General features: G+C 34.6%; 6 protein-coding genes across 7 annotated transcripts; 1 reads left to right on the forward strand and 5 right to left on the reverse strand.

Annotated features, from left to right (window-relative positions):
- Positions 1 to 5,194: 5,194 nt before the first annotated feature.
- Positions 5,195 to 26,428, forward strand: LOC131643761 (protein MOR1-like). 2 transcript variants are annotated; one of them, XM_058914077.1, is made up of 54 exons: positions 5,195 to 5,607; positions 5,792 to 5,897; positions 6,016 to 6,139; positions 8,293 to 8,372; positions 8,461 to 8,638; positions 8,734 to 8,798; positions 9,415 to 9,497; positions 9,605 to 9,690; positions 9,805 to 9,918; positions 10,170 to 10,289; positions 10,703 to 10,805; positions 11,278 to 11,414; positions 11,774 to 11,839; positions 11,931 to 12,048; positions 13,762 to 13,799; positions 14,094 to 14,165; positions 14,261 to 14,365; positions 14,479 to 14,584; positions 15,171 to 15,283; positions 15,390 to 15,477; positions 15,582 to 15,682; positions 16,164 to 16,271; positions 16,401 to 16,506; positions 16,587 to 16,666; positions 16,752 to 16,901; positions 17,050 to 17,125; positions 17,305 to 17,429; positions 17,528 to 17,638; positions 17,711 to 17,860; positions 17,965 to 18,039; positions 18,137 to 18,218; positions 18,336 to 18,451; positions 18,526 to 18,624; positions 18,709 to 18,783; positions 18,873 to 18,968; positions 19,059 to 19,160; positions 19,442 to 19,543; positions 19,709 to 19,891; positions 19,966 to 20,077; positions 20,365 to 20,441; positions 20,518 to 20,597; positions 21,073 to 21,132; positions 21,238 to 21,364; positions 21,563 to 21,685; positions 21,766 to 21,843; positions 21,937 to 22,095; positions 22,270 to 22,428; positions 23,854 to 23,951; positions 24,039 to 24,195; positions 24,277 to 24,393; positions 24,878 to 24,973; positions 25,140 to 25,211; positions 25,326 to 25,608; positions 25,686 to 26,428. In XM_058914077.1, exons 1-54 carry the CDS (start codon positions 5,448 to 5,450, stop codon positions 25,952 to 25,954), a joined length of 6,066 nt encoding a protein of 2,021 aa, XP_058770060.1. In that variant the 5' UTR covers positions 5,195 to 5,447; the 3' UTR covers positions 25,955 to 26,428. The 2 variants fall into 2 exon arrangements, with proteins under 2 accessions (XP_058770060.1, XP_058770059.1); XM_058914076.1 differs by having other exon boundaries at positions 5,196 to 5,607; positions 25,680 to 26,428.
- A 4,397-nt stretch (positions 26,429 to 30,825) lies between these two features.
- On the reverse strand, positions 30,826 to 32,103 carry LOC131613660 (uncharacterized). The gene is made up of 2 exons (XM_058885311.1): positions 31,434 to 32,103; positions 30,826 to 31,352 (listed from the first exon to the last, which is right to left on the reverse strand). Exons 1-2 carry the CDS (start codon positions 31,701 to 31,703, stop codon positions 30,909 to 30,911), a joined length of 714 nt encoding a protein of 237 aa, XP_058741294.1. The 5' UTR covers positions 31,704 to 32,103; the 3' UTR covers positions 30,826 to 30,908.
- Positions 32,104 to 33,639: 1,536 nt separating this feature from the next.
- Positions 33,640 to 36,010, reverse strand: LOC131613669 (uncharacterized). Its single transcript, XM_058885320.1, has 8 exons — positions 35,810 to 36,010; positions 35,665 to 35,738; positions 35,497 to 35,538; positions 35,053 to 35,094; positions 34,574 to 34,657; positions 34,194 to 34,281; positions 33,977 to 34,074; positions 33,640 to 33,894 (listed from the first exon to the last, which is right to left on the reverse strand). The coding sequence occupies exons 1-8, from the start codon at positions 35,967 to 35,969 to the stop codon at positions 33,877 to 33,879; spliced, it is 606 nt and encodes a 201-aa protein (XP_058741303.1). The 5' UTR covers positions 35,970 to 36,010; the 3' UTR covers positions 33,640 to 33,876.
- Positions 36,011 to 37,933: 1,923 nt separating this feature from the next.
- On the reverse strand, positions 37,934 to 38,409 carry LOC131650525 (uncharacterized). Its single transcript, XM_058920232.1, has 2 exons — positions 38,263 to 38,409; positions 37,934 to 38,170 (listed from the first exon to the last, which is right to left on the reverse strand). Exons 1-2 carry the CDS (start codon positions 38,407 to 38,409, stop codon positions 37,934 to 37,936), a joined length of 384 nt encoding a protein of 127 aa, XP_058776215.1.
- Positions 38,410 to 48,794: 10,385 nt separating this feature from the next.
- On the reverse strand, positions 48,795 to 52,371 carry LOC131613676 (serine carboxypeptidase-like). The gene is made up of 9 exons (XM_058885327.1): positions 51,989 to 52,371; positions 51,595 to 51,763; positions 51,290 to 51,409; positions 50,918 to 51,061; positions 50,679 to 50,832; positions 50,495 to 50,583; positions 49,614 to 49,872; positions 49,381 to 49,514; positions 48,795 to 49,176 (listed from the first exon to the last, which is right to left on the reverse strand). Exons 1-9 carry the CDS (start codon positions 52,279 to 52,281, stop codon positions 49,048 to 49,050), a joined length of 1,491 nt encoding a protein of 496 aa, XP_058741310.1. The 5' UTR covers positions 52,282 to 52,371; the 3' UTR covers positions 48,795 to 49,047.
- A 13,316-nt stretch (positions 52,372 to 65,687) lies between these two features.
- Positions 65,688 to 68,085, reverse strand: LOC131613684 (uncharacterized). Its single transcript, XM_058885335.1, has 5 exons — positions 67,872 to 68,085; positions 66,672 to 66,976; positions 66,473 to 66,560; positions 66,285 to 66,351; positions 65,688 to 66,059 (listed from the first exon to the last, which is right to left on the reverse strand). The coding sequence occupies exons 2-5, from the start codon at positions 66,832 to 66,834 to the stop codon at positions 66,003 to 66,005; spliced, it is 375 nt and encodes a 124-aa protein (XP_058741318.1). The 5' UTR covers positions 66,835 to 66,976; positions 67,872 to 68,085; the 3' UTR covers positions 65,688 to 66,002.
- Between the last annotated feature and the right edge of the window lie 2,826 nt (positions 68,086 to 70,911).

Consider the following 70,911-nt stretch of genomic DNA (forward strand, 5'->3'; position numbering starts at 1 on the left):
CGTAGTTCCCCCATTGAAGAGACTGGGGGAGACACTTCATTATTGTAAGGCGGATTTGACTACTTGGCTGACTTTGATTAGCCATTTTCTTAATGTATCATCTCTTAGGTATTTCTTCGTTGTTTGTGGAAAATTTACCACTTCTTAATTCTTAGTCTCATGTAACAAAGTCTAATAAAAGAGTTAATGAAAACTCTCTATTTTTTTTACAAGAACAAAGATTCTAATAAATAGCACAGTCCCACTAGGCGGCCAATTTGTTTACCCTGAAATTTGGTAAATAAGCGCTAGTCGTCTAAAACAAATGTTTTTAGGTTACTCACAAGATCGACTAGATTGATCCTAGGATATGTGTTAAATGTTAGGCTTAAGATCTAGAGAGGGGGTGAATAAATCCCACTAAATATTTGTACGTTTTTAAAATTTGTTTTCGAAATGGATTGTGGAAGCGCTTCAGGATTGACTCGCGTTTATTATGAGCCACTATTGATAGAATCAGATATGCGACTAAACCGTTAATAAATGTGAGCAATACTTAGAATGAGAAATAGCTTAAATAATTTTGTTTTTGTAAAATATTCATTTGAACAATTAAACACTCAAGCACCTACTTCCAATGAAATATAAATGACAATTTAACTCAGTCAAATTGTGGAACAGTTGTTGCGCACAAGTTATTATGCACAAACAATTTCACAAACAGTTGGTTTGCAATTGTTAGCAAGTCAATGTGTTCTAAGTGTGGTTTATTGTGAATATCAATTGTAATTAACAATTGAAATTCTATACATGAAATATATTTGTATCACAATTTAACACTTGGAATTATGATCAAGTTAACAATTGTATACCAATTCCAAACGGTACGTCTGCCTCCAATTCCAAAAGGGAATTGAGATAGTTTTTATCATTTTGCAAATTGTTATTATAAGAGAAGTTAAAGCAATAAACAAACACTCAATTTTGATGTTGCTTCTTTATCTTCTCTTCCCTTGATCTTAAGTAAGATCAAGTCGCCCAACAATCTCGAATTAATCCGCCGGTTACCGTTACTCCCTTGACCGAATCCACAGTTTTTCAAGGCTTTCACTCGGCTGAATAGAATCCAAAGCTTCTTATAAAAAAACCCTAAATCAATCCGATATTGGAGGACTAAACCTCAATGGTTTTATTCAATGAAACCCCAAAATTATTCACCCAATCGGAATGTACTACTCCCTAACCTTGGACGTTATCGCTCCCAGTCTTTGATCACTCAACAAGAATTATTATGTGTAATTGATGAAAGGACTTGAGAAAGAATGAAGATGAGAAGAATGTTTGTCTCTTTCAGATTTCAAAGTTATATTGAATGTGTTGCATGAATGTATTTATATGTGTGTGAGAAAGAGGGCAAAATCTGAAAAATTCATGCAAAAAAATGCCTATAAATGAGCGATGCGTCGACCTCTGGAGCTCTATATGTATCGACCTACATAAGGCAGTGAGGTCGGGTGTTTGTTCAACATAGCATGCGTCGACCTCTACATGCCATGCGTCGACCCGTGTCTTCCTATGCGTCGACCTGTACATTCTGTGCGTCGACCTATGCATGGAAGAGGTGATTATTTTGAAATTTTCTTTTTCATGCTCAGTGGATGTCGACCTCCAAGAGTTGCGCATTGACCTCTAGTGTGCTTTTCACTCATAACACTATTTTTTTACTTGTGAAATTAATCCATATGCATATGAACAAGTTTAGAATGATCATGAAAGTGTTTTCATGCATGACCACACCTTAGCCTAAGAGGACACCGTCCAATACATTCTACTTCTAAAGACCTAGTTTTGACATCACTAAAAATAGACTTATTAAGATATGCACTCACAACATGTGCTTTTATTTTAGACTATGTTCTGTGAAATTAATAACACTTTGCCAACATTCATACTTTTAGATATTGTTTGTTTTAATCTAAGTTAACTTAAAGTAACTTTGTGAAAAAATTGCAGTAAAAGCAATTGAAAGTAAATTGCAAGAAGTGAATAAATTCTAAAAAGACAAGTTGCAAACTGAATAAAGATGCTGTTTACACGTACATTTCTCAAGGGACTCTTTCTCTATAATGCAGATACTTTGAGTTTATATGAGATCTTGTACAAATGAATGAACACTTAGATTCCTAACATTAAGACTCCTATATATAATAAATCGAATCAACTGTCTTCAACGGTCTTTCCCCCATAACATGATACATTTTGCTCAGCGTGTATTCCTTTCGCCCTGAGGCTCCACGCGTCTTCTTTTGAAATTGGATAAGGACGAAATTCAGCTACTTCTTATTCAAATTCAAATTCTTCGTCGAATGCCACACCTTACTCTTCGAACTCATCTAAAACTTAGAAAATATTTCTAAGTCATGTCCAACATATCTCTCTCGTGCAGAGGTGACTTCGATTGGGCTTCTCCAAAAATACTTTCCTCCTCGAAAGCTCACAACATCTCCAAAGATATTTTCCTTTTTCATTAAGATAACATGGCGTCAAAAATACTCTGGAGGTATTGTTATTAGGGGTGGCAAACATGCATGCTTGTCCTGTTTAGGCCCGCCTCGCAAAAGCCCACAAGAAAATGGGGCGGGGCGGGACGATCATAGTTAAGGGTGCGGGCCTAAAACCTTGGCTCGCCCCAAAAAAAAATGAGGGTGGGGAGGGCTAAGCCCGTGGGCACTTAAATTTATAAGCCTAAAAATGCAAAATTTATGTTAATGTGCGTGCGCGCAAAAGGCCGCATAAAAAATGGGGCGGGGCAGAGCGGTCACATTAGAGGGCGAGAGCCTAAAACCATGGTCTGTCCCGCATAAAAATGTGGGCAAAACGGGCCGGACCCGTTTTGTCATCCCTATTTGTTATCGAGGTTAATAAAAATATTCTCACCTTCTCTCTCTCTCTCTCTCTCTCTCTCTCCCCCTCTCTCTCTCTCTCTCTCTCTCTCTCTCTCTCTCTCTCTCTCTCTCTCTCTCTCTCTCTCTCTCTCTCTCTCTCTCTCTCTCTCCTCTCTCTCTCTCTCTCTCTCTCTCTCTCTCTCTCTCTCTCTCTCTCTCTCTCTCTCTCTCTCTCTCTCTCTCTCTCTCTCTCTCTCTCTCCCTCCATTCAAACCCTTTATTTTCACCAACCAAGTGATTCTAATTTCTAACAAAGACAAAATTTCTTTTCCGTTCAAATGAAATGAGAAAAAATATGATGGTAAAAAAATAAATGAAATAAAATTCATATCACCCCCATTCTACTGGACTCCATTTAATTTTAATTAATCAAAATAATACAACTTCAATCAATACCATGTTCTATTCCATCAATTATTCAATCAAACGGAATGCACAGAGAAATGAGATAAAAAAAACAAGAGAGGAGTTGAGTTGGATTTTTATCACTTAATTATCAATGCCCTTATTTTTGGTATTTGAAATTATCCATTTATCTTATTAATTAAAGTTGTTAAGTCTCTTCATAATTTTGGAGTCAAAATTGAGGTTAATTTTATAATTTCATAATTCTAATTTACATTTATTTATTTATTAATTTATTTAATAAAAAATTTGTAATCCCACGTTTTTGAATAATTTTAAATGGTTTTTTAATTGATCAAATATTAAATAAAAAATATTGCCAAAATAACTTCCCATTTTAAATTTAATAGAATTAGTCAAATGTAAATTCTCTTTTCAATTTTTTATTAATTTTTTAAAATTTTTAAAATTCTTTTTTTACGTTTAAATTTTTTTGGCTTTATACCACAGATTTAGTCCGGTTCGGGGGCGAGTTCTGGCATCAAGTGGTTCCATCCCCCTCCCGATCGCAGTTGCGGGGAGGTAAATATTCTTTAGTTATTATTTAGTTATTTATTTTATTTAGTAAATATTCTTCTATACTCATATTGTTTTATTTTGTTATTTATTTAGTAAATATTATTATGAAAATAATAATTATTATTAAAGATATCTATCTATTTAATTATTTATTATAATTTTTTCCATTTTACAGAACATTTATTTATTATTTATTAAATATTGTTTTAACTCAATCAACTTTTTATTTTCTTTAATCCAATTTTGATGTTACCAATTCATTTCTTTTATTTTTAATTCACATTTTTTTTGCTATTTTATTGATTTTATTGATTTTTAATTTTCTTTAACCCATATTTTCAAGTTAACCATCCAATTATTATATTTTCTTTATTTTTCTTTTATTTATAATTGTTATTTATAGTTATCCCATTGTAGATTTTATCTCGATTACGTTTTGGATTATACATACGAGGTTTGTATTTTTTAACATCACATGTTCATTATTTCTCTCTCTCTTTTTTTTTTTATATAGATATGAATATGATGAAAATGAAATATTTGTTAATGCCATCTTGATTTTAAAGATTCATTAATGATTTATTATTTTATTTTATATGAAAATTTATTTATTATTTATTAAATATTGTTTTAACTTAATCAAACTTTTTATTTTATTTAATCCAATTTTTAAGTTAATTAATCATTTTTTTTATTCGGCTGTTTTATTTCATTATAATTTATATTTATATTATTTAGATTATTTAGAGCATCTTATATATACAAAATCTCAAAATAGTAAAGTTAAATTTATTGCTAAAATATTTTATCATATATAATTAATATGATAATATTTCATATTATTTAATTTTAAAAATTAATTAGTGTATGAATTTTTGTTTATATACAATTTGCATTTTTCAATTATCTTATAAATATATATTTTATTTTTTTATTTAATTCAAACTATTACATTGATGATATTTTTTTATAAAATATATACTCATTTGAAAATACAAATATTTTTTTTAAATATATATTTTTTAATACAAATTTAATAGTATTTAGGACTAGTTAGATTAATGTTAGATACATTAAATGGTCAAAATACTCCTAAGATAATACGTCCACATGTATCATTTTACGTAATTAATTTAAAATTTAAATTAAATTAGCCCGTTAGAGAGTTTAGCAGTTAGCACTGCCCGTAATTCGTTCGCAATGCCTCCAATTCAAAACCCGCATGTCGTTTGCTCACGCTCCGTCACTGCTTGAGCGTGGTTATGAAAAACGTCTCAAACTAAATAACAAAAAGAATTAAAAAACCAAATTAAAAAAACAATAACCTCCCTCTCTTTCTCTCTCTATCTCTTCATTTCTTCTGCAGTGTTTTTGAAGCTAAGATAAAAAGCAATTTCAATTTCACGCTCTCTCTCTTTTTCATTTCATTTTTATATTTCTTCTTTTTCCTCTTCCCTGTTGCCGGCACTGCACCTGCCGCATACAAAACAAAAGGGAAAACCGAACTCTCTCTCTTGTTTCTCTCTCTAGAATTCGGTGCCATTCGCAGAGATCAATAGGGTTTGAGTGAGAAGATTGTAGGTTACGAAGCGAGCAACAATGTCTGAGGAAGATAAGTTGTTAAAGGAGGCTAAGAAGCTTCCATGGGAGGATCGTCTCGCTCATAAAAACTGGAAGGTGCGTAATGAGGCTAATGTCGAATTGGCTTCGTTGTTCGACTCCATTACGGATCCCAAGGACTCTCGCATCCGTGAATTTGGTTAGTGTTTGTTTCTGTTTTTGGTTTTGGTTAGGGTTTTTGCGTTTTTTTGAACTCTGCTTCCCGATCTCGGAACCGTTTGGATCTGGATACGGTTTATTTTGCGTAGTTGGTGGTTGTTGTTGTGCATTTTGATTTGGATCTTGTTTATTTGTGCTTGAATTTTGAATTTGGAATTTGGCAGGTCACTTTTTTAAAAAGACTGTGGCGGATTCGAATGCTCCTGTGCAGGAGAAGACACTTGATGCGTTGATTGCTTACTTGCGAGCTGCAGATGCTGACGCCGGGAGGTGATAATTTCGTTCTTAATTTTTATTGGTGTTCATGTTTAATTGCATGGTTTGTTTGATTTTGTTTTTGTGTAAAGTTGCCATTCTAGTGTTGGTTTGAACTTGAATTTTGTGGCAGGTATGGGAAGGAGGTATGCGATGCTGTCGTGGCTAAATGTTTGACGGGAAGGCCAAAGACAGTAGAGAAGGCTCAGGCAGTGTTTTTACTTTGGGTGGAATTGGAGGCTGTTGATGCGTTTCTGGTAATTTTCTTTATGTCTATTTGATTCCGTTGCCATTGAGTGGTTTTCTACTATTATTTCCCTTTCTGCTGTGGTTTCTCTTTAGAGTTGGTAGGCGTCATATGTCTAGGTGACTGGAGGTTGGTTATGTTTTGTTTCAGTAGTGAGTTGCACTGGTTTTTTTTCTCTTTAAATTTTGTTAGTTTCAGTAATGGAAATGTTAATTTTGTTGCATATGTGATTACAATAGATTTGTGGCTTGTATTTTTTTCTAATTGTGTCTTAGTTGTGTGCCGTTACATAGTCAGGTATAGTTAATAATGGATGTTTAGCATTTTGTTTCTTAGTTTGTTTGGTGGTGGGAGAGCTTTGTTCTTCCTGAGTGTATGTGATTATTTCCAATTTTGTTCTGCTTGTGGTGGCATTTGCACAATGGTATGCGCTTTCCCACTGACTTAAAATAGTCTATACGAGGACATCATTTATCATTTACAGTCATGGTGTCAATTATGGTGTCTGATATTCTCTTTAGAATTATATTCCTAAGTTCTTGCTTTACTTCTGATTGAATTGAGTGACTGGTTTCTTAGCTAGCTTTTGCTAAATTTATACTATGTATTTCATCCCGGGCAGTGAACACATTGACATTCACTGCTGCATTTTATTTATTTTGTAATTTTGTTGAAAATTCAGAGTTTGTAAAATGATGAAAGTCTAGGAATTGAGTTTATAGACCTTAGAAATGGAAAAACTTTATCATCCCAGTTCTCTAGAGAGACAATATGGATGACACTGTTAAGGTTTGATCCTCCTGAAGTCCCCTTCTTTACGAGGAGTATGAGACTGTATTTCATGATTTGGCACATACAAGTTAGTCTCAATTGATAATTTGAAATTCCTTTGATGATAGTATATATAGCAGAGAACCGATTCTGTTGAAACACACAAAAATGAGCTCCCTTTATGTTGTCTGTTTACTAGCATAGTTGCCAATCCCGGAGAATGGCGTGCAGTGGCTGACCCATAATGTGGGATATCATATAGCAGAATGACAACTATTTGATATTTTTGGATAAATTACATGAATTACTATATACATTTATTTAATGAAAATTCAACAAATAACGTCAAAACCCTAAAAAAATTTATAAATCAAAGCAAAAGGTTTAATAGAAAACACTCTAACAAAAGCCTAGAGGAGGGAAATGTTACTATGCAAGAACAAGGTTTGTATGCTGGTACGGTGGCTGTATTCACGAAAGGAGAAGAGAAACAATGGATGAAGGTAGGATAGGGTTGAGTCTCAAATTTGATGGAAAACCCCAAAATTACCCTTTAAATGTTCTAAATTTAAGGGGTAATTTTGGTTTTCCAGAGGAGGAAAGGATAGCGGAACGGGACACCCCCAGGAAAGGAATGGGGGAAGGCCCCCCCCCAACCCACGATTTTTTCTATAGCGGCCACCATTTGATTCTGCGCTACTAGACCTCTTGTCATCGCGGCCGTCCTCTGCACTGCCCCGCCGCTACAGCCCCGTCGTTGGCCGCCATTGATCACTCTGTTTACTAGGTTATCAAACTTTTGAATTTAATTAGTCATGTTTTCTATTATCCCGGGTATGACAGTTCTTTTCAAAGAAACTATATATTATGGCTCCATTTCTGTTGTGTATTTCCATTGCTAGCAATCTCTTGATTTCATTTAGCCCTGTTTTAATTTTTGATATGGTGAATTCTCTTTGGGGCCTAGACAGAAATGGTTTTGCATCTGCTTGTCATACATTTCTGTATCTGCTTTTCTTAAGGCATTGATAATTTTTACAGTGCAAAAGTGAATAAGTTTATTTTGAAATTAAATCTCAATAATTAGTTTCTACGAATAAATTAATACCTTAAGGGTTTTGCTACATTCTATTGCTTGTCAATAAAAATAGATAAATCTTTTCACTGGTTTGATCCCCCCAAACGTTGAATTCATGTAATCTTTTCAAAGATTTTTTTATCCCCCCAAATCATTGAATTCATATAATCTTTTACCATTCATTGTTTTAAGTTTGTTCAATGTTTCGGGTTGTTAAGATTAGATTCTTTGGGATTTTAGTTTACACATCAATAACTATGCATCTTCTAGTCACTCGTTTCACCCTTTCTTGATCAAGACTTTTGGTAATTTAGGATGCAATGGAGAAAGCAATTAAGAACAAAGTTGCTAAAGCGGTGGTGCCTGCAATAGATGTTATGTTTCAAGCTTTAAGGTTTGGAATGTCGTTGCAAAATCTATAATAGCTGTTTCTGTTTTGTTATCTCATATAATGGTTTAATTATCTTTCTTTGTGCTGCTAGTGAATTTGGAGCTAAAATTGTGCCCCCAAAACGAATTTTGAAGATGCTTCCGGAACTCTTTGATCACCAAGATCAAAATGTTCGTGCATGCTCTAAAGGATTGACTCTTGAACTTTGTCGCTGGATCGGTAAAGATAATGTAAAATCAATCTTGTTTGAGAAAATGAGAGACACAATGGTAAAGCTTATCTGTTCCTCTTAGTTATATGAATTCTTATGTTCTCTTCCTGATATAAATTGTGAAGCATTCAATTTACTATTCATTTTCTGTAGAAAAAAGAGTTGGAAGCAGAAGTTGTAAATGTTACGGGGACAGCCAAGCCAACCCGCAAAATAAGGTAGGTATCTGAGTTTTCAGTGCGTTGAGAAGATTCTTTCTGAGCTCAATGCACAATGACATAACATGTTACAATCCATCTCTGCATTTTTATTCTTTTTTCCTACGTATCGTTATTTTGTACGCAATTTTTATGTTATCCCCGCTTGTCATTTCTCTTTTTAAGATGTGATATTTGTAAACGTTATGCGTTTTTTTTTAATATTTTCCAGAGATTCATGTTTTCAAATGTCAAAATGCTGTCTGGATCCTTGAAACAGTATTTAATACTAGAGCTGAACATGAAAATACTGTTACAGTTTTAAATCTTTATTTTTGTCAATTTGATGGAGAATGAGCAATGTGGATCCAAGTATACTATTGATCTATAGTTAAATTTTATTCCTTTAAAAAGTATAGCTTATCTAGGGTAGATGCTAAAATATTCTTTAAAAAAATTGAATAGTTAAATGTTAGACAACCTGAAAAGCTTTTCAAGACTTGAAAGCTTTCTTGCTGTTTTAAATGGGTCTTTTCACTCAAGCCCAATTTCCAGCATAATTTTTGCTGGTAGTAAAGCCTCCAAATTTTACCTTACTCCATGACAATTGAAACTTCTTTTATCCACCATTTTTTAGATCTGAGCAAGACAAGGAACCGGAACAGGAAACTGTATCTGAGGTTGCGGGCCCTGGCCCTGCTGAAGAATCTGGGTCTGATGGTATGCAGCTGATGTTGGAGATGGAACATGCTCTCTTTTCTCAGATATGGTTTGTTTTTCATCTGTGGCACTAACATACCTACCTGTTGTAACCCTTTTATTGTCAGCTCATCAAGAAATAGATGAATACGAGCTTGTTGATCCGGTTGATATTTTGACTCCTTTGGAGAAATCAGGGTTTTGGGATGGAGTGGTCAGTTCTTTTCTGCCACATCTCTCTGTCTCTCTAGCAACTTTTACCTTTGCTTTCTATCACATTGAATCTGTCTCAGTTTCTTTTCCCCCTTTTAATCGTTTTAATCTTTAGAAAGCTACCAAATGGCTTGAACGGAAGGAGGCTGTTGGTGAGCTAACAAAGCTTGCATCAACCAAAAGAATTTCCCCTGGTGATTTTTCTGAAGTTTGTCGAACCTTAAAGAAGGTATTACATATGTTTTATGACACTGAAAAAGCTAGGGCTTTTTTTATGGTTAAGCTTGTACATAGTATGAAGGGTCTATTTTCCCTCTCAAATATAGTGTTCAATTTCTAACAACATAGAATATAATTATAATATGTGCTGTGTGGAAGCTCAAATGAGATTGGCCACTGAAATATGACATAAAAGATTGAGCCATCGTCTCGGTCATTGGTACATGTTTCTAAAGCTAAACCATTAGTTTTTACTTGCAGCTTATTACAGATGTGAATATTGCTGTTGCTGTTGAAGCTGTCCAGGCTATTGGCAATCTTGCTCGGGGATTAAGAACTCATTTTTCTGCAAGCTCTCGTTTTTTATTGCCTGTATTACTTGTAAGTACTATTTGACAGCCATTATTATTGTTATTCAAGTTTTAGAAACTTAACGTCTTCGGTTCTCTATTGTGTACCCATATCATTGATGTTTCTTGCCTACATTTTCATGTAATCGAGTTGTTTTTTATTTTCAAATAGTTGGTTAGCATGATTGGTTTTGAACTGATCACTGACTTACACACACACACACACACACACACCTGTGCATTTCTAAGTTGCATTTGGCATTGAGAAAGCTGCTTGTCTTCTGTCTCGAATGCCTTTAGAGGTGGTAACGTGGGAGTTATAAATTTATTGTGCGTGGAGGTTCTTGTTAAAGTAAATTGTTATTTGTTGTTTGCATGGTGTGAATTGTTAATTTCCTCGCTTTCAAAAATAATGCCTGCTTCTTGTGTTTATTTCTTGAATAGGAAAAATTGAAAGAGAAAAAACCTACCATGACTGAGGCGTTGTCCCAGACTCTTCAAGCGATACACAAAGCTGGATGCATTAGCCTCGCTGATGTTGTTGAAGGCAGGTTCCCTTGTCATGATCATTTCTGTGCTCTATATTTGGCTTGGAACTCAAATTTCAATTTCTTTTTGGTACAAGAATTCAAATTTCTTGATAAATGATCTGATTATTGAATTTACAGAAACTCAGAACCTGCTGCTTTCTTTTTTCTTCACAAACCATGCCCATGATTTTTTTACCTTTTTTTCTGGTGAAAATTAATTCTCAAACTGAAGATTATAGAATTGCAGTTTCTATTTTCTGTATGTGCTTGAAAAACTTGATTTTTTTACCTTTTTTCTGTATTTTGGCCATAATTTTATATTGCTACTTAATTTACCAATATCAACCACTCCTGGATTCTGATGAGCAATTCAAGTTATTGTTTGTCTTCTGTTGGTTGAGCTTTACATTATTGTGTCAATGCTTTCCGCCAGCTCTGTCCTTTTGCATTTTGCTTCTTATTGAATATATTATGTTTGATCTGCTACAGATGTTAGGACAGCAACAAAAAATAAAGTTCCCCTCGTGCGATCATTAACAATGACCTGGGTTACGTTTTGTATTGAAACAAGCAACAAGGGTATTATTACAAAGGTGCATAAGGATTATGTGCCAATTTGTATGGAGGTCAGTTTTGTTTTGCTGCATACTTTTGATCTGTTGACATGTTATGTTTTTCTTAAATATGTTTTGGTAGATACTACTATGATTTTCATATCGTTCAGCAGATTAAGTCTGCTTGATTTAAATGCTAGTTTAATACCCCTTCTTTTCTTAGTGTAGAACCACCTAGAAGTTGATGTATAAACTGTTTGATTAAAATTGTGTTCATTTGTCTTGGTAATTAAGTTCTATGTTTTCTTTTGTTCTATTCTAGGATTTAGTTTTCTTCAATCGTGTTTCTGTTGAACAAAGCAAACTGTGAGTGTTTTTGTCTGGGTATTTTTGTTTGTTACTATGCAATACTGATGATTTGAATCTCGCAGTGTCTAAATGATGGCACTCCTGATGTGAGGGATGCTGCTTTTTCAGCATTGGCAGCAATAGCGAAGGTAAAGATTTTACAATTAAATCTGCCTGCATGTTTATTAATTTGCTTTTGCTGTTGAGGTTTTGAGCATTGTACTGTTCATTCTCTTGCAGTCAGTTGGCATGCGACCTCTTGAAAGGTCACTGGAGAAACTTGATGATGTTAGAAGGAAAAAGCTTTCAGAAATGATTTCAGGTTCTGATGATGCTGCGCCTGGTGGTACTTCCACAGGTTTGTACATTTTTCTCACTGGAAAAAAAATACTATTGGGAAGGGAAAAAGGCAAAAGAGGACAGTATTACTAATAGGGATCATAATAGGTTAGGTTGCCCAGTTGGGTTCTATGCCTAGTCTACATCGGGCCAGGGCCAAGCCATGCTTATTTATTAGATATACCGGGCCAATACTTTCCAAAGTCTAGGTATAGGTAAAAAAACCAGTCTTTAAGCCATCTAAGAAAGTGTCCTTACAGGTTGTTTTTTTTTTTAAGTAAATGTAAATAATATTTTTTAAATATGTTAAAATCATATACTCACCTTTGTAAATATTTGGGCATGTTGGCCCGAATCAAAGACTTGAGTTTATAAGTTTATTCCACTGGAAATTTATGACTTATTTGAAGACCTCTGTGCACTAAAAGCCTTTTATGTTATACCAAAATTTCATAAAGCTTAAGATTGATTTTAGACTATTAAATAAATAAGACAGACCACAGCCTTAGAAAGATTATCCCAGCCCTAGTCTATTTCAATCTTGTGCGGTGTCTTTGGGTAGTATTTCATTGAATTGTATAGTTTATTTGCAAAGTTAATTTGGTGGTTTATTTTTCCTTAACCTACATTGAGATATGATGAATGACATATTTAAATGCCTAAATATGAAATAAGTCTTTAAATCGGCTATTTGGTTAGATTGTGCTCTTAAAGAAGTGTTGTCACTTGTCAGACCTAAGGTAAACCTACAACATGTAACACGTAACAGGCCTTGTCTTGGACTTTTAAAATAGTTCAGCTCTATTCAAGCAAAGCCTTAGTTGGCCAAGCCTACATCAATTACTAGTTATCTGCACTAAGAAAGAGGCTTTGAAGACTTAATCCTAGTTTACTGATTGGTTGATCAAGCTGTGGAGTAATGATTGTGTACCGGAAGTGAGTTTAGATGTGATTTAGCCTTTTAAACATGGGGTGCCTTTGCATCATGGGCCTACAAGCTGAAGCAAAACAATTAAGCAAAACCCTCCTTAGCGGCAGTAAACTGCAGTGCAATTAGATTTGAAGGAGAGGCAGAATAAGATACCACCACAAGGCCCAAATTGACCACCCACCTTAGTGCCCACAATTGAAGTATCTTTTCCAAACTCTCAAACAAAATTTAGAAACTGTATATTTACCTACATCCTTTGCAATATGTTCTATGATGTACCACTTGATGCAGCTGAGTTGTTTTTCAGAATATGCGGATAAGATTCAGAGTCATATTGAGTATCACCCTCTTAACAACATCGGGCTATTGGAGAATATGAGGCCAAGTCCCTTTGATCACTCTCCTTTTCTTGGGGCCACCCTCTCAAGATGAAACACACAGACCTTTATTATATAATGATGAAGTAGACAACAAATCTTGATTATCACCGTGTCCTTTAATCCCTATGGAATGATATTATTAACAGTTAATAAATTCTTAAAATTATTCTGATCATCACATTTCTAAGTATGCCTCAATCCGACATTAGGTCCTCATAGATGTGTAAGGCAATTCTTTTTAAATTGCTAGTGACAATGGAAAATGAATTATGCTAAATCTTGTGATTGAAATTTGTTTTAAGCTTCCTAATTTAATTGATTCTCTAATTTGGTTGCTTTTTATTTGTAATTTGATTTATTTGCCTCCAAACTTAAAGTACTTGTTGGAATCTTTTGCTGACACTTAATAGTGGTATTTCAGTTTCTGTGCAAAATACACGTGCAAGTGCTTCTGCAGAGGTGGGTGTATCTTTTATCTTAGTTTTTAAAGATTTGGGTTTTAGTTTCATTTCTTCAATATATTGTAACATGCAAGATATTGGTTTTTCAAAATGTTGTCTTATCGTACTCTTCTACCAAACATCCTTTCTTTATTTACGAGACTTTGCTGTTAACATTTGGGAAAACAAATGCTAGTCAGTTGGAGTTTGCGTAACATTTTTAAAGAAAGAATTAACATTTTATTATCATTGAGTTTCGATGTTTGAAAGGTTTCTTTGGAGATGTAACCATTATTCCTTGATTTACATACAGACATCTGAAGGTGCATTTGTTAAAAGGTCAGCTGCAAGTATGCTCAGTGGAAAGAGACCTGTTCAGGCAGCGGTATGTAGCATCTTTTTGCTTGTAACTAACTAAGCTATGCTTCATTTTTTGATGCAATTAATGAACTAGTCTTTTGAATATTTTACACATTCCAGCCCATCGCCAAGAAAGGGGTGGCTGTAAAGTCTACTACTAACAAAAAAGTAGAAGGAGCTTCACAAAAGGCTTCAAAATCGATTGAAGCTCCCGAAGATGTTGAGGTAATATTATATTTATTTGTCTGCTGTCTCTCTGATTTGAATCTGCCGCCACAGTTATCATGTGATTAACAAATGACAGTTTATACAACCTTTGTGTATCTAAATGCATGCAGCCCACTGAGATGGGTCTTGAAGAGATTGAAAGTCGAATAAGTTCTCTTATACAGTCAGATACCATCACTCTATTAAAAAGTTCTGTATGGAAGGAGCGTCTTGAAGGTTGGTAATCATCTATTCAGTTTTTGTACTTTGTTTAATAACATTGGAGGAGGAATCATGTTGGAAGAAGGATTGATAACTTTGTTGAGGATCTGACCTCCAACATCATCATTAAACACCCTCATATTAATTTGATCATTTATGCTTTTCTTTTGTAGATCATGGTACGTTTTACATGTAATTTTCCCCAGATGTTTTGATGATTTATAATTGTGGAACTGGTTTATCTTCTCTGGCTTTTGATAATGATGTCATGATTGTGTGAAATTAATATAGGTCTTAGTATCTCTTGGAAAGTTTTTGGCATTTCTTAGCCAATGTTTTTTTAGGACTTGAAGTTGTTTTTTAAGTGGGAATAAAAAAGATTGCTTTTTCATTCATTGTATTTACTTCATTTTATTCTTTGTTGACATGTATTTTAGGTTTATCCGTCTAGGGTAATGAACAACTTATTTTTGTTGTACTTTGAGCACATTGTAATTAGGACTGTGTTTCATCCACTACGAGAACTTTATCTTCTGATTTTTCTTTAGATGTCTTTTGTACATGCTTGATGAGTAAAGTTGCTAAAGCTAGATTTTTGCAGCCATTTCTTCGCTGAAACAGCAAGTTGAAGGCTTACAGAACCTTGACCAATCCGTAGAAATATTGATTAGATTACTGTGCACCTTGCCTGGTTGGGGCGAGAAAAATGTTCAGGTTCAGATGTATTTCCTTTTGGATTTCAAATGATTTATTTATCTAGTTTCTAAATCAAAACGGCATATAGTACTACAAGTCCCTTACACTTGTCATTCCTGAGCAGGTTCAACAACAAGTTATTGAAGTTGTCACTCATATAGCTTCAACTGCAACTAAATTCCCAAAGAAGTGTGTAGTACTTTGTCTTTCAGGTAGTTCTTGTCATTTGATTTAGCTTCTACCAAAAATCACATCTTTCCTCTATGAACGACTGATATTCTGATTTGATACCGCATTTCTGTTTCCATTTTTGTAGGACTAAGTGAACGTGTAGCAGATATTAAGACACGGGCATATGCTATGAAATGCCTCACTACATTTTGTGAAGCAGTTGGTCCAGGGTTCATTTTTGAAAGAGTAAGTATGATTATCATTAGGAAAAATATATTATAATTATTCGGCAAACGTGTGATCCAAACTTGTCTATATGAAATATTTATGTTCATGGATTGAAAAGGCATGACTTTTTCCTTGTATGTGATCCCTCCATTTCTTATTATCTGTGGCATTTACATTTTTTTTTTAATTTCTATTTACTGAGGTAGTAATTGCTTATTGTCTGGAGATTTAAGAGGCGAATCTGCCCTTTAAACATGCAAATTTGGTTATTGCTTCTGCTTAAAATATCTCTTTTTAAAAGTGTATACTTTCTTATTATTTTTTATTAGTATAAATTATTTACTTTTTGTTGCAAGTTGATATGCGACAGTATTACTCGGAGTAAGAAATAAGATAGATAGCTATACTGCATCTTTCTGATAGTCTATCATCTTGCTTTGCTTCACTTATTTTTATGTGCAAACAAATAGTCATTTGAAAACTTTTATTTTTATTTTAGGCCTACAAGATCATGAAGGAGCATAAGAATCCTAAGGTTCTTAGTGAGGGAATTTCGTGGATGGTTTCTGCTGTTGATGATTTTGGCGTATCTCATTTAAAGCTTAAGGTCTGCTATCTATTTTTTTTTGGTAATTTATGTTATGCTTTTTTTGTTGCATGTATTTTAATTTCTCTGATTTAATATTTTTTGGCTATGCAAAAATTTCTTAGTTTTAATGCAACTCCTCTTTTGCAGGATTTAATTGATTTTCTTAAAGAAACTGGGCTTCAGTCAAGTGCAGCTGCTACTAGAAATGCTTCAATTAAACTCTTAGGTGTTCTGCATAGATTTGTCGGGCCAGGTGACTTTGCGCTGACTTTCAAATTCTATTCCACATCTAACTATTTCTTTGGGTTAGATCTAATGTTTTTTCCCTTGTAGACATAAAAGGGTTTCTTACCGACGTTAAGCCTGCACTGCTGAGTACTCTTGATACAGAATATGAGAAGAATCCATTTGAAGTATGTTCTGTTTGGTGGTGTAACTTCTATGTAGTATCATGATTCCTAATGCTCTAATTGTATTTATTTATTTATTTTGCTTCAGGGAGCATCTGCAGTTCCCAAAAAGACTGTCAGAGCATCAGATTCATCTTCATCTGCAGGGGCTGGTGGACTTGATAGTTTGCCTCGTGAAGATATTAGTGGAAAGATTACCCCAACTCTCTTGAAGAGTTTCGAAAGCCCTGATTGGAAGGTTTGGTTGAAATAATCTTGTATTAGCCCGCCTTTCGTTTTGTATATTAAGCTTGCTTTCAACTGTCAGTAACTGTGGAACAGTGGAAGTGCAATAATGTGCTATTGCATCACGTTTTGAGCTCCTTTTTTTTTTGTGCTTAATGTAGGCTCGTATGGAGTCTGTCGATGCTGTAAACAAAATACTGGAAGAGGCTAATAAGCGCATTCAAGCAACTGGAACTGGTACCTCGATATCATTAGTATTTTGTGCTTTTTAAATTTTGTCTCTCTACCCCTCTCATCAATTTCGTCTGCTTCATGGACTTGCTTGCTTTGTTTTATTAATTCTTCAAATTTTATCCTATTCATTATAAAATTTGTCAAATTTTGAAATTCTTGCGGGTGATGACTGGTATTACCAGGTGAATTATTTGGTGCTCTTAGGGGACGACTCTATGATAGCAACAAAAATATAGTCATGGCTACCTTGACAACAATTGGTAATGTTGCATCTGCAATGGGTCAAGCTGTAGAAAAGTCAAGCAAAGTTAGTGAACTCTGTTCTGCCTTTGTATTTTCTTTCCTGTTGCTAATGTTGTATTTCCGTTTTCAAAAGTTTAACTTTCTCAAAATGGTTTATTGCAGGGCATTCTGTCTGATATATTGAAATGTCTCGGTGACAATAAGAAGCACATGAGAGAATGTGTATTGAATACTCTAGATTCTTGGCTAGCAGCTGTTCATCTTGATAAAATGGTCGGTCCTGATTTTGTATTCAATTATTCTTGTGCTCATTTGTCTTTGTCCCTAAACTTGATGTTAACGTAGGTTACATATGTTGCAATTGCTTTGGTGGATTCCAAACTTGGTGCGGAAGGGCGCAAGGATCTTTTTGATTGGCTATCTAGGCAACTGTCTGGGTTAAGTAGTTTTGCTGAAGCTGCACAACTGCTGAAGCCAGCCTCGTCTGCGATGGCAGTACGTTCTGATTACTCAATTATGTCCTCAATTGTCTGTCATTGTCAAATCAGTTCTATTACATGCTTTCCTTGAATATCAATTTTGTGATGGCTCCTTTGCAGGATAAATCCTCTGATGTTCGCAAGGCAGCAGAGACTTGCATTACTGAGATATTGAGAGTTAGTGGGCATGAAATGGTATGTGTGATAAAAATGCTATTTTTTCATTCCCTGTTTCCTCAACATTCATGTGATACCATGTTACCAAGCATAATTAAATTGTTTGGTCAATTAGATTGAAAAGATAGTCAAAGACATTCATGGACCAGCTCTGGCACTTGTTCATGAGAAGCTAAAACCACATGGAGCTTTTCAAGGTGCGTTCTTCGTCAACAAAGTTTTTTTTTTACACGTGGTTGATGCTTATCATGGTAAATATTTTGCCTCGTATACTAATCTCTATCTTACACCCTGTCCCCAACGTGTGTCCCCAGAGTCATTCGAGTCAGCCAGGGTAACTTCTGTGGGTGTAACATCGAAAGGTGTTACTAAGGTTGGGAAATCAACAGCAAACGGTGTTTCAAAACCTGGAAATAGAGCTGTAACTTCGGTATGTTGAGTTTTTTCTTTGTTGATTACTCTTTTACTTTGTTTGGAAGTCTAACTGTATGTCTCATCATGAAGAGAGCCGGGGCAATAAAGGGCGCAAAGTCTGAACCAATATCCGTTCAAGATATAGCAGCCCAAACTCAATCTTTGCTAAATATCAAGGATTCAAATAAGGTATTGTTGGCTGAAGTATTTACCAAACATTACTTCAAATTTTCAAAAGACGTATGCTTGAATTGTTAATTGTCTTGCATGCAGGAAGATAGAGAGAGATTGGTTGTTCGAAGGTTTAAGTTTGAGGATCCTCGAATTGAGCAAATTCAAGATCTTGAGGTAGACCTGTTCTTCAAGGACTTATCATTTTTCATGTTTAATTTTATTTTCCTAGTTATTGAATTGTAATAAATGCTTGCAACTTGCAGAATGATATGATGAGGTATTTCAGAGAAGATTTACACAGGAGACTCTTAAGTGCAGATTTTAAGAAGCAAGTTGACGGTCTTGAAATTCTGCAGAAGGTGCTGTTCTTTTTATATTCTTAATAAGTTGTGTGCTTTTCAATTGTTGATTGTACTATTAGCTATACAATCTTCTATCACACATCACAGGCACTTCCATCCATTGCTAAGGAAGTTATAGAAGTTTTGGACATTCTTTTGAGGTGGTTTGTGTTGCAGTTCTGCAAATCAAACACAACATGTCTATTAAAGGTACTTTCAGTTTTCTCCTTTTCCTATCTTCTTGGGTTTATGAAGTGTAATACGGTCCTGTTTGGATAAACAACTTGATTAAGCCCTTGTAATTGTTTATCATTTAAGTTCTCATATATACGATTATACGCTATTTCTATCACAGATTTTAATATAAAATCAAAATGATTTTATGTCAGCTATAAGTTGTTTTCATAGCTATCACGGAGAGCTTATGGAAACAATTAAAAAGCAGCCCATATATTGGTCCCAGTTAACGCTTATGCAATTTAATTGCTCAGGTGCTGGAATTTCTTCCTGAACTGCTTGACAGTTTGAAGGATGAAGGTTACTCTTTGACAGAGTCTGAAGTGGCAATCTTTCTTCCTTGCCTTGTAGAGAAGGTTTGTATTAACAGATTTAATAGGTAGCATCACCGGTAGATATTAATATTTCAGCAAATCTCTCTTTTATCAGAGTTAGTGTCCTTTCTTGGGTGCTACGGAAAGTGGCTACTTTAATTCAGATAAAAGTAAGTAAAAGTTCATGATATTTTTTAAATGTTACAGTTAGGGCATAACATTGAGAAAGTACGCGAAAAAATGCGGGAGCTGACTAAACAATTTGTTGTGGTATATTCTGCATCCAAATGTTTCCCTTATATATTGGAGGGGTTGCGCTCTAAGAACAACCGAACTCGAATTGAATGTGCTGATCTTGTAGGATTTATTCTCGATCATCATGGGGCTGAGGTATTGTGGCTAATTCTTTTAGTGAATTTTTCTTTTCAGTTTTAGATAATTTATTCCTAATGTAATGTGGACAGATTAGCGGGCAGTTGAAATCATTGCAAATTGTTGCAAGTTTAACTGCTGAACGCGATGGGGATATTAGGAAAGCTGCATTAAATGCACTTGCCACTGGTTATAAGATTCTAGGTATGGTATATTCTGAATAAATCCATCTTCGTAACACTTAGAGTTTTTTTGTTCCCGCCCCTGTAATATTTTTCTTTGGTTGGACATGAAATTTATTTGGAAGAAAGTATATCTGATCATTTTTAAATATTTATTATTTAAACTACACGACTCATCGACTCATTCATTTATATCCTTGGGTGATTGTTTTCCACTTGAAGATTTTTCATGCAAAAACTGGTTTTTATTTTTATCATAATACCTTTTAGCCATGCTGAGTTGTTTTCTTGAATAACCTTGCTATGCAGGTGAGGACATATGGAGATTTGTTGGGAAACTAACAGATGCTCAAAAAAGCATGTTAGATGATAGATTTAAGTGGAAGGTAAGTTCTCACCTTTCTCATTTCAATCCCCTTTTTGATATGCCGCATTGCTGATGAAGGTGGCGTAATTTGACAGGTCCGGGAGATGGAAAAGAAGAAGGAAGGAAAGCCAGGGGAAGCGAGAGCTATTTTACGACGTTCCGTCCGGGAAAATGGGCAAGTCTTTTTGTTTTATGTTGTAAATTTAATGTATTATATGTCTTCTAAGCTTTGATATCCTGATTGTGATCACCAATAATAAAATGAAAACAGAAATATAACTCGATAACTGGATTATTTTGAACCTTATTTTTTTTCCGTTAATACAGTTTTTTCCTTAGTTTTGATGATTGACAATGAGACCCAGAAAAGGCTGGAAATTGCACTCTCGAACTATTTTTTTGTTCTATTAAGGTGTTAGTTTTTTTTCTGTAAATTATCAACTTAAGAAGTTTAAAATTTTGGTATTGATGTGAAAAGGCTGGAAATTGTTCTCGTGAAATGTTTTTGTTTTGTAATAGTGTTGGTTTTTCGTTTAAATTTTTGTATAGATGAGAAAAGGCTGGAAATTGTACTCTTGAGTTTGTTAGTCTCTGTTTCTATGTTTAACTTTTCAATTTAATATTCAAGATATTCTTGCTCCAATTACCAGGTCTGATGTCGCGGAGCAAAGTGGAGAAATGGCTAGATCTCTTGCTGGTCCATTACTGAGGTATTCAAATATTTTTATTGAATGTTTTCCTTTTCCCTTAAATAACCCCCACCAATAAAATTACGCTGTTCCTATTATTCTTAGTCATCTTTCTTATTAATGCAGGAGAAATTTTGCTCAACCTGATAGTACCGTTGAGAGACAGTTGATGCCCCGTCCCGTGGCTATTGCCGGCGGCCCCACTGATTGGAATGAAGCACTTGAGATTATTTCTTTCGGTTCTCCCGAGCAGGTAGTGGACGTAGCATGTTCACAAATATCTTAATCATTATGCATGGGACAATAATTCTTGAATTAGTAATACACGTTGAAAATTGGCAATTCTGTTCACAAATATAGATACAACGTTGGAGTATTTTCCCATTCTCTTTTTTTCCAGTTTGAAAAATGGAGCTTTTACATCTGTTTTCAAAACAATTTTGTGATGCAGTCTGTTGAAGGAATGAAAGTTGTTTGTCATGAGTTGGCTCAGGCCACCAGTGATCCAGAAGGCAATGCTATGGATGAACTCGTGAAAGATGCAGATAGGCTAGTTTCATGCCTTGCAAATAAGGCAAGATAGTTTTATAAATAACTTCCCTTCTTTGGAAAGAAATATTGAAGTTTTAACATTTCTTTCATTATTTCAAATAGGTTGCAAAAACTTTTGACTTCAGTCTGACCGGGGCTTCATCACGGTCCTGTAAATATGTGCTCAACACTCTCATGCAGGTAAATTTATTCTCCATTTTTCCTTGGGGGTATATTGATATTATTGTATGTTTTCAATATTTTTTATAATTACAAATCATTTGTCCTTTACAGACTTTTCAAAATAAAAGATTAGCACATGCTGTAAGAGAGAGCACTCTTGACAGTCTCATTACCGAGCTTCTTCTGTGGCTCTTGGATGATAATGTTCCTCGTATGGACGATGGTAGCCAGTTGTTGAAAGCATTGAATGTATTGATGCTTAAGATTCTTGTAAGAGACTTTTTTTTATTTCATTTTGTTTTTATTTTTCTCTTTTTTTTTGGAATAACTCTTTTTTATTTAAGATGAAACTTCAAATGGTTGTAGTAATGATAGTTTGTGTTTTTATACATGCTGTAAATCAGAAGTACAAGTTCGTTTACTGACTAGTGATCATCAATACAGGATAATGCAGATCGAACTTCATCCTTTGTTGTCCTAATTAATCTTTTACGACCACTGGATCCATCGAGGTGGCCTTCCCCAGCACCAAATGAGTCACTTGCTTCCAGAAATCAGAAGTTTTCTGATCTGGTTGTGAAATGCCTTATCAAGCTTACAAAGGTAACTTGCCTCCCAATAGCTAAAATTTGTAAGGGCATTATCTTACTGAACAAATAATCTCTTTATTTGGATTTTTTGAAGATTATAGGACTGGATGAAATAGCTGAGGACATGGGGTCACAGTTGTTTCATTTGGATATTCACCAACTAATTGTCTTTATGTGGGTGGCTTTTGTTTGTTTTTCTATGATATATATACTCTGGCATTTAAAAGGTCGAATGACCCGTTTACAATATTTGTATTGTAGCAAATTGTTCTCATCAGTGTTTTCTGTGGCGTTGTCATGTTATGTCAATACTCTCTTCAGTGTTATCTGTGGTATAGAGCATAGCGAGGTGCTGCTATCACATAATATTTTATACAAATAATTAATTCTATTAATGCAGAAACTAGCAAATTATTCAAATATCATGGAATATTCATAATTTACGATAAACACTTTAGGTCTTATAAACATAGTTTAACGTACCGGTAAATAGTGATGATACAAATAAAAGGTCAAGATACAAGTTTCAGTAAGTCTTATAGTAACTAAACATTAAAATTCAAATGAAAGGATTCCTGAATACATGCGCATCTTTCTTATGTATTTTAACTTCTACTACTTTTTTATCCCATTCCCCTAGGTGCAGCTTCCCTCTTCAATAGAGTTTACTGCCTAGTGTGTAGGTTTATAGGCTTCCTGATTTCAGTTGCATTGGCAAAATTTCTCATCTCTTCAAGTTAACACATCACCATTCAAAACCAATTCATGTTTAACATCTCCATCTCCACCCATTTCACCCAGTCGACTCTCATTATTATCATCACTGCCATTTAGAAGAGTAGGGACAATCACATCATGACACTCAACGTTCTTAAGAGCCAGGAAAATGTGCTAAATAGGATGTAGGTTTTCTGGAAGCAGAACTCCGGCTGGAAGTGGGCTGCGGAGGTTAGTTGGAGGCAGGGTTGACAAAAATCAACAGGCTGCTGTTGTTTGATAATGATTTTTTTTTCTTTCCTTGAGACTATTTTGATTGGCTGGGAAATCCCCAAATGATTGCAGCCTCCCTCCTCCAATGTGGCTGCTACAGCCGCACCACCATAGTGTGCTATTGGAAACCTAGAAATTGAATCCATCATTCATACTGCCCTTTCATATGCATCCATCTAATCCATTTTGGTTCATGATTGGAAGTTATAACAGTAAGTGGATATTATCAAACTAGGTAGAATATATATTGGATATTCTTTTCTAAACTGCTATATAAGATTAGACTTTTTATATATTGATAAATTTCAACCTCATTAATTTTAGAAAAATATGAATTTATTTTTTATCGACAAGAAAATCAGTGCTGAAATTTGCAACAATTTTACCCGTATAAACTTGATCTTTAATTTTTTTTGCATTATCTCACATAAATTTTGATACGATTCAGGTTCTTCAAAGCACCATCTATGATGTTGATCTTGATCACATACTTCAAAGCATCCATCTATACTTGCAAGACTTGGGAATGGAGGAAATTAGGAGAAGGTACATATCTATTGTTGGATTGAGTTATTTCTATTTGTTCTTCTCTTTGACTAGAATAGTTTTGATTGTTTTCTTTCAATTTAATAGGGCTGGGGCTGATGACAAACCCTTGCGAATGGTGAAAACTGTTCTGCATGAGCTTGTTAAGCTTCGTGGTGCAGCAATAAAGGGTCATCTTTCAATGGTTCCTATCGATTCAAAACCTCAACCCATCATCCTTGCTTACATTGAACTTAATCTTGAGGTAGGCGTTAATTACTTTGGGACGACTTTTATATGTCCTAATATTCATATGTGTATATATGTTCTAACACTTGAATTTTAGACTCTGGCTGCTGCAAGAATGCTGACTGCATCTGGACCCGGGGGACCAAACCATTGGAGTGATTCAGCAACCAATAGTTCAGCGGCTGGAACGCATTCTGCTGATGCCCAGTTAAAGGTAATCATTATGAATTAGTATTTCTAAGTATTTTAGGTATTACAATTATGATTCCTTAAGGTGCAGATTAGGTTTCATTGGGTTTTAATGTATACAAGGCTCATTAAAAATTTCACGAGGTATTTTAATATCTAGTCTTACTCTATCTGGCCTTATTCTATGTACTGAGTGGGACCTTAATATGATGACTGATAATGACTAAAAAAACATCAATAATAGCAATGTCAATGTGACACCTACCTATGCTATTCATGTCAAGACAATGTCATTCTTTTATACTATTAAAGTTGGGAGTTTAGTAAATTAAAGTGTATTAGGTGTAAATTGACTCATTATTTTGTTATATGGGCGTGCTGTCAATTTAATTGTGTTTTTTTGTCCTTGTATGAGTTATTACATATATGATACTCCATTATTGCAATTTCAATGTCCTAACATTCCTTGTATTATTTGTTTCTAATCCTTGAAAATTAATTATTTGCAGCAAGAGTTGGCTGCAATATTTAAGAAGATTGGCGAGAAGCAAACTTGCACAATTGGTCTATATGAACTTTATCGGATTACTCAATTGTACCCAGAGGTAGAGTTAAAAAGTATATGTCCAAGTTTCATGTTATTCTTAAGTTAGGCTAGAATGATTAATTAGCCTTTAATGTGTTCAAGTATCATGCTATTTTTCACATGTTATAAACATCTGCATCCTTTTATTTCACTTATATTTGATTAAGGTTCTTGATTTATTTTAGGTTGACATATTTGATCAACTTCAAAATGCTAGTGAGGCATTTCGCACTTATATCAGAGATGGTCTTGCTCAGGTTGATTAAAATACTTATGTGCTTAGTTGAACATGCATCGTGTTTTTCTGTATTCATGATTGTGAGTACACTTGAGTTTTTGACAATTGGTAATTGATTTTAACATTTTGGCAGATGGCGAAAAATGCTGCAGCCGGAAGAACTCCATCAAGTATGCCAATGCCTACTCCTCCACCAGCATCTTTGAACATATCTTCACCCGATTTTGCGCCGCTCTCTCCTGTAAATGCAAATGCATTGAATGATTCCAAATTAAATGTGAAACCCGAACCAACAAATTTCCATCTTCCGCCATCATATAATGAGGAGAATAGGGCGGTGAATGCTTATGCATCTAGAGTTTTAAGTTCTGACTACACCTTAGGTGATCAAAGAAATGATAAATTTATGACTGGAGGTATGATAATTTTTGTTTTCTCAATCGTTAGTTTTAAAGAAAGAATATTGACTAGGAGCTTATAATTGCAGTAACAGGTGGGACATTGGATGCAATCAGAGAAAGAATGAAAAGCATGCAATTAGCAGCTGCTGCTGGGAGCACAGAATCTGGTGCTAGGCCATTGACAAATTTTAGCGACAACTTGAATCACGGACTTCATCACAGTCAGATTCCACTTGCATCAGAACATGTTGGAGCTGAGAATACTTTGCAAGGTGGGGTACATCCCATGGATGAGAAAGCTTTGTCGGGGCTTCAAGCAAGGATGGAAAGACTGAAAAGTGGATCTCTTGAACCTCTGTAGTGGGAAATTTTCTTACCTTTCCTACATTTTGAGGACCTATTTACCATTGATCCTGTGGCATGCAATCATTATTTTAAATCCGGGTGGATATAGATTGAATGTATAGAGTATATATAGTCAATAGAGCTCTTATCCTTAAAACTACGGAGATTCTGATGTGGCAAAGAATAGGAGGATTGGTTGCAGGAAGCCCCAGTTTATGACCCAGCAATTATATCACCTCATCCTTTGTCCACTTCGCCTTTGTATATTGTAGTGGTGCTGTATTTGTGACAGGAATTATGTAGATCCGTCCATTCAATCCAATTGCTACCATTTCAGTGCCATTTCAGTGCTGAAATAGGTTTGCTTGGATTGTATATTTAGCTTTTTCTTTTTCCAGAAAATTTTGACATTGGAATATAATATTATGCAAATGATTGTAGGACATTGTTTTTGATGTCCTTTCATTAAGATTTCGATCGTTTCATTTCAGCATATATTTACTTTCAACGTTGCTTTAAGTAATGAAATATTATTAGCTCACGGAACACAAGAATTAGCTCTGTTTTTTGACGAGTTGAGTTTGAACTAATGCAATATTTTTCTTTTGCAGCCAGTTATTTAACTCCCCAGATAGTAATAGTTTTTCTATTTTAACATCTTGCTATCAATTTGATCTCTATATTTTACTATTTATTATCAATTTAATCTTTAAACTTACCCTCGAATTTAGGGTTTGTTTTTTATACATGTCTCATAATAAGTATTTTGTTTGTGTTATGCACCGTTCTTAAAAAAATATAAGACGTGTTGATTTAAAAAAATCAGATGTGTTGATTTATGAGAAAATTAATATCATTTATTAATATATTGTTAGTAATTATAGTTAGTGGAGTAATAATTATAGATTGGAAGTTAATAAATAAAGGGATAATAGAAACAAACAAATGTTGCATTTGTATGACACAACATTTATTTTGAGAAAAAAATTGCATTTGAGGCACTTATTATTATTTTACTAGATAAGGAATAAAAATCTTACATAAGTAGAAATTGATAGTCACTGAAATTGCATATAAAAGTAAAAATTGATAGAGTAAACTGAAATTGCATTTTATTTTGATGTTTTTTTAAAATTTGATTTGTGTAATTTGATTCATTGCTTATTTTTAATTTTTTTTAATTCGTTTATTTTAATTATTTGATTAGTTCTGATCTTTGAGAAACTCTTACGTTAGTAGTTTTGGACCCGTAGCAATGTGTTTTTTAACCTAAGCTATTTGTTCTAAGTAGGGCTGGCCCAATAAACGCAAATACCCTGTTCTAATTTTAAAATGGGTTCAAATTTAAAATATAAATACAATTATAATAAGAGTTTAATGGATATGCACTGACAGTGTAAAATAGTTTTACACTGTCATCCAATAGAAAACAAGCAATCTGCCATGTCATTAAAACTTTTTTAAAATAAAAGTGTTGTGTAATTGGATACATGGGTGTGATTGGTTGACAGTGTAAAACTATTTTACACTGTCAGTGCATCACCCCTTTTCTCTTATAATAATTAAAAAAGACACATAAAAATTACATTTATGTATTAATCAATAATATATTTAATTATAATTATTTTGGGTTTCGATCTATCTCAAATTTTGTATGTATTAAGTTTTTATTATAGCACTTTTTGGATTTATTGGATTTTTATCATAACATTTTATTTATTTCGATTAATATTTATGAAAAAAATTGGACCTTTTAAAAATTTGGGGCCCTGTGCTGTAGCACTTCATGCACATGCACAGGGCTGACCCTGGATCTAAGTCAAGTGTTCAGTTTAACTTGAACCATAAGCTTTTTATGAAGTTTGATTTGAATTAGACCTTATGGTGGTTTGAATTGAACATCAATATGAAGTTTGAAAAGTGGTCCTGTTAGCCTGTTTCGAATCAGTGACGTGTGTAATTTTTTAAATCACAACACTCTTTGACTCGAATCACAAGACTTTTGATTCGAATTATGTGACCAAATTTTCTTTAGAAAAAGAACTGTGATTCGAATCATACTTTAGTGTGACTTGAATGATAGACACAAATCATGTTTCAAATCTTGATTTGTGCAACCAATTCCTCACTTTACAACCTTGGATTCAAATTATTCTTTCTTTGATTCGTATCTTAACCTCATGTTTTGATTCGAATCAATTTGTATTTTCTTCATCTTTTTGCGCCTAACCTCTAACACAAATTTAAACTCTTTAAGTGTGTTTTTTTCCTGGTTGGTCATTCAGTAAGCTAATAGGCTTTTAGTTGGTTAATCTTATTGATTGACAAAAGGATATTCATCAAGACAGAGAAGTCTCACAATGAGATTTCCCCATAGTGAGATCTGTTGAGATCCACACCTATACTTTCAGAGAACTTGACAAACTACGGGTTTCATCATTAACAAACACACTATCTCTTTGATTCAACCTTGTGAAAAAATTCATAGAATGTTGATGTTGTGAGAGTTTTTAACTATGTTGTGTGTGATTCTGTAGATACCCTTCACCTTCTTCAACCTCATATCAAGAAATCATTGTTGTGGTGCTCAACTTTAAATATTGAGTGTAACAGGTAGATATAAGGTACATTAGGAAAGCTGATGTTTTTTGTGAAGTTTTTGTTGTGTGTATAAGGAAAAAGAATTGCCTTTTGTCTATGGTATTTGATGACGATCATCCATCAAGGGAAGAGTTTCTATATACTCCATAGAAGATTTCAGTGTAACTGAATAAGGTTTCCGCAGAACGAAGTTGGGAGTTGTCTAACTTTTCTTGGTTAGAACAATCACTTAGATAAAGAATCAGTAGAACCATGTGATATGAGCATACTAAGTCATAACTTGTCATCACAAGTGCACTAACACTTTCATAACCATCCTCATTAGAGTCAATCAAAATCTAAACATAATCTCCTTTTCCCTCTCTCGAGACAATTCATCTTGAAGTGAACGATTTGGTGACAATACAAATATTTTAAATCCGACTTATCAAAACCCTTAGATTTGTACTTTGACCTGGATCTCTTTCCCTTTTGGTTTCCTTTACACATTTTTTTTTTAAAATTAAGATTGCTTGCATCTTCACTTTTTACAAACCAAAATTGTTGTCTCTGAAATATTTTTTGATGTTTCATTTGGAACTCTTGGTGCTCACTTGTAAACTTAACCCATTTTCCCACATTGGACACCACTTGTTGTGAAAACTGATATAATGAGTTACACCGAGAATGATGATATGGAAAACAAAGAACAACGACGATCAAATTAAATGACCCCACACAAAATTAATTTGTGAAATTGTGTTAGCAAATCCACACACACAATTTCCTTTGCTTAAACTAGTTAGAAGATTGACTAATTTTTCTCGAGGCTATTTCTTTTAGTTGTCACTATTTTTTGTCTCACACATCAAAATTCTCGGTGTGTTTTTTTGAACCTCTCAATTTCACAACAATCAACAACAACAATGACCTCCGTATCTAAACAATATCAGTAGTGGGCTTTCCTACAGTTTCCAAACTAACACCAATAGTGGCCTTTCTCACTAGGAAATTTCTTTTCCCACCCTTGTATAGTGAAACACACCTCTGAAAACCCAAAAACACATCTCCGAACACATCATGAATCATTTTTGCCAAATATTAGTTCAAAGGTGCATCAACAAAAATATTTGGGGTGTATTTGAAGATGCATATCCGAAAACATCCCTCAATCCATTTATTCACTCAGGAGAATTTTTTGATATGCATCTTCAAATATTTCTAAGGTGATTTCAGATATGCATATTCAAAAACTTCCCTGCATGAAATGCGGGTAGAAACATTGTCTAAGTTTGTATGTTTTTTAATCTAAAGTCCTTTTAATCTGACTAACTGTGCCATAATCCATAATTTGATTCAACCATTAAAATTTCAAAAAGGGTAATACATTAATAACTAAAAAAACATGTCATAATATTACAAACATAGTTCACACAATATAGAAAATATTGGAAAACATCTGAAAATAAAAGGCGTAACCTACTGCACATGGCTCCTCCTCTGCCGTCGGTAACCCAAGGCATTTCGTGCCTAAGTAAGAATAGGACGTGTTAGGGAAACCACATCATTTCCACCTCTCTCAAACAACCCAATCTCTATGCCCTATCTCGTAATACACATAATATTCTAACAGATCAACAACACATCAACGACATGGTCGTCCCTGACCTTCTCATTCTCCAGAATCTCATCATGGGCGGGCCTAGGTGAAAGTCTAGGAGCGTCTGGTATCATGACATGGTGTGGCACAGAATAAAACCAAGTCATGTAACCCTAAACATAATGCCACTGACTAGTGGCAAACATACTCTGATACTCCTCTGGTACTAGATAACTCTCGTAATCCACCAGTATACCATCAAGATGTCTGCAGACGATGCTGGTAGGAGCAACCATCAAGGGGGATCTCACAATGATTTGCACAAATCCAAATTGACGTATGCATCGCTCCAGCAGATACCTTTACATAATATTACTCCCACATGCCATCCACCAGGTGTAATATGAAATGTGGTCAAATGGAATAATGTCTCTGTGAGTAGCGTATGGTGTCTAGTCAATGTTATCATACTGAGTCTTGTCAATATACACACAAAATGACCGCATAACATCATTCCATCTACGAATGCAATACATGCAAGCACGTGGGCGATCCTCAGTATACCCTAACACACGATCAACCCATGTATGCGGAGAAAATGTGATATGATCCATTCTTGAAAACGAATAAGAAAAAATACATTAGTAATAAGTGTAAAAGAAATTATTTTTAAATTAACAGTGGCTATGAAAATTACAACCAGCAGGGTGCAGGAGCCTGTCATTTGCTTTGTCATCTAAAGAGAACCTTCGCTCAGCTTGGCGTACAGGTATATAAAGCATGCGGCCCCCTAGTTCCACTCGTTATTGGCCTCCAAATCAATGAAATAATTAAGGTATGCCACATCTACGTGGGTTGCACTTTTGTCCACAAACATGGACGTGCCAACTAATAATAGGAAGAAACGCCTCAAAGCACACTCTCGATGGTATGTAACCTGTAGATCATCGTCGTCCGCTTCCTCAACCAACTCCAAGTTTTGTTCATAAAGCTCTTTCAAGAATGAAAATTTAGCATAAGCACATTTGGTGTTCTCACACTGCTTAAGGGCTTCCATTGGGCCAACTCCCAAATAAATCACCATCGTCTCCTGAGCTTTATCGCGTTTGATCCTAGAATGATCAAGTAACTTCCCCCTAATGGGAAGTTGTAGAAGGCAAGCGACGTCATCTATAGGATGATAAATATTGTGAATCTTTCTGGCATGATTAATAGATTTCAAACAATCATGTTCCTGCGGTAAAGAAAAATATAACAACATCAGTCGAATTGATTTTTTTTTAAACAAAAAAATTACAACCGTTAACAAATATACCTCTCTGACCCAGACATGCGGAGCAATATGGTCTCCATAATGTATCAGTAATGATGTGTTAATGAGCCCTCCTGGATAAGAATCTGCAAGTGGAGGGAGATCATCACTTGTAAAAAGAGCTTCCTCTTGGTGTACATGAGCCTGTGATGAGGATCTCTGTGAGAGGCGGCTTATAGAACCCGACGCTTCCTCGTTGTGAGTCCTAGGGGCAGGGAACCACTTTGCTCTGGCATGCTTATGTTGAAAGGCCCTCTCGCGGCGAGCGAACATGGTTAGGGTTTCACGGCTGAGTCACATTCTGTTGTTGTTTTCAGCCAATATCCTGGAAAAAACGAACCAAAAAATTAGTTTTAAATTCTCTAAATTTCTGTAGCAAGAAGGAGTAAATTCAAAGATGCATCTCCGAAAACCAGAAAGGACCCATTTCGGAGATGCATCTCCGAAAAAGCTTTGTGTTTTGCTTCAATGGCAGAAGCAGTTCCTAATTTTGCCATAACCACCCAAAAGCATCCAAATTATAGTGCACGTTTGTAACATTACCTATTTCGAAATCTAATACTACCTAATGCATTAAAAGCAAACTATTTTACCTAATACATTCATCAAAAGTAAAAAAAAGTTAAATGAGAAACTTACTCATAACAATATTGAGGAGGATAAATACTTTTCAATGTAGTATGTGGAGTGAGTTGGGATTGGTAAGATTGAAGTATATGTTCTTATGTTGCTTGAAAAATAGATTGGAACAATGTTGCTTACGAGCTCCAATGAAGGAAGAAAAAGATTCAGCAAAATGAAGGAGAAGAGAAAGGTCTGCGCGTGTTATATATAGATTAAAAAATTTCGGAGATGCATCTCTGAAAATTTCCCTTAGTTTGAAAACAAACAGTGAAAATTTTCGGAGATGCATCTCCGATAATTTCTCTTAATTCTGATATGCATCTGCGAACAAACTGTGAAACACATTCGAAGATGCATCTCCGAATTAAAGTTTGGCAAAGTGAGGGGTGCTTAACAAATAGCCCTTATTTTGTGTGAAAATGGTGCGTCTAAAGATGCTTCTCCGAATTTAAGGAGGCATTTTTTACTTTTCGCCAGGGACTTGGAAGAACATTAAAGCATGGGAAAAGAAATTGCCTCCTCACTGTGGTAGCCATAGTCCACTCTGCCGCTCATGTCTAGCACTCAAAGAGACAACCTAGACTCCTTGGGCCAAGGACTTAACAAGCTCATGTCGCAACAACTGCACAAAATCTTACTTATGTGGATGTTCAATTAGCACTGCATATCTTCTCTATTTCTCCCGGATTTATTGTACATGGACACCGACTCGATTTCTCTTTACGAGCAATAATATTACTATTGACAATGGTCATAATATTTCAATTATTGTGGACATGTATAATTACCTAACCATCATCATCATCTATTAACTTAATTACCTAACTATCATCATCATCTATTAACTTTAAACAATTTTTTACATGCACCAAAATTAATAAAAGAAATCCCGTCTTTCTTAGAAAATCTACCATTGATAATGATGTTATTATTGAATTTGATTTATTTGATTTTTCTGCAAAGAATTTTCAAACAGGAATGCCTTTAATCAGATGCAACAGTTTGAGTGACTTTTATCCAATTTCATCAAGACCAAATACTACAACTCTGCCAATATGCGATCGGGAGGGGGATGAACCACTTGATGCCAGAACTCGCCCCCGAACCGGACTAAACCGGTGGTATAAAGCCAAAAAAAAAAAAAAATACTACAACTCTGCCACTTTATCCACAGAATTATGACACAACCGATTATGACATACGAGAGCTCATATCTTAGGTTGCCTTCACCAAAACAATTTTCTTATATATGATATGTTTCTGAACAATTTATTTTTTATAATTCTTGTTCTCTTGAAAAACAAATAAACCTACAATTTTATAACTCTTTGTATTCTCATATTACAGTTTTTGGATGCCTTTGCTAACCTCTCATTTCATTCAATTCTAGAAATAAATTACAACCTCAGTCAAAATTACGTGTATTTTTGGATTATCCACCCAATTATAGGGAATATAAATGTTACAAGTTGTCGAGTCGTAAAATATTTATCTCTAAACATGTTCGACTTCGACCTGTGTCCAACTCGCCCATGACTAAATTCTAACCACCTCTCCCCAAACCTCAATCTCAATGGTCCTACCCTCGAAACAAACAGTTAAAGGATATATATATAGTTTCCAGTTCCAGTAGGCATATTATCATGAATCGAGTTCTGACAGTGACTGCTACTACAACAAAACAGATTATACCTTGAGCAAATAATGAATTGCTAACTTACATAACTTAGTTTTTATATACTTCAAATCTAAGTACATTCATATTGATAATGAGTATGCTTCGCAAGTGTTCTCCTTGAAACTGGAATTCACTTGGAATTTATCACAACTGTTCTCCAGTCTGCGACCAATAAAAGAGTTTCACATAACTATAAACTCAAAGAGAACGATAAACATTATAAATTCTAGATAAAAATACTAACCAACATCTCATGATCTCCAGTGATTTCTTCTATCAACTCATACAGTGGTTTATCAGCACTGTTGGGAACAAGAGCTGCAAATGCAGCTGACTTTAGTCCTGCATAAAAGAAGTTACAAACTGCGGAGTAAGGTTTCATTGCCAACTGACCAATAAGGTATAGTTGATGAAATCATTCTGTTAATTGAACACTTTAGCGCTGAACAAACTTTTGTTACCGGTTTCTTGGAAAGCATCAACAAACATCATCATCTCCTCTCCACTTAAACCAGATAAGAAACATATTCGAGGAAGTGACTTGTCTATCTGCAACAAGGCACACAATGCTTAATATCATATATTAATAGCTACTTAATTCTATATTCTCCTAGCTTAGGTGTTAGAGAACCTATAATAATGATCCTCTACTTAACAATTCATGCAAAGAAATGATGGATCCGTAAAAAACAGCTGCCAAACACCACAACGGTGAAGCTTATTCTGATTACAAATTCATTTCTACAAACTATTATCTCTGTTAGTAAAAACTCATGAACAAATGCCGAGGGGGCAGAAGTTATATGAAAACAGTCCAGCACTTGCTGTTAAAAAATACTACCTCAACATCTTCCAATCTCTCTTGTGATGTATGCATTGCCTCCCAAAGTGATCGCGTAAGCATGTCTTTGGTACAATAGATCACCTACAAATGCAATATATGTTACATTTGGTATTTTTTTTTTCTGTTAATTTATTTTGGATATCTACAAAAATTAGGATTAATCGAATTTCGGTCATAGAGGCATAAAATACATAGATATCCATTATCCTTGTTTTTCTTATGCGGTGGCCACAATAGATTGTGCTATATGTGATTTGCTTTATCAAAATTCTTGATGTTTTTTAAACAAAGTAATGGTCTGTTGAGAACTAAGTTTAGCTTATTGCATCATCTAGGTCAAATAAGTCATCATAAGCGATATTTGGTTATTCAGATTATTAATTTCTTTTCCAGTCTCCTCCATTACCAGGATTAGACTGATTGATCTTGGTTTGGCAATAAAATATAAACATGAAAGACAAGAAACAAGATGTTACCTTCAGAAAATCACCCTCTAACTCTTTCAAAAACTGTCGAATCTGCACAAGATCGGATAAACTATTAATGAACGACACATTTGAAAAAATGTAAAATAAAACATCTTCTTCCTATATCCATTTTGTAATTTAAGCAAACAATAATTCTATTAATCTATGAAGCACGGACACCGGAAACACGATACCGACACTGAAATTTCCACACTAGTAAGAATATGAAAAAATGAATAAATTAAACATAATCACAAGTGTCAGTGTCAATTTCAGACACGGATACTGACACACATTTTTTCAAAGGTGTCGATACTACAGAGCTATTATCAAATTGGGTCATCATGTTGAAAGCATAAGCAATAATCAGAGCAAAGAATGGCTTAGAACAATGAGAGACAAAAAAACATAAGAAAGTAGCACAGCATGTATAAGGATTATTGCACAAATCACCTTGAAAATTTCATCTGCTTCAAATCCCAACAACAATAAGGCCTGCAAAATAAAAGAAACCCCCAAATTTAGGTACACATGAAGTTAGTTCAAAAATGGTACAAAAATGAAGCTAAATTGGAGTAAAAACATGTAGTTTGAATTGAATAAAAACTAACCATGACTTACAGGTGGACCATAACTTGGATCCTCAGAGTTAATAGGAACAAATTTTGAGTCTTCAACTAATTCACTAGGAATTTCTGCATCATGGCAAAATTAACATTTGAAATAGCAATTTGAAGTGAGCAAAGAAGCTTAAAATAAAACTAACCTTGAGATGATGCTTTTTGAATCAAGTTGAGCTTGTTGGAGTTGAAGGAAGAACATGGAGAAAAAGAAGAAGACAGTGAAAGATGGGAAAGTGCATAACATGAAGGAGACATTCTCAAAGAGAAGCAATTCATAGAGATTCCAATGCCAAACGACATCATCTTGCTGCAACTTCCCCAATTTGTGTTATCCTTTTTCTTCTTCTAAAAACTAATATATACACGCGCACATTGTGTTTTATCCATTTATTATAATGGGTTAAATACCTTTTACCCCCTGTCAAATAAGCGAGATTTGGTTTTGTCCCCTTTAAAAAAAAAATTGTTGCGCAGACCTTACTAAATTGAATTTCCAACCATTTAAACCTTTTACCATGTTTTTACCTAGAATACCAGGTTTTCATCCTACGTGTCTGTTACCAATGCCACGTAAGCCATAATATATATGATTGTTTTACAATTTTCATTTTACCCCCTGAAAAAAGTTAGGTCAAATCATTCTGAGAAAAGCAAAGGCGAAAACGAAAGTTAGGGCAATGGCGAAATCGAAGAAGACGAAGACGAGCAAGACGAAGACGAGTCAGTCAAAGAAGACGGCGCGGTCAAGCAAGACGACGCAGTCAAGCCAGAGTGAGAAGACGACTCAGTCAAGCCATTCAACCAAGAAAACCAATGTTGTGAACATGGACGAACCTGTAGAAGAAGAAGTTATTGAGGATGGAAAGGTACGAATTTTAGGGTTTGTCATTATTTTAGGGTTTAACAAATTTTAGGTTTTGTCATTATTTTAGGGTTTAACAAATTTTTCATTTCCTTAAAATTTTTCAGAATATGCATTTAATCAGTGTTGTTTTCAATCATGGAGGGGAATTTGTGAGCATGGGTGACGGGGATATGATATACAGGGGAGGGGTAACGACACATGTAACTGACATTCACATTGACAACTTTACCATGATTTGCGTTAACAAGTTGTTGAATGAGTGGGGTTACAGTGAAGGCACATTTAGGGTATGGACAAAGGTTGTTGAAATTGATCCCAACTTTTTCCAAATTAAGAAAGATGATGACTGCTATGATGTAGCTGCATTTTCTTATGCCAATGAAGTAGAGGGTGTCATGTATGTAGAGCACGATGTAGTAGATGTCTCATTTTCAGTTGTTAGTCCTAGATGTGTTAATGAAATAGATGTTCAGGATCATAGTGATGAAGAAGTAGTGGAAGGATTACGAGATAGTGAAGGTTCTACTCAAAATGTTGTAAACCATGATGAAACTGCTGTAGAAACACAGGCAAGTGTAGTTATCCCTACTGATGCAACACAAGCAAGTGAAGTTATCCCTACTGATGCAACACAGGCAACAGAAGTTATCCCAACTGATCCAGCTCAGACTGACTATTTTGATGGAATTTCTGATGATATCATAACAAGCCTACCAGACATCACCACTGCACAGAATTACAAAGAGGCCAACAAGAAAAAGAAAGTAGTGAAAGAGCTCAAGCCAATGAGAAAGAGGTCAAGTGAAAGAATCAAGATAAATTGGTTTAAAAAACCAAAACCATTTACAGGGCCAGGTTCCAATAGTGACCAACCAATGTCATTGACAGCTGAAGAGGAGGGTAGTGGATCAAAGAAATCAAACAAGAAAGCAAAGAAATATAATCCTTTCTCTTTATGTTTTGTCTCATGTTTTATGTAAACTTTATGACAATGTTATGTTTTGTGTAAGTTTATGGTGTTTTGAACAAGTGATCTTTGACTGATCTTTGAGTGGTGTAAGTTAATGTTATGTTTGAACAAGTTAATGGTGTTTTGTGTAAGTTATTGTTCTGACAGTATAAGACTTAATGTCTTGATTAATATGAACAACATTTTGTGCTCATTACCTGCCTGTTTACAATTTATTTTCTGGTGCACAATTGATTCATTACACCTTATAAACAAAACAATGAGGTAGTTTAATACATCTAAAGCCATAAATTGTAAACAAAATTTTCCATTAATTCATTTGAAGTTTACATAATTTTCCCATCACAAGACTACAACAACTTAAACCAAACATACTATAACAACTTAACACAAGCACACTACAACAATCTTATTATTATAGAACTCTAATGCCTAAATCTTGAACTTCAAAATCACTGCAAACAACATGAAGCCCATTTTCATCTGAAACATCTTCTTCTGCATTATGGTAACTTTCAACTTTGTTTTTTCAAGCTTTTTCACTGTTATTTCCAACTTCACCAATGCAACATTACATTTCTTGCATTCACGATTTTCACTCTTTGAACTTTCACCCATGGCTGTGGCAAATTCATCGTCCCATAAAAACAAGTCACAAGAATTAAGACCCTGCAAACATCAACAAAAATTGGCATAAAACACATATATATATGTTGAGTCAAATTAACCCAGCCAAATATATAAATCATACGACATATTACCCCAGCCAAACGACACTTCCAAAACTTTCGGTTTCTATTTTGCATTGTATTTGCTACCCACATCTTCATTGGCAAACGACAACCACACTGGGGAACACTCGTAATCTCATGCGAGTTGCTGCTTCCATTGCTGTAGCTTTGTTCCATGCCTATTAGTGATGATGACGACGAAGAAGATGATGAAGAACAACACTGCGCAACCGTTGATGATGGACACGATTTGCCAAACCCTAGTGTTCACAGTTTTTGATTTGGGGATTTTATGGTCCGTGAGGAAGAATGAGGGAAAAAGATGATGATGACCCAACGTGGCAATTGGTTTTAAAAAAATGGCATTGGTAACAGACACGTAGGATGGAAACCTGGTATTCTAGGTAAAAACATGGTACAAGGTTTAAATGGTTGGAAACTCAATTTGGTAAGGTCTGCGCAACAATTTTTTTTTTTAAAGGGGGCAAAATCAAATCTCGCTTGTTTGGCAGGGGGTAAAAGGTATTTAACCCTATTATAATATAATAAGGAATAATACAAAAAAAATATAATACAAAGAAAAAGAAATTTATTTACTGTTATCGGAAAACAATAAAACCAAAGAAGAATGAAGGGTTAAAATTTCTATCAAATCAAACTAGTCATTAGGAATTTATAACAATATTTTCAAACAACAATTACTTTTCCTATAAATATGTTTAATCTCACACCTCAACTGTGTTTGATCTATGAGAATGAAATAACATTTTAAGATATGATCATGTTAACTACAAACTAGTCATTGTCATTCTTTAACCTTGGACTAGTCTCTGAGCTCAGCCGAATCAACAATAGATGGATTATGGTAGTAAAAAAATCATTAACATAAACTCTCATTGAATCTATAATGAGACTCCCACAAGTTTAAATTTTTATATTATTGAAGTTGGACTTATCTGATATTGAACTTAAACAATTAATAGGAGGAAGCTTCAATTTCACATTTATTTTATGAATTTTTTAGCATGACATGATAGGCTAGATGAAGCAATAAAGGATGATCAACAAATTACAGATATCTCTAAAGACTACTAAAAAAATTCTTAAGATTAAAGTAGCTTCTAGATGTCAAAAAGTACATGTGTGTATTTTCCCTTTAAGGACAGAGAGACTTAGGAGACCTTATTAAATTTATAATAGGATATGATGGTGAGGGCTTGCCTACAACGGTGAGAAACCTTGTACGGTGGTATTTTGAGGTGATTTAAGAGATATATTCACGTGAGGTGAGAGGCTCTGTTGATTATCGATGATGCTTGATGGCAAGCGTGTGATTACCGACAGTTATGTATTAAGACTATAGAGAGCTCATTAGGGTGTAGAGAATAGGTATCACTTGGGATGTGTCTTTCCTCATACGAGGGAGGTGTATTTATAGAGTCTTTAGTGGGCCTGGTTGCAGACTTAATGGGCGGTAAAGCCCTAACTCTATGACCAGGAAAGCGGTTAAAGGAAGACTTATTTTTTCTAGAATCATGGAGGAAATGGTTTCCTCTCCTGACTGACCCTCTTTAGTTAGTCATTATGGGCCAACGATATCACCCACGTTTATCAAGCAATTTGGACATTGGGAGCCTAATCAGAAGGGTTGTATTGTCGCACCTGAGTGACCTCTCGGCCCTTTTTGGGCGGATTCATGGAGCATTTCAGGCGACTGGGGCTTCGTTAGATGACCCTCCCCTCCGTTGGCCTTCCTTGCCTTTACGTAAGATGTCCTCTCTTAGGACCCAATAAAAATATAACATTACATAGCCCCTCAAACACGAAGGTTTTGTAAATGAAGTGGTTTAGTAAGGGTGCTTATATTCTTAAGGCTTTCTTGTACGGCCCCATCAGATGAGACTTTATAGTCAAGTTCCTTAGGCGAAACTTTATAGTCGAGTACCTTAGGAGATACTTTATATTTAAGTCTCTTAGGCGTGACTTTATAGTTGAGTCTCTTAGATGAGACTTTATATTGGATTCTGCATGTGGAAACTCCAAGTTCCTCAGGAGTGGCATTGAGATGAACCTGTTTGAAGAGACTTTCAGTCCCTCAGGCGAGATTATATATTGAGTATGGTTGATGAGACTCAAAGTCTCTCAGGCGAGGCATTAGGATTATCCTATTTGTTGGGATTCTCAGTCCCTTATGCGAGATTATATATTACGCCTAGTTGATGAAACTCTAAGTCTCTTAGGCGAGGCATTAAGATGAGTCTGTTTGTTGGGACTTTTAGTCCCTTGGGAGAGATTATATATTGAGCTTGGCTGAAGAGACTCCGAGTATCTCAAGTGAGGCGTTGGACCTCTCGAGCGAGACTTCTATCAAGCCTTCAAAGAATAATTTTTGTTATCAAGTCTCTTAGGTTGGATATCGGTCGTGCCTCTTAGGCGTGATTTCTGATTCTGCTTCTGGTCAAGGAAACACTAAATCCCTCATGAGAGAGCTTTGTTAGCCTAGAGAGTCTAAATCCCTCAGGCGTAGTTATATGTAGCATGAGTGATGAGACTATAAGTCTTTTACGTGAGGTGTTTAACCTCTCAGGAAAAACTTATATCAAGCCCTCAGACAAGACTTTATGTGACGTCTCTTGGGGTAGACTTCGGCCGCACCTTTCAGGTGATACTTTTAGGCTGGAGCCCCTTTGAGATATTCCTTCAAGCATTGATTGGGGCGAGTTCATTTCTTTGTATCATGCACGCTATTCATAGCATTCAGTGTTGAGTAGCCTATTTAAGGCGTCAATGGTTCTTTAATGATGTATTCGCCTCATAGGGCGGCAAGAATCCTTCAATTGAGGTCCAACATTTTTATTTTTCTTGTAGGGCGGCAAGGATCCTCAGGTGGAAATCCAACATTTGTATTCACCTCGTAGGGCAGCAAGAATCTTCCAGTAGAAGTACAATATTTACTTTCCCCTTGTAGGGCAGCAAAAATCTTCTAGTGAAAGTCCAACAATTCTATTTGCCTCGTAGGGCGGAAAAAATCTTCCTATAGAAGTTCAACGTATATATTTGTCTCGTAAGGCGGCAAGGATCTTATGGTGGAAGTCCAACATTTATAGTTGTCTCGTAGGACGACAAATATTTTCTGGTGGAAGTCTAACATCTATATTTTCCTCATAAGAAGACAAGGATCTTATGGTCGAAGTCTAGCATTTGCATTCGCCTTGTCTAGCATTTAATCGTCTCATTAGGCGACAAGGATCCCGCTTAAGGATCCAACAACTTGATTGCCTCATTGGGCGGAAAAGATCCCCTTAAGGCTATGTTTGGGAGTTTGGAGGTGGAAGGGAGGGGATGGCTTTGAAAAAAGAGAAGGATTGAGTGGGAAGAATTGAAGGATTTTAATTGGGAGGATTTGCTTTTACTCATAATACTAAAAAACCCCTAATTTGGGGAAACTCAAATTTTGTATTGAATGAGGGTTTTGGAGGACTTACATAAATTTTCCAAATATCTTTTATATTGTTATAGTATTCTAAAAATTAAAAATATAGTAATAATAAACACTTTTATATTATTCTATACAAAATCATTTTTCTTAAAGTCAAATATTATTCTATATTTTTTTTAAAAATATTTTCGGAAGCCTTTCCCTCCCCTCCAAACTCCCAAACATAGGCTAAGGATCCAACAATCGATTGCCTGATTGGATGACTAGGATCCCACTTAAGAATCCCGTAATTGATCGCCACATTGGGCTGCAATCTTCTCGTGCGTTCTCGAGTTTCCCACAAAGAAATGTGTATCTAAAGATATAGATTTTAACATAATGAAAAGTGAGGTGCCTCATTAAAAACCATGCCCCTTATAAGAGCGCCAAAAGGGAAAAGAGTGCACCCCATAAAGCCACTTGTTAGTTTCAATGGACAGATATACAATACTCGCCTATAAAAATGAAACAATCAAACAACATTAAAGAAAAGCAAATAATAGCTATGCTAACGGATTTAGGGAGTATTCCTCCTGAATCTTTAGCCTTTCGTTTCCTTATAGGTTGGAGATGAGGTTTCCTCGCCTTTGTGGAATTCCTTTGGTGGCATTATTCATGAGCTTAATTTTCTGGCTTTCACGCCTTGAGTGCGGATCCTCTTCAACCTGAGGCTTTCTGCATAACATTTTTTGGCCATCTCTTGATCTTTTTGGCTATAAAAATGAAACAATCAAACAACATTAAAGAAAAGCAAATAATAGCTATGCTAACGGATTTAGGGAGTATTCCTCCTGAATCTTTAGCCTTTCGTTTCCTTATAGGTTGGAGATGAGGTTTCCTCGCCTTTGTGGAATTCCTTTGGTGGCATTATTCATGAGCTTAATTTTCTGGCTTTCACGCCTTGAGTGCGGATCCTCTTCAACCTGAGGCTTTCTGCATAACATTTTTTGGCCATCTCTTGATCTTTTTGGGTAACGCTCACTCACCCAATTGACAACGGGTACTTCATGCACAAATACAGAGAAGATAAGGCGACGACCAGTCGGTTAAAGGCTGGTTTCACTATAATCATATTATATGAAGAGGGGCATCGATAACTAAATAGTTAACCTTTATTTACTTAGCTTGATCTTCTTATCTAAAGGTTGTCATCAAAGTGATATATCATTTTACCTATACTCTCCTAAGAATTCCACCAGTGATCCTCTAAATGGTTTTAGGTCTCCTGAATGGAGGCGAATTCTTTCAAATGCCCCCCCAGTATAGTATGTCTGCAAAGCTCTCTTAGTCGACGAGAACTATTTTAATCTCGTAGTATTTTCATTATACAACAATGACCATGGAGTCATCGTTATGAGGGTGAATGCTAGCGGCATCTTTTTCTGAGAAAGTGCTTATGGCCTCCAGTGCTTGGAGCTTACTTTCAATCTTGACTTTAGGAAGGTCTTCTACGCTTAGGATCTGGAGAGTGCACCTTTCCATGTGACGTGCGGATTTGTTGTCCCCACCCTGATGCAGTTCTTTGGCTTAATTGGGTATGGGACTCCCAACATTGTCTCGCCTATGCAAGTCACATTGTCCGTCGAACGGGAAAAGTCGCCTTTCACGTATTTCTTGAGGTTCCCTTCATGTATTAGTTTCTTGATTTCCTTTTTGAGCTGATATCAATACTTAGTGTGATGCCCTTTCACTTTGTGGAACTTGCACCGTCTTCATGGTTCTGAATCCGTTATTCCCGCCTTAAAATCAGGCAGTGTAGGAATATTGTACAGGTGGAGTACCTGGCACCAGATTTACTCGCGGAGAGTTCTTAAAGGTGTGAAGTTCTACCCCGCCTTTACTATCCATTTGAACGCTGACTTATCCTTTATGGGAGAGGTATAGTTGCTCTTCCTCTAATGGTTTAAGCTTTTGGCACTGGGAACACACTCCTTTATGTCGCGTGCCTTTTTTCGGTGTTGATTTCCTCACTCTTTATGTAGCGCTCAACTCTGGGGACAACCTATGCCAACAACAACACTAGTTTTCAGGCGAGGGATTCATTTAAATGTCACTCCTTAAGTCCATTTTAGAACGCCCCCACAAACATTTTTTGGTTTGGTGGAATGAACTTGATGGTAGCCTCGTTAAAGCGGGTGAGATAGTCCCCCACTGACTCTGATGGAACATAATGTATATTAAACAAACTGGTGATGGACATTTTCCTATGGCGACTGATAGCAAACTGGTGTACCAGTTTCTTTACTAGTTCTCGGTAATTGTTGATAGAAGCACGAGGCAAACCCATATATACCATCTGAGGGTGGATTTTTTGATATTGCAAGAAAGCAGCCTGCACTTTAGAGAGTCGGGAGCTCCTATGATGGATATTAGTGTATTGATAAAGGCAATGTGCTCGTAGGGGTCGATCTGCCCATCAAACTTGGCCAAGGAAGGAGGTTTGAAAGCTTAAGGCAAAAATGCCCCCATATCTCTTCTAAAAGTGGTTATGGATGCAACAATTCCATTTCTTCTACGAGTTTGGGATCTTATTTCCGTTGTCTGATGTTGTTAACGTCCAACGTCTAATTATGGCGGTGTAGTTCTTCCATGGTGACATGCATCTCTGCCAAGGAGATAACATCATTGTACCCTTGGTGCCTTCTGGCGTAGGTGATTTAGCTCTCTAATTAACCATAGCTGAAAGCGGCTAAATGTTGGAGTCAATGGTAACATTGGGATGAGTGATGATGATGAAAGAAGGTGTGACCCAGGTTAATTTTATTGGAGCCCTACAGTGGGTTCCATTGTACTGGTCAAAGATTACGAGTGTGCATGTTCCCCCTGCAAGAGCCGGAAGACTCAGAGGCCTTAGTAGGTTTATAACAGAATATGGTGGTGAGGGCTTGCCCACGAAGGTGGAAAATTATGTATGATAGTGTTTTAAGGTGATTTAAGAAACCTACTCATGTGAGCTGAGAGACTCTGTTAATGACCGATGATGCTTGGTGGCAAGCGTATAATTATCGACGATCATGTATTAAGAATATAGTGAGCATTGTACTCTTTAGGATGTAGATAATGTGTATCACTGGGGGTCTATCTTTCCTCCTACAAGGAAGGTGTATTTATAGAGGCCTTTGTGGGTCTGAGTTGCATAGTTAGTGGGCAGTTATGCCCTAACTCTATGACTAGGAAAGTGGTCAAAGGAAGACTCATTCTTCCTAAAATCATGGAGGAAGGATTTTCTCTCTTGACTGACTATGTTTAGTTAGTCATTGTAGGCCCACGTCATCATCCATGTTTAATGGGTGATTTGGACAATGGAAGTCCAATCGAGCATATTATATTGTCGAACCTGAGCGACCTCTTGGTCCATTTTAGACGGTTTCATGGACTATTTCTGACGGCCAGAACTTCGTCGAATGAGTCGCCCCTCCATTGTGTTACTCGCCTTTACGTAATATATTTCCTCTCGAGACCTAATAAAAATATAATACAAGAGAAGAGCGCTTATGAGAAAACCATCCAATTTCTATCTTACCATAGTCCATAACTAATTCGTCATTAAAAAATATAGTGAGTTAGTTTCATTCATAGTATTGATGGAGGACAATTGAGATTAAAATTCACATTTTTGATTACTGAAAACTACATAAATACTAAAATTATCATCATTCATAATAATAAACTTACTCCATAAATCTTGAACTATGTCACAATCTCTAAAAAGTAAAAACATGTATAAAGGACTTAAAAGTTTCCATACAACACTGCAATTGTTTGAATCTAGAAATGTTTCCTTTCACCATTTGTTATAAATATTTTTTTTCTCTAATTTATTTATTGGGAGTCTAATAATCAGGTAATAAAATTCATTTTCCTATTTAATACTAACTTAAGCTTATAGATATAATATTTATGATAACACAATCATATTTGTTTCTTATAAATCAAATATATATTTATGATAATACAATAATATCATTTTTGCCATCATACAATATTTATAATATTTATGTATTGTGTATAAGATCATAAAATTTCAATACAATTTTATTCATAAAATTTCCATGAGTTTAACAATTATATATTCATACAATTAATTTTATACTAATTAATTATACAATTCATTAAAACACAACAAAAATTTTATGAATATTTATCATTGTTTTTCATGAATATAAATATACATTTTTGTGGCAATGTAGTCATAAAGTGTAATGAACTTTTCAAATAATTATTTCAAAATGGTTATTAAAGTTTCAAAATATATTTATTATTGTACCTAAAAAATGTATTTATCTCAAAAGAATGTATTAAATTTTTAACTTATACACCTCATTATTAGATCTATAAATATATAAAATGTAAATATATTAAATATTATTTTAAATGATATTTGAAAAACCGGATTGTATATATTTTTCAAATCATTAAATTTGTTAACAACAACATTACATTGTTTTATTAAAAATTGTTCACCAATGTGAATTCTTAAGCAAGCTACATATTTGCAATTGAATTTTATGATTAATACATGTGTAAACTATTTTACAAAATCAATTCATATAAATTAATAACATAAATATGTTTAAAATTCCTTTGAAGTTAGATTATTTTTACTTTTCTTTCTTCTAAAAAATTTCATTAAATAATGTCCATCTGATTATTTTACAGAACTAATTCATATAAATTAATGGGATAAATATGTCTAAAATTCCCTTAAAGTTAAAAAAAATTAACAAAATTTTCAAATATACTTAATCCTAAATTAAATTTATCTTTTAATTTAGATATTATTTGATGTACACCGTTTTCTAATATTTTGACATACTAAAAGTACATGTATATTTTTTTATATAAAAATGTGTATAAAATTATATATATATATATTTAAATATATATATATATATATATATATATATATATATATATATATATATATATATATATATATATATATATATATATATATATATATATATATATATATATATTATTTATTTCAATAAATCTGCACCTTTATTCTTGAAAATGAATGAAATAAAATTATAAACAAAAAAATATCTCTTATGTAAAAAAATTATTGCTATAATATGTGTAATGTTTTAAAATTTGTAAGATATATACATTTGTTTTTATTGAGTTAAAAATAAAATAAATTATAATTGATAATTTTTTTTGAAAAATAAATAAATTTAATTGTTTATTTAAGTTTGTTAATAAATTTAATTGTTGATTTAAGTTTGTTGGTGGTGACTTGTTCTTTTGCTTTAGAAGCAACATAAATTTTCCACACAATTCTATTATTTTTATTTTTTTTGAAAAATAAGATTTTGATAGACACAATCATGATAGATAGACTATTTGCAAAAACATGTAATATTCATTCTGTTAAATATATACCATCATCCAATTGTTGAAGAGTTTGCCATTTTTCTCATTAAGCATAAAAAGACAAAGTAAATAATAAATTAAAATATTTTTTACAAATAAATAAAACAATAACTTACAAAAAGAAAAAGTGATGGAAATATTATTGTTAAACATCATTCAAATATTATTTATTATTTTTATATTTATCTGTATTATTGAATGCGCATATCTAATATACACAAAAGAGACAAAATAAAGAAAAGAAAAATTAAACAAAAATAATAAATAATAAAATAAATAGAGATTAAATAGATATTTATCAACTATACTAAAAACTTCCTCAATCAATGCTTTTAGTGTGTTTGTATGTGAGTGATTTAACCTTAATATTTTGTGAATATATTTATAAGTTTTCGCACTTTCTCCTTTCACATTCTGAAGATCCTTGAGTTTTTTTTTACGAGATTTAAAATGTTTCCGTGATCATAAAACCTAACTCTTCACTTGAGAGTCGTTGGACTACAGTTTTGACTTTAAACATATGTCTAGTTTGAGCTAACTTTGGCAGTTGCTTGACTTCATGTGTTGTCATCATCAAAACTAAGCAGCTACGGGTTGATTTGCATCCTTACTATCCAAAAGCTTTACCATCTTAAATCATTTAACGGTAATTTGTTTTGTCTAAATTTATTAAAATGCTTTGCTTGAACATAGATTGCCGACAAGTTTCATGATCAATGTTGATCGTGACTTTGGAGAGGCAGTAGCCATGATAATGAGAAGAAGATCCACACTTAAATCACTTAAGGGTAATTTGTTTTGTCTAAATTTATTAAAATGTTTTGCTTCAACATAGATTGCCGACAAGTTTCATGATCAATGTTGATCGTGACTTTTGAGAGGTAGTAGCCATGATGATGAGAAGAAGATTCACAAAGTAGATCCAAAAAAGACTCAAAATTGAATTGAATTAGTTGAGTTATTCACGATTTAAAATTGATTGGAATAACCAACTCTTAACAAAGGCGAGAATTCGAAAAGAATCTCAATCTTAATTTCTAATATAAACTTTTAAAATACAAATAACAAAATTCTAATTAAAGTAAAGAGAGAGAATTGGGATGGAATCTCAATCCTTATTTCTAATATAAAACTTTGAAATACAAATAACAAAATTCTAGTTAAAGGAAAGAGAATCAGGAGAGAACCTAGTTTTGGAATTTAAAAAAAAAAATGGTGAAGGGTTGATTTAAATTTTTTTAAGTATGGGAGAAAAAATTGCCCATGCATTTTCAACTCCATGTGAAAAGTTTATGTCATTTATCCTTGTAAATTGGGATTGTGGGGTTGTCAAGTTGATGGGATTGTGGGGTTGTCGAGTTGATCCTTCCATTTGGGAGAGATATGATCCTTCCATTTGGGAGAGATAAAACCCAACTGAAAGATTAATGTGACTAATTTATAAACTTAGCTTATTAAAATGATCATTATTATACAATATTATAAATAAATATTGTTTTTTAAAATTTATATCATAAATAATAAATAATAGAATTTAATTGATATATGCATTAATCATAACCGTCCGATTCTATATTCGTTTAACTTTTAATGTGATCACATACAAAGTATCCCTTTCAGATGAGTTTCAACTCCTTCGCCTATACCCAACTTATATTTTATGAAGTCTCTCTTTTTTAGCGCAGAAGGAAACTTGCATACTATATTTTCTAACAAAAAGGAAGCATTATAATGAGTTTAGGTTGAAGTTTGGGAAGTAAGCAACATACACCTCTCAGATTTTACCAAAACAAGCATATAAATATACATACTCGAAACAATATAATCAATCTTTTCTTGCATTGCCTTGATTCTGACATTTTAGATAGTATGAACTTTGTTTAGTAGAACAAAAACATCCCACTCAACATTTTTTTTTTCATTGCATCAAGTTGTTGTAGACTAATTGCATGAAGAGATTACAATTCTGCAACTAATATTTCCTCATCAGCTCCAGATTTGGAAAGGGTTCCTTGAGTCCATTTCTTCAACATTTCTAAAGAAGCCTTGGGCTGGTCCATTGGAACCATGTGACCCGCATCATGAACCTGTTTTTTGTTACACAATACCAAACTAAGTCAGGATTTACCAACCAATGCAGAAATTCGGTAGTAAATGAAGTAGACACGGTCTGGATTACATCTAAATGACAATAACTTCACAATTAAAATAAGCTCGTACTATTCCTAACTTATGAAGAAGTTCTTATAATCACGGTTAAAGTGATTATTAAAAAGTTAAGCAAAAGATACCTTTAGGAAACTTAAAGTTCCATGGTTCTTCAACACTCCGGCTTCTGAATCATCAACTATGAAAGGAACTTCAGGTGAGGCAACAAATTCTTTCTGGCCAGACCATTCCATGGCATGAACCCATCTTGAATTACCTATTTATTGAATTAATACAACCGGAGAAAATTCATCAATACACCTTAAAGGTCCAAAGTAAGAAATGTTATACTTCAATGCCAAGCCTAAATACATACCAAGCCAGTTGCAGATAAGATCATACTCCCCTGCATAAACAAGCAAATTGATTCCATCTTCAAGGAGGGCAGGAATACCAACTTCAAGATTTCGCATCCAATCCACAAGCATAGCCTGATAAACTGAAGAGCTACAAGACACAAATTCAATATCTCCAACCCCTAGTGCATCCCGAACAGATCCTTGGTTCAGGAACTTTTCCAAGTTTGAAAAATCATAGCAAAGACTTCCCTCACACTTCTTTCTGATGTCGTAGTACTGCAGCACAAGTATAAAATTGCTGGTCAAAATTGTGAATATGCCCACATCCTTGTTCTTTCTTTGCAATCTCCATTGAATGTCAATATGTGAATTTTTTCTAACTAAGCAGAATAAAAAGCTTTTTTGACATTTGCTATAAATTTATCATTTAAAATTTCCACCGCTAAGAAATTTCAAAGGAAGAGTGGCAGAGTTGGTTAGGCAAATGGCTAATTATCTGCATGCCTATCAGACCATTAATATTTTGGGAAAGAGTTTCACATGTTTAACCATGTTCCACACAACCTGATAAACCAGTTAATTCAACCTCATATGGTGTGTGGTGATTTGTTTTCCAAGAAACCGATAAGAACAGTTTGTTTAGGAGAGTCAAAATCCTCCCCTTTCTTCACTTCTCACTCAACAACAAAAAGCTTTTTAAGAAAAGTGGCTCTTTAACATGGTATCAAAATTTCTGTGAAGTCTTGAGCATGCTTCGGTTTGTGTCAAAATTGATCTGTTGCTTGGCTCTCACCTATCAACTTAACCTTTGAGGTTCGTATGCACACGGTAAACTTAACAACATAAAGTACTACTGACATGTAAACCACACATACGATGAAACAAATCAGTTACCCACATTGATATTTCCAGCATGTGACATGATGGAATTGAATATAGTATTACAAACAAAATATGAAGCTGTGCATGCGATTTTTCCATCTGTGCCTGAAAGAATTAAAACAAGTATTAGGCAGAAACAAAACAAAAGCTAATTAAATTATTACGAAAAGGTAAATGAAACAACATCATGTGTAAGTTACCGCATAGTTTGATTGCCAATTCGCAGGCTGGAACCAACACTTTGTTGATGCGGTCATAGTCAGGCTGTTCAATTATGCCCATGTCAAGTGCATAATCTGCATAAGCTTTATACTGAATTCCGGGATCAGTGAGCCCATTACCAATGGCAAATCCCTGTTTAACCATTTCAAATAAGATAAGCAAATTTCCAAACCCTTCAATATATATCTCAAACAGAATAGTTTGCTACATAACAGACCTTCAAGTTTATATGAATTCCTTCTTTAGCTTTGTTTCCCTTGTGAACACGAGCAGCAAAAGCCGGAATATAATGCCCAGCATATGATTCACCAGTAATAAAAAAGTCATTTGTAGCGTACTCAGGATGTTCAGCAAAAAATGCCTGTAGAGAAAAGAGAAAACATGTTAAATCAAACTATCACAGCATCGCAGGTGAAGCCTGTGAGGCGTTATGATCAAATATAGCAATAAGTGAGAAACATGTTATTAAGCAAGTTCGCAAATATGATTATTGTTCCAGAAACAATAAATCTAACTCCAGATATTAAGGAACACTTGACCGATACAATATAACTAATGTCGGAACTGTAACACAGAAAAAGACAAGTACCTGTAAAAAGTCATATAGATCATTGCTGACACCGTCTTCATCGTGACGAATATCACGCTTATCGGTGGAGTAACTAAACCCAGTTCCAGTTGGTTGGTCAACATAAAGGAGGTTAGATACCTACCAAGGTTAACAATCAATTTGTTTAGTCCAATAAATACTAATCACAAGAAAACAAGACCCTGCGAAAAACAGTTGAATTGAATGACAAAAGCACGAACACCAGAAACACGACACCGATAATAATTTGAAAAAAAATGAATAAATTAAACGTACAAGTGTTTGAATAAATGAGAGCAATATACCTTGTCCCAACCATACTCATTCCAGGAGAGGGACATGTTGTCAGCAATTTTGAAAGGGCCATTTTCATAAAACACAGCCAATTCACTGCTACAACCAGGTCCTCCAGTCAACCATATGACAACAGGATCCTTCTTGTTGTTCCTTGATTCAAAGAAAAGGTAGAACATCCTGCATCATAAACAACAAAAATAAAATAATTATTAAATATCATATTCAAATAATATATCATACAAACACATTATTTTTTGCAACATTCATATATCACTAAACAACACATAGAAATGATTAAATTAATAAATCCAATGAAGAGAAAACAATATCAACATTTGTTATTTTATGCAACAAATTAAATAAAGAAAATTAAGACAGTTGCAAAAGAAACATGCAACTAACTTTGCAGCATGAGAGTGTTGAATGGGGTAATATCCAGCGCGATGAGCCAAGTCGTCGATGGAAACATCTCCGTCTTGGCCGGAGAAGTTTGGGAATCTGAGCGGCTTCTCGACGATCTTGTTATCGGTGGATCTTAGATTAGGATTATCGAGGATGTTGATGTCGTGAGGAGGGAAGAGGTTGAGGTTTCTGATAAAGTGTTCTGCTATCTCGTTGTTGAAAGAGGCGGAGGATGGTGGTGAGGACCACAGGAATAGGACGATCAGAAATGAGTACCGGAACGTCGTCGCCATTGTGAAGTGTGCCAATGTTTGAGAGCGTTGGTTTGCGTGAAAAAGGAAATGGAATGGGAGAGAGAGAGTGGGGAAAGGTGGTTTGAGTTAGTGGGTGGTGTTGTTTACTTAAGATCCAAGTTTTTTTTACGACACGTGGAACTAACTAGGAGAACTAAAATACCTGTTAGTTAGTGATTTAACGGACACTTATGTCTTAATTGAAATTTATTTCTTATATTATTTGTTTATGTTCATTCAATAAATCATCTCAATATAATTAGGGGTGGGCAAAAATGGAAAAACAGATCCAACATAAAAAAAAAAAATGAAAATGGGTGGGTCCAAACGGTCCATCGAGTGAATCATGTGGTTTTCTATGGTTTTAAATAGGCGGGGCGGAAAAATATATCCAATAAAAAGAGATAAAAAGTTTTTTTCTAGGGTTTTGCTAGGGTTTAGTTTTTTCTTCTCCTATGAGAAGTTTCGATCTTGTCCTGGTTCTTGCGGTCCGATACAGAGAGTTACTTGAAAGTTATGGCAACACAAGGTTTGGAGAATCTATCAATGAAGAAAGGGTGGAGGATGGCTTGGATGGCTTCTGCTTTGATTTGGAGAAAGATGGAGATGAAACCAGAGATTTACAATGGTGTCTAGTGGGAAGATTTATGTGTGATAGAGCAATACACTTTCAGTCGATGAAGATACGTATAGCAGACATATGGAGGCCTATGAAGGGTGTTAACATTAAGGAAGCTAAGAATGGTCTGTTCCTCTTTCAATTCTCTCACAATCTAGATATGCAATCGGTTATAAAAGGAGGGCCTTAGACATTCGATTATCATCTCTTGATCTTAGAGAAGGTGTAATTAGGTATACAGATCGAGAACATCCCACTAAATCGTGTTGAATTATTGGTACAAGTTCGCGGCTTACTGGCAGGGATTAGGGGTGTTCATTGGTTTGGGTAAATCCGAACCAAACGAGAATCCGAACCAAACCATGGTGTTTGGGTTGGACATTTTTTTAGTTCGGGCAAGAACCAAACCAAACTAATGAAATCCAATGACAATCGGTTCGGACATCAGATTTTCAATTTTCTACCCGCAAGCCCAACTCAAACCAACCATAATTAATTATCATGAAAATTACTACCAAGCATTCAACTTCAATAAGAAAAAAATAAAATGTTGTGTGTGGACAAATTATGCTATTTTAATTTGTTATTAGAAAATTGATAGTGTAATATGATAAATGAACATAAAGTTATGAAACACGTTCATTATCATATTAATTCAAGTGACTAGTTATAGATTCAAAAGTCTTAATCTTAGATATTTTTCTTGTTAGATATTTTTGAATCTATTAGATAAAAATTTCTAGTATAATATTTAAATTTGAACACTATCAATACTATATTTTTTATAATATTATGAAAAATTAATTTTTGTAAATAAGTTATTTTTTAAAAATATTTTTTTTATCTACCCGATCAATCCAATCCAAACCAATTCGTTGTTTCTCAGATCGGTTCGATTTGGGCTTTATTGCAAAAATTTGTAAATCCAATCCAAACCAATCCATTTAATTTTAATCGGTTTGGATATCGGATTCTCTCAAAACCAAACCAAACCGGTCCACGAACACCCCTAGCAAGGATGATGATAGAGAAGGTGGGGTGTACTATGGTGAATTTCATCGGAGCTTTTGTGGAATACGATAAAAATAACAACACAATTTTCTGGCGTAACTATATGCGATTAAGTGTGAAAATAGATACGAGATAACCATTGAAGAAGCTAATGTGTGTTAAGAGCAAGGGCGAGGTGCGATTTGCAATGGTAGAGGATACGTGAATTAGGGAGTGATCTAATGAAATCAGAGCTGAAAACCGTAGATACGGAGGCAATACATCTTCGAAGTGGTTAAATTCTGACATATCAAATTCAGCTGGTGTGGACGGGAGTGATCAGGTGATGGAGGAAGGATTATCGCAGAAACATTCGGAGGAAACACGGGCGAAAGGAGGTGTGGAGGATTCCAGTCTGAAGTCGAATCCTATGACTGTCATAATTGCTAATCAGTGAGGGATTAATGGAGCTCTCAATTTCAGAAATGATGGAATCAGTATACGTGATACCTCTAATGTCGCAGACTCCGATTTTATTATCATGGAACAAGTCAATAATCAGGCGCAACTATTCTAAATTACGCCGACAAAAATCGACACTCTTGTTGTTTCTAATGCACACTCATCAGCCCCTCAATTTCCTATGAATTCCATAGTAAATGGTTCAAAATTCTCGCATTTCAAAGTCGTAGATTTTAACTTTTTCAGAGTCTAACTTAGCTGCCCAGTTGCTTGGTAAACAGAAGAATCATATGCTGCAGGGGGAAAACATGCCAAGGCAGCCTGTCATTTTCGGTGTTGCCCAAAACTCATAACCGGATGAAAGCTTTATCTCACAATCCACCTTGATTGAAGAAAATTGCAGTGCCAAACCAGTAATCAATCGAGCAACCTTCAATCCAAAATTGAACAAACAAAAAATCAAGGGGAGTCAACACTAGGCATCGGTTTCATAAGTCAGCAGTGTTGTTCAACATGTTAATCGCAGTAGCAACTTTATCAGCAGAAATCCTGAGCAACCAATTCCCACGGACGGTTACGTCATCGAAAAGGAGGGACAGTCTCACAAAGACTCTCAGTTTGATAAGAATCGTAGAAGAGTGAACGACTTAGAGAATGCAGAAGAGGCTACAATTGGAATTCAACATTTTTTATCGGTAGGTCCTGGCAGCCAGGACTGCCGGGACTCATGAAAATTCTTAGTTGGAATTGTCGGGGATTGAGCAGCCCGCGCATGATTCTTAATTTGAAGAAGTTAGCTCAGAAACACCATCTAGATATCATATTTTTGTCGGAAACTTTAGCGAAAGCTAGGAAATTGGAGACTGTTCGTGTTCTTTTAAAGTTCGAAGGTTGTTTCGTAATTGATGTTGATGGAAGAAGCAGAGGATTAGATGTGATGTGGAAGTTTAACACTTCATGCAGTATCATAAATTACACTAGGAATTTTATCAATGTGATGGTGAACGACGAAGTAAAAGGCGATTGGAGACTTACATGCCATTACGGTTATCCAGAGCGTAATCGAAGAAGAGAGGTGTGGGATATTTTGCGTGGAATTCATGATATGTCTAATGCTCCGTGGTGTGTAATAGGAGACTTTAATGACTTAATTTATCAAGACAACAAAGTTGGTCGTCTTCCTCATCCTAACTGGTTGTGTAATGGTTTTCGTCAAGCGGTAAGCGATTGCAACCTTATTGATTTACCTCTTGAAGTTCACTAATTTACTTGGTTGAAAAGTCGAGGAACAAACCAAATATTTGAGGAGCATTTGGACCGTGCTATGGTCAACGCGGATTGGTTTGTTCGGTTTGGTAATGCCAAGTTGTGGAATCTCCCCGCGTCGCATTCGGACCACAGCCCTATACTTTTAGATTATGAATCACTACAATTTTAAATTAGGAGACACGAGTTTAGATTTGAAAACAAATGGCTAGTTGAAGATGACATTAAAGAAGCAGTTTAAGCAGGTTGGCAATATAGTGATAGTACTGTGCTAGAGCACCATTTATGCACTTCTGAAGTTCAGCTCACGCACTGGAGCAGGAACAAGCGCAGTGATTTTATTTAAGATTTACAGTGGCACCTGGAGATTATGGACATATATCGTGGCAATCACGATCCACGCACATCCATGATTTTTGGAAGCAGAGGACCAAAATGCATTGGCTCAAAGACGGCGATTTAAATACGAAATTTTTTCATCACTCACCCACAGTGAGAAAGAAGTTTCAGGAGGTTGAGAATTTGAGGAGGGAAGATGGCAGTATCATTATGGATCAGAAGGAATTGCGTGATATCGCAAAATGCTACTTCGTAAATCTCTTTAGGCGACGGAAGGGATGTATGAGCCGGTTATTCACTATCTCAAACAGTGATCAATGATGAGGATAATGACAGGCTATTTGCTAATTTTAGGAAAGCCGGATTTCATTTGGCTCTCTTAGATATGCACCCGGACAAGTCGCCCGACCCGGATGAATTTAACCATGCTTTTTATCAGTTCTGGGATTTGTGTGGTGATGATATTTTTGGGGCAACAAAGGGGTGGTTGAATCAAGGTTTTTTCCCGACATCGATCAATGCTACAAATATTTGCTTGATTCCTAAATGCTCTCCACCTAATAATATGAAACATCTCCTACTTATTGCTTTGTGTAATGTTATTTATAAAGTGGTGTCTAAAGTACTTGCTAACCGCTTGAAGAAGGTGTTGGATAAGTGAGTTTCAGAGGAACAATCGGAATATGTGGAGGGTCGATCTATTATGAACAACGCCATGATTGCTAATGAAGTTATTCATACCCTTAAAAGAAAAAAAAGGGTAACAAGGCGCATCTGGCTCTTAAGATTGACATCAGCAAAGCTTATGATAGAGTGGATTGGGGATTTCTGAAAGAATAAAAAAGATGGGTTTTGCGGACAGGTGGATTCATTGGATGATGATGTGTGTTAGCTCGGTGCATTATAATGTTCTTGTTAATTCTGAAAGTGTTGGACCTATTGAACCAGGAAGAGGATTGATGCAAGGAGACCCATTGTCTCAGTATCTCTTTATTCTAATAGCAGAAGGCCTCTCGGCCCTTATAAAGGGTGCAGTGGCGAAATGAGATATTCACGGGATCCAGATTTGCAGAGGGGCACCAAGTGTGTCTCACTTACTTTTTGCTGACGACTGTTTTCTATTTTGCAGGGCCAATTTATCTGAATTTAGATCACTCATGGGTTTACTCAAAACATATGCTAACACTAGGGGTGTTCAAATCCAAATCAATCCAAATAAAAACCGCAAACCAATCCAAAAAAACCGAAAACCGCAAAAAACCGAAATTTATTGGATGTGTTTGGATGTCATTTTGTAAGAACCACACGGTTCGGATCGGATTTCGGATTGATTTTTCAAAACCGATCCTAACCAAACCGAACCGCATGTATAGATATCTTTACTTATTTATTTTTTATTAGTATGATATATTACATAAATTTATTATTATATGATAATTATTTTTTTAATGTTATCTATTAGCTTAGTTTAATCTATTTATTTTTATTATTTCATTTATTTCAACTATAATTTGATCATTTTTATTTTATAATATTAATTTTTAATATACTATATGGTATATATATATATATATATATATATATATATATATATATATATATATATATATATATATGTGATATCAAATCTATGATTTATTAGTATTTTTATAATATTAATAAAAATATAATTTATAATTTGGATATTCAAAAACTTATGCAAACTAAACCGCATTTAATTGGATAGGATTGGATTGGATTTTTTTAACATATCATCCAAAACCGAATCAAACAGCAAGTAAATTTAACTTTGGATCGGATGAGTTTTTGCCTTAAAATCGATCCAAACCGAAACGTGAACACCCCTAGATAACGCGTCAGGCCAGGAAATTAGTTTTTCGAAGTCCGAAGTGTTCTTCAGCAATAACTTATTGTTGTCGGCAAAGGAGGAGCTTGCTAACATAATGAGAGTACGTCACATTATGGGGACTGGAACTTATCTAGGCTTAACTTCCATGATGGGGAGGAGTAAAAAGGCATTTTTCTCTTTTATCAAGGATCGAATTTATAAAAGAATCAACTCGTGGAGAGGTTGTTCTTTATCTAAAGCTGGTAAGGAGGTTATGATCAAATTTGTGTTTCAACCCATCTTGTCTTACATTAAGAATGTTTATATTCTCGCGGATGCGGTGATCAATGACATTGAGAAGATGTTAAACTCTTTTTAATGGGGAGAGGGAAGTAACAACAAAGGTATAAGACGGATGTCGTGGAATAGACTCACGGTTCCGAAGAAGGAAGGAGGGTTAGGATTTCGTGATTTTAAAGAGTTCAACATCAAGGTGCGTATGGTAGCTAAGCAACGATGGTTTATCATGACTCAACCTCAAGCCTTAGTGTCTCGCATCTTTAAAGCAAGGTACTTTCCTAGAACCTCTTTCTTTGATGCTAAGTTGGGATTTAATCCTAGCTATGTATGAAGAAGTATGCGGAAAACTAGAGAAGTTCTAACGCTCGTGTTGTGAAAAACGATACCAATAACAAAGTATAATAGGTAATTAGGGAAGAAAATAAGAACACAAGAATTGGTTATAACTGCTATTCTTTCACTTTCTCTTAAAACAAGATTACAAGTTTACAAGAATAACAAATAACCTCTCTCACCCTAAATTAGGATTTGCAGCTTAGCAATGATGAGAGACTAGTATGCTATTTATAATAAAACCTAACATACTAACTAATAGGCTTTTTCAGCAAGGCCCATTATACAAGCCAACTTAATAAACAAGCTAACTTAACAAATTAGGGTTTAAACACTAAAACCTAATTTAACATGCTAACAACCCTAGCATCTTCGACATCTGCATGCTAGACCCATCTTCGACTACAGCATGCACACTTCGACACCAGCATGTGAACAATCCTTCGACTTCATGCTTAACTCTGTCGAACTGTCGAACCAAGAAGCTATCCTTCGACAATACTAGAGTTCGATCCAATATCTCACAAATCTCCACCTTGGACCTAACTCTGCAACGTCAAGGAATAGACTAGCTTTCTTCATGCAGCTTTATCAACTGCATACAGTGGAAAAACTTGCAACTCGGCAATGTCTTGGTGATCATATCAGCAGCATTGTCTTCAGTCGAAACCTTCAGCACTTGGACTTCTCCACGCTCGATTACTCCTCTGACGAAATGCAGCCTCACATCAATGTGCTTAGTTCGCTCATGATAGGCTGAATTCTTCGACAGGTGTATTGCACTTTGACTATCACATTTAACAGTGATACCTCGACCTTGAAGTTTTAGCTCCTTCGCAAAACCTTCAAGCCACAATGCTTCTTTCACAGCTTCAGTTAGGGCAATATACTCCGCTTCAGTGGTTGATAGAGCAACAACCTTCTGAAGTGTTGCTTTCCAACTAATTGCAGTGCCAAACATAGTGAAAACATATCCAGAAATAGATTTTCTGGAATCCATACAACCTGCATAATCAGAGTCGACATATCCTTCTATTACTGCTTTACTATCTTCACCCAAGGCTCCACCATAAATTAGGACTCTATTCAGAGACCCATTTATGTACCTTAAAATCCACTTCAATGCTTGCCAGTGAGCCTTTCCAGGATTCGCCATGTACCTGCTTACAAGACTTACTGCGTATGCTATGTCGGGTCTAGTACAAACCATAGCATACATCAAAGAACCAACTATATTAGCATACGGAATGCTATTCATATAGGCTCTTTCGACATCAGTACTGGGACACTGATCAATACTCAGCTTGAATTGAGGGTTTGTTGGAGTCACAACTGGCTTCGAATTCGACATACCAAACTTTTCAAGAATCTTCCGTAGATATGCCTCTTGAGATAGACATAACTTCGACTTCTTTCTATCTCTTCGAATGTCAATTCCAAGAATCCTGGAAGCTGCTCCCAGATCCTTCATATCGAACTCCTTATTGAGTTCAGCCTTCACCCTCATCACATCTTCAACATTGTTGCTTGCTATGAGAATATCATCCACATAAAGCAACAAAATAACAAATGAATTACCAGGTCGAAATCTGAAGTAAACGCAGTGGTCGAACTGACTTCTAATGAAACTTATGCGTGCCATGAACTTGTCGAATCTCCTATTCCACTGTCGAGGAGATTGTTTCAGCCCATACAAAGATCTCTTTAACTTGCACACATAATCTTCCTTCCCCTTTTCGACATACCCTTCAGGTTGCCTCATCAGGATCGTTTCATCTAGATCACCATACAAGAACGCAGTCTTCACATCCATCTGTTCCAGTTCAAGATCGAACTGTGCCACCATGGCAAGCAACATTCGAATGGACCTATGCTTCACAACAGGAGAAAACACATCATTGAAGTCGACACCTTCTTTCTGAGTGAAACCCCTTGCAACTAACCTTGCCTTGTATCGTTTCGACGTCACTCCTTCAATTCCTTCCTTAACTTTGAAAATCCATTTACAGCTGACTAACCTTGCCCCAACAGGTTTCTTGATCAGTTCCCAAGTATGATTATCATGAAGAGATTTCATCTCATCATCCATGGCCTTCAGCCATTCAGTCTTATTTCGACTCCTCATAACTTCCTTATAGTCTCTAGGTTCTTCGTCTAGAACCTCACTTGCAGAGATTAAGGCATAAGCTATAAGATCTGCATATCCAAGTCTCTGAGGTGGCTTGATGACTCTTCTCGACCTATCTCTCGACAATAGGTAGTCATCGTCAGTTTCCTCAACTTCATCATCTTCTGCTTCTTCTTCGACTACATCTGGGATATGCAATTCAGCATCAACATGCTCCACCTCAACAGGAATCTCTACCTGTTCCAGCACTTCGTCAGATGTTTCTGTACTTCGACCAACATCATTAGTTTTCTTAAAAGCCATTTCAGCTTCATTGAAAACTACATCTCGACTGGTGATACACCTCCTGTGACCTGGCTCTAGGCACCATTTGTTAGCGCAACAATCGGGGGAGGGTCGAGTTCGGGAGCATTGTTAATTTCCGGGACATTCCACTTGAGCAACACACCTTTGTGGGAGAGACACCACTTCTCCACCTAAAACCTTAAGGTGATAGGTGAATGGGTTCTCCCACTTATATATGCTCAAGTCACCACATGCATTTCCAATGTGGGACTATTATCCATACTCACACTTGCATTATTCTCAACACTCCCCCTCAAGTGTGAGTCTACAATGCTCCCCCTCCATGTGGAAACTCCACTTCCACATACACTTGTACCGCCGGACACACGGGACACTCTACGCACATGCGGAACACATACCAACGACCATGTGGAGATACTTTCGATACAAGTAAGCCGGTCCCTTTCTCGAACCAAAGGCTCATGATACCAGACTTCTGTTTTCGACAAAGGTTTCGTGGATGCAACATTTGTCGAACCACTTACAACTTCAGCCTCAAGGGTATACAAGCCTTGTTTCTTCACGCCTCTCAAGACTTCCTTCGAACCCTTCATGACTCTTAGGATACTTTTCTCTCCTTGGAAAACATATCCTTTCTTGTCGAATTCACCAAGAGAAAGCAGATTTCTCTTCAAATCAGGAACATACCTGACTTCAGTCAACAACCTTATTGACTCATCATGGAGCTTGAATCTCACAGCTCGATTGCAGGTGGAGTATTAGGGACCTCATAAGCAAGGTGCGTATGACAGTATTGTTAGTAATCTCATGATTAATAATGTAAAATAGTGGAACTTGAGAGTCTTAGTGGATATGCTTGATTATGTTATAGTGAAGAAAATTCTTCAAGTGCCACTAGTGTTGGAGGTTAAGAAGGAAAGATTGTTGTGGAAGGAGGAACAAAATGGTTGCTACAATATATGATCGGAATACATGGTGTGGAGGAATGCTAAGAAGATCCCTTCTCATCTATCTACCAATGAAAATTGGAACAACATCTGGAATATTAAAGCACCTGCTAGAGTAAAGCATCTTTTGTGAAGAATCTGTCAGGATTGTTTGCCTACCCGTATGCGGCTTAGGCAACATCATGTCCAGTGCATGGGAGCATGTTCGTTTTGCGGTAATAACGATGAAGATGTTTGACATGTTTTCTTTAGATGCCCGGACACATACACTTGTTGGACTTCTGCAAGTTTGAGCAATATTATTGATCATAGATCTCATTATTTTCATGATGTAAAATCACTCATCCTTGATATTTGCAGCAAGGAAGATGGGAATATTGTGGGCCAAGTTGCAGTAGCGATTGAAGGCATGTGGAAAAATAGGAATGATCTTGTATGGAATGATACACACGAAGATGGATCCAAATTCAGTTGGCTTGCATATCATAAATGGAGAGAATGGTTTTCGGCCTAACAAATTTCTAATAATAACAACGGGCATACTCAAACTCTTCATTGGAACCCGCCTCCTAATGGGTGGATCAATTGCAACTTAAACGCAGGTTTTAATAATAATAATAATAATAATAATAATAATAATAATAATAATAGAGGCACGACAAATAGAGGTTGGTGCCTTAGAGATGCATCTGGTAACTTCATCACAACAAGAGTGGCGTGGGATCCAGGTAATTTTTCGGTTCTTGAAGTGGAAGCTTTAGCCCTCAAGGAAGCTATTCAAAGTGTTACTTTGTTAAATCTTGATCGAAATATCTTTGAAAGTGACTCACTTAGAGTGGTACAAGCTTTTCAATTAGTTTCTGCAGGAATCTCTAAATTTTATTCCATAATTAGAGACATAAAGTTGTTACTTAATAACTTTCCCAACTTTGAGGTAAAGTTTGTTAAACGTCAAGCGAATATGGTTGCTCACTCGTTAGCTAAGACGGCTAATTCTTGAGCTAGACGTAGTATTATTCATGTAATTCCTTATTGTATTGAACTTTTAATTATGAATGAGAAATCGTAGTTTTGCTTTGCTAAAAAAATAGGCGGGGCAGAAAAGAAATGTGGGACCATGGGTATCCAGACTCGTCCAAGTGGTTACTACCATGTGTGATGTGATTGGTAGTTATTGATTATGGCTCCTTCATTTTTTAATGATGGTTTCGTCTAATCAAAATCAACCTATTCAAAATGTCATTAATGAAGTTGGTTCAGCAACAATAATTGAAGTTCTTAGATCTGAATTGGTTAATACTCGACCTACAAAGAAGAGAAAAGTTAATGCAAGTGGTTCTAGGAAATCATCTACTTGCTGGGAACACGTTATTAGATTAAATGATAACTTAGTTGATACACCACCAACTGCAACTTGTAAACACTGCCACAAAAAATACTTATGTAACCCTAGGACTCATGGCACCAGCAACATGAACCATCATATTTTAAAATATATGCAAAGAATCCCCTTGTTATGTCAATTGATCTCACCCTAACTATTCTTACATACCCAACAGTAAAAAGATCTGGTTTGGTTCATATTAGCTCCAGATTTGACAAGGAAGTTTGTAGAAAAGTTTTGTCAATTTTTATGATTCTAGATGAATAAACATTTAGTGTAGTTGAGGGTAAAGGTTTTAAATATTATTCTAAAGTAATGCAACCTCAATTTACCATCTAATTTATGCGTATAATAGTTAGAGATTATTTTCAACTTCACTTGAGAAACTGGAGTTAAAAGCCTCATTTAAGTCTGACTGCAATAGGGTAGCACTTACTACTGATTGTTGGGCTTAATATCGTTTTACCCCTGCCATATAGATGGATTTTTGTTTATCTCTGTAAAAAAAATCCAAATTTCAACTTCATCACATGAAGATTTTTTTCTTTAAGTGAAATGACGCACTTCAGGTGCTTATGTGTCCCATTCAGTGGAAATTTCATTTTGTTTTTCAATATTTTTAAATTACAGTTATGCCAACTTATGTCATGTCACTAATATATAAATATTTTAATTTTTTTGTCATTTAAGTAATTAGAATTGGAACATGTATTTTTCTTCCTGCACTCCTCATTTTCTCTAACAGATAAATTTTGAGAAACTCCATTGAAGACGAAACGTGCGAAGGAGAAGAACATGTGGTTTTGAAAACATTCAAGGAAGATATTTACATTGGTCTCATAGGTTGATTCAGCGAAGAAACTCGAACAAATGTATGGTCATTTCCTCACATGCATCATCTGACGCATCACTCAACTTCGGATCTGATGATTAGACCATACCGTCAGGAGCGTATCAGAACTTTTACCGATAGTGGAGTATTTAAAGGAATTCATCAATTTTTATGAATTCATTGAGTTTATAGTGGAACGAGTGAGAGCAATTTAAACTCATTTATGCTTCTTTAATCGGGGAAGAGAGATCAAACTAGAATTCTCACTAAGTTTGTTTGTTTAAACATGTTTGTTCTAAGGTCACTATAGAAGAATAATGCTAGCACGATCCCATAACAATAATCACTTTTCACTTTTTCGAATCTTTCAATAATTAATACTCTGAATATAACCTGATTCCACTGAACTTCGAAGACAACCAAATTCAACTCAAGTCTCTAAGGATGGCCAAGATACATTGTCTTTAGTCATTCTGAACTAATATGTTAGTCCTGGTCAACACTGTGATTTTATGCGTTGTACAGGTAACTGTGAATTCAAATGTGATTTTGATTATATCAAAAGAATAAAGCAATATAATCATTGAAATTGCACTATGGATATTTGTATTAGATTTTGTTTTAATGTTTTACCATATCTTGTTGTATCGTATTTTGAATCCCTCACAGTTGTCTCTCATTCTCTCTTAGGTTGAAATCACTTATATTGCTTTAAAATTGAGCATTTGACAAAAGCCAGTGCAAGATGGCTTGATTCACAAGTTTGTAACTTGAATCAAGATTTTCATACAAGCATAATTTGTATCATGCAAAGCTTGACTTGAATCATGAGTAAGTTATGAAAATTGGAACATGACGCCAAATGTGTGATTCGAATCAAGACCTTACATGACTCGAATCAAAAGGTACTTTGACTCGAATCACAACTTTGTTTAACTTGAATAATGAATGAACTTTTCATTTTGGAATTCACTTCGTGAAATGTGACACAAGTCATAGATTTTTTTGACTCAAATCACTTGACTCAATTCAAATTAGCAAAATTCTAATTTCTTTTATTTTGGTTCAGATCACTCTCTCACTTGATTTGAATCATCTTTTTGTATTTAACTCGAATCAAAGTGTTGTTTTTATACCTATTTTGTGTTTTATCTCTAACACATATAAAAACCAATTTCTTTCTCTCTATAAAAGATAACTTTCATAATCTTTGAAATTTTTTGAGTGTTTTTGTCAATCACACAAACTTTCTCTCAAACTAACCTTGAATAAAAACTTTCTTTAGTGTTTATTTCTTCATATTGAACAAGTGTTGTGTGAGATATTTTTGAAAATTTCATCTTTAACCTCTAAGCAAAAATATAATTGTTAAAGTTGCTTAACTCTATGAGAGACTGTGAGATCTAGTTGTGAAGGGATTCATTAGGTATTCTTATGTTCTTGTGAATATTTTTTGCTGTTCAGATTGAAAAATCAAACTGTGATTGTGGTTTCTGATGATTGACATCTATTGAAGAAAAAAAGAGTTTATTCTCCAAGAGATCTTGGAATTTCTAACTCCTTCCACAATAATCAATTTGCCTCCTCATAATTGTTTCCCAACCAAATGAATAAGAGACATTCAAACTTTACTCATGCGCACATGTTTAATATTATAAATGTGTAAATAGTATTGAATCAAAACATGTATTTAATTCACTGATATTAACTTGAATAAATACAAATATGTTTACTAACAAAATACAACTTACTACTAGATAAATTTTGGAAGAATAATAACTTTTTAAAAGCCTCTAGGAAACAAGACTCGAGCAGAGTCTCCTAAGAGATCCTGGCACATAAATCGAAATCGGGATTACGATAAAAAAATACTAACCCTGGAGAATATTAATATTACTCCATCAAATCATGCTGTGCTAAGAGGTTAATTAAGGTCATTGCAGGTTAAAGGCTTTACACAGTTCTTGATTCTTGTCTCAGTTACTGTTTAGTCGAAGGAGCCTTCTTCATCAAGCCAAATATCAACTAAGAAATCTACCATCTCCTGCATCAGCCACAAATCCAATCGAAACTTGAATCAGTACGTGGAAGAAATATGCACAAAGCTTTCTACATTGTAAAGCTTAGTGTTGCCAAATTGCAGCTATAGTGGCGCTATAGCTTCACATAGTTTTAGCAACACTATAGCACTCAAGCATAAATTGTATGAGCATGTATACAGTTGAATGCATTACATGTATTGTTTTAGACAAGGTTATTGAAATCTTACAGGCAATGGTATGCGCTCCGCAAAAGGTTCGCTAGTAGAAAGCAGATCTTCATATGATGTTGACCAGCTGAAACAAAATAAATCAGAATTGTCATAAGTTATATGCCAAATAAAAACCTTTCACCGTGAATGTTAACAAGGACTGACCTTCCGTAAATGAAAAGAACACGAGCTAGGTTAACATATACCTAATAATTGGATCCTTAGGTGTTCTTGGTGAATTCTGAGACTTGTCGCCAACCCACTTTTTTCTATTCTCATGCCAAGCATTTGCAGCTGCATTATATATTCAATATTAGGTTATAAACATCAGAGTAAAAACTTTTAAAAATGAACAATACAAAAAATCGAGATAAAGAATGATTAACCATGCTCATGAAAGCTCACCATGATTGACAAAAGTGGAAGTTTGCTTTAAATTTTGCTTCACATTATTGGAATGAAAATATCTATAGGTGTTTTCGCTTGATCTTTTTACTTCAATTGCAGATTTAGAATGCTTCAAAGTTTGTTTCCCATTGGAATGTGTAGTTTCAGCACAAATCTCCATCGCCTCCAACGATAACTCTAGGATGAATTCTTATAATTATATCCTTCTAAAGATTAGAAGTACCTCTCCAAGCTTTGTTACAGTTATTGCCAATTGAATGTCACAGGATTTGAAAAGAACCAATGCTTGTCAACCGTTGCCGCTGCATAATGAGAAAATAGCTTTAATAGGAAAAACTACACGATTTCATATAACAAAAGAAACCTTATCACAATTCCTAGATCTTCCACAACTTACCATGCCTGACACTACAGAAAAACTAAACGAAATGCATGCTTGTACAAAAGGATATTACCAGAGAGAGATATATAGACGCTTAGAAATTGTAAATATATAATAGAATTCCCCGGAAGAACTCCGAGGGTAATAACAGATCAATGCTCTACAACAATAGGTGAGAGAGACACCACATCTCCACCCGTTAATCACTCAAACTTGAACTCTACGAAAACATATAATTGTGTAACAGACTTCTAAAACAACTCTGATTTGAAATCGAAATAAAATTTAAATTACATCAGTAACCGAATAATCTGTTGCAAGAGATAAGATTATACAGTATTAATGTTAAGTCAACAAACCAGCATTGAGGCCCATAATCATCTAATCTGATGATCCAAATCCTCATAAACTCCTCACCTAACACTCAAATTCCATTAATTAATTCAACCATCCTTCTTCCAGATCTGAGATATAAAGAAAAGTGCAAAACAAATTTATAGACCAATCAAGAACCCGCATTTACCATGAGTGATAAAATTCAAGCCTGTGTCGGTTACAAATGCATAATAAAAAAACACAAACTTCATATAGAAAACAATGAATACCAACTAACAACATGCACACAAGAATATCAAATACAAAGAAAATGCATAAACTTTTTCCTAAAGCGAGTATTGCATTCAACAAAACAAGTTCACAAACAATAACCCAATTGAGATCTGAATCCGAATCAAGAAACAATCAAGATTCAAAACAAGAACAAAAACTTAAGATTTCTTGATTATGTCTTCATTCAAAAAAAAAAAAAAACTTACATGTTTGACCAACAAGATGAACCGACGGAGAAACCAAAGAAAATCACTATTACGAAAAATGGGTTATGGTCCAAACAAGCATTCAACCATAAGAAATAGCAAAAGTTGCAATCTTTTCTGTCTTTTTTCACTTCTGTGTCTGTGGGCGTATTGCAAGTTGCAAGTTAAGTTGTCTGTAAAAAAAAGTGCTTTTTTGAATATTCGATTTTTGGATTTTGGATAACTGAAGAGTTGTTGGACGGTAGAAACGTGTAATAATTGTGATATGTCTATATTATCCACTACCAACTACTGGTCATGGTGAAATGGATAAGGATAAAAAAGATTCTTGAGGGTCTTTTGGTCATTTTGTTTTGTGTAATAACAACCACATGCTTTTTGTTTTCTTCAACCACCGTTGGGGGTTTGCATCATATTTTGTGAACCAATAAGGAAAATTATAATTGCAAATCAAGATAATTTAATTTTTAAATAAAAAGATAATTCAATTACCGACCATAAAAAAAAAATAGATAAAATTATCCATAAATTAAAATGTATCGAAAATAACTCAAAAGTATTTGAAACAGATGACAGAATTTCTCTTAACTAGAAATTTTGGGTTAAATTTAATATTAAATATTTTACAGTAAGACTTTATCGTCTATTATAATTTTCTAAGGTTGGAATGATTAGTCTTTGAAATTAAATGATAAAAACATTTTAATAGATTTTTAAAAAGTTGAGTATAATTTTCTCTCATAAAGAAATAATATTAAAAAATAATTAAAGATAATTGTCACCGCAAACGAAACATGTAAGAAAAGATTTGTTCCCTTATTATGCTGCTAAATTGCTTTTTATTTTAAAATGTATAAAATTCTTCTTATCTTAATCACAAATCAAATCAAAATAATTGATTAGGGGAGAAATATATAGAAATATTTAATCGAATCTTTTTAGAATATCTAAACAAATATGTAAATGACTATAATGGAATTCAACTATACATTTTTTTTTTATGTTAATTATACATATTGTTAATGTAAATATTTTTATATTGTTAACTAATTATAATTATTTTATAAAATACTTATATTTCTTCTAAAATAAATATTATTAAACATGTGTAAAAAATAAAGATGTGATAACATATTATATACGGGGAAGAAACTACATTCTCAATAGATGTTAAATTAAAACATGTGACAGGCAAATTTCTTAACTTAAAGGTAACCATTTCCTTTCAGAAAAATATAAGACAATGAAATGTCACCACTAAGTCTATTTTTTTCTCTTTTCTATTTTTAAAATGTTTATCATATGGTCTTTAATATTTCTAATTTATTCTTTATCAAATATTCATATGGTCTTTAATGTTTCTAATTTATTCTTTCTGTGTTTTGTTACGATTTTAATATATTTTCTTGTAATTTAAATTCCAATTCTTTTTAAGAATGAATGTGCAATAAGAAAATTGATTTTTATCAAGAAAGAAAAAAATCGGATGGGGGAGGCAGATCCTACTCCTCCCAAATGCCACACATAAAGACTCTGTTTGGTAAGACATATTTCTAGCTTATAGCTTATGTCTTATGTCTTATAAGCTCATATGATAATTTAGACTCGTTTGGTAACGGTCTTTTTATCACGAGTTTATAGCTTATTTTATTAGCTTATAGCTTATTTTCCAGACGCTATTTTAAATAGCGTTTTAGCTTATGTCTTATAGCTTGTTACTTTTTATTCCTTTTTTATCCTTATTATTTCAATTAATATCCATTTTTAACCCTTAAAATTTATTTTAATTTAAAATAAAATAATTATATATTAAATATCTTTTATGTCATTTTACATTTATAAGTTAATTAAACCGCTAATTTTACCAAACACTTCAATGAGTTTATAAGCTATCAGTCTCAACCATCCGCTATAAGCTATAAGTCATCAGTCATCAGCCATCAGTCATAAGCTATAAGCTATCAGCTAGCTTATCAGTCAACCGCTATTTTTACCAAACAGACGCAAATTCAATTTTATGTTGTAATCTTAAGTCTATAATACTATTAAAATTAGAAAATTAGAGAAAAGTAGTAATGCATTGATAATGTAATTAATTATAATTATGTATTTAATTAATTTTTTTTAATAATATAGAAAATTAATTATTTTTTATTGGATGATAGTGTAAAATTAAAACTAATTTATATTATCAATGTAGATCCATTAAACCATTAAATTATATTATTTTTAAATATAGTCCAATTATTTTATTTTATTCGTAATAAAGGAATAATTAAGTTTGTTATATTGAATATAGTATGCTGTAATTTTTGACTATTTCTCTTCTTATTATTTGATATAAAAGGAAATTAAGTTCTCTCTATCAATAATCTCATTTTGTATTTTTTATCAATAAAATAAATCTTTTATGGAATGTTTTGGTAATTTATCTTCTTATTTTAATTCAGTATGGTATTAGATTTCTCTCGTCTTGTATCAAAGTATTTTACTATTTTCTCTTAATTTTCAGGCGATTCTATACTTATTATTTTTTTTTATTCATTCATACTTCTATCGATGGATGTTAATTGTTACTTTAATTTTGCCAAAAAAATATTAAACTTTTAATATCTTCATCCTAACGAGAGTCTCTCATTGATTCTGGTTACCTTTTATTGGATAATAAAAACTGCAATTGTTGGGCTCGAGCAATGAAAGTTGGGTTGATTTTCAAGAAAATTTAATTTTTGTTGATACAATGTGTTCCGTTCAGGAAGCATAAATATGGATGCAGTTGAGGAACTGAGTATTTTGAATCGGCAGTGCTAATATCAATTACGGCAACGCGGGGTGGACCTGCATGGTTAGCACTTCAACGTTCATGTCAATTTAAGATTCAAGATAAGTGTAGTGAAAAATGGAGATAAGAGAATGTGTCTTACTTTCCATGTGAACTGGTTTTATATCTTGGGTCAAGTGGAACATATTTGAGATGAATTGGGCCTTAATCATTTGGGCCTTTGGCCGATCCAAAAAAGTTACCTCTAAGGCTTTGTAG

Source organism: Vicia villosa, linkage group LG1, assembly GCF_029867415.1.
Source record: "Vicia villosa cultivar HV-30 ecotype Madison, WI linkage group LG1, Vvil1.0, whole genome shotgun sequence".
NCBI lineage: Eukaryota > Viridiplantae > Streptophyta > Magnoliopsida > Fabales > Fabaceae > Vicia > Vicia villosa.

Bases quoted from the DNA above. Each gene is read 5' to 3' on its own strand.
- LOC131643761 (XM_058914076.1), top strand. From the start codon at position 5,448: ATGTCTGAGGAAGATAAGTTGTTAAAGGAGGCTAAGAAGCTTCCATGG. The intron at 5,898-6,015 runs GTGATAATTTCG...ATTTTGTGGCAG, and splicing joins GCAGATGCTGACGCCGGGAG to GTATGGGAAGGAGGTATGCG. The intron at 6,140-8,292 runs GTAATTTTCTTT...TTGGTAATTTAG, and splicing joins AGGCTGTTGATGCGTTTCTG to GATGCAATGGAGAAAGCAAT.
- LOC131613676 (XM_058885327.1), bottom strand. From the start codon at position 52,281: ATGGCGACGACGTTCCGGTACTCATTTCTGATCGTCCTATTCCTGTGG. The intron at 51,062-51,289 runs GTACTTGTCTTT...TTTTCTCTACAG, and splicing joins ATCTATATGACTTTTTACAG to GCATTTTTTGCTGAACATCC. The intron at 49,873-50,494 runs GTGGGTAACTGA...CTTGTGCTGCAG, and splicing joins CACATGCTGGAAATATCAAT to TACTACGACATCAGAAAGAA.
- LOC131613669 (XM_058885320.1), bottom strand. From the start codon at position 35,969: ATGATGTCGTTTGGCATTGGAATCTCTATGAATTGCTTCTCTTTGAGA. The intron at 35,739-35,809 runs GTTAGTTTTATT...GCCATGATGCAG, and splicing joins TCAAAAAGCATCATCTCAAG to AAATTCCTAGTGAATTAGTT. The intron at 35,095-35,496 runs GTGATTTGTGCA...GATCTTGTGCAG, and splicing joins AAGCAGATGAAATTTTCAAG to ATTCGACAGTTTTTGAAAGA.
- LOC131650525 (XM_058920232.1), bottom strand. From the start codon at position 38,409: ATGGAACAAAGCTACAGCAATGGAAGCAGCAACTCGCATGAGATTACG. The intron at 38,171-38,262 runs GTAATATGTCGT...TGATGTTTGCAG, and splicing joins GGAAGTGTCGTTTGGCTGGG to GGTCTTAATTCTTGTGACTT.
- LOC131613684 (XM_058885335.1), bottom strand. From the start codon at position 66,834: ATGGAGATTTGTGCTGAAACTACACATTCCAATGGGAAACAAACTTTG. The intron at 66,561-66,671 runs GTGAGCTTTCAT...TATATAATGCAG, and splicing joins TTCCACTTTTGTCAATCATG to CTGCAAATGCTTGGCATGAG. The intron at 66,352-66,472 runs GTATATGTTAAC...ATTTTGTTTCAG, and splicing joins CCTAAGGATCCAATTATTAG to CTGGTCAACATCATATGAAG.
- LOC131613660 (XM_058885311.1), bottom strand. From the start codon at position 31,703: ATGTTCGCTCGCCGCGAGAGGGCCTTTCAACATAAGCATGCCAGAGCA. The intron at 31,353-31,433 runs GTATATTTGTTA...TCTTTACCGCAG, and splicing joins CGCATGTCTGGGTCAGAGAG to GAACATGATTGTTTGAAATC.